Source organism: Balaenoptera ricei, chromosome 2, assembly GCF_028023285.1.
Source record: "Balaenoptera ricei isolate mBalRic1 chromosome 2, mBalRic1.hap2, whole genome shotgun sequence".
In the NCBI taxonomy this organism is placed as follows: Eukaryota; Metazoa; Chordata; class Mammalia; order Artiodactyla; family Balaenopteridae; genus Balaenoptera; species Balaenoptera ricei.
In genome coordinates, this window is record NC_082640.1 from 136,761,751 (window position 1) to 136,833,839 (window position 72,089).

Genomic DNA, 72,089 nt, shown 5'->3' on the forward strand with positions numbered 1-72,089 from the left:
TTTTAAAATAATGTATATATGTTGGGTAGGAAAGTATTATGCTTTCCTATTCTTTACTAAAATTATTTTGCTAAATAGAAAATATATTGGATAAGGTCTTATATAATGAAGGCCTCTAAATGGAATATAATGGACTATATTAGGTAGATTGACCTTGATTATGGAACTGAATCAATTGTAAATATTCCAATGACTTCAATGGAACAATAGTGTATTATTTATTTACTGTTGTTCTCCCCTTGATCTCCTGACTGACCAGATTGATGAATGGTATACCCTGCAGTCTACAAAATAGCCCTAATGAGCCAGGCCTATAAAAGTTAATCACATGATTCTCACGTTTTAAAATATCATCTGGAAGGATTACCCTAATGGTTTGTCTTGAATGAATTTCATCCTTGTTCTTTCTTTGGAGAGTACTAATTGAATTTAAAACTTTCTTTTTCACTTATTATTTGTGGTAATTTCTATGCTTAGAACATTTGCATATATGTCCAGGAATGTATTCTGTGTTGTCCATCAAGTGAAAACCGTGATGCATTTATGAAGCACTCCAGTCGGAATCCGTCCCAATATTAAATACAGGATCTAGTCAGCAGTTCCATCTTTGATGGATAGCGTTGTCAAGGCTTTCAATGAATTGGCAATTTTCTACTTGTAAGCAGTTTTCTAGGAAAGAAGAAAGTATGAGTAAGGCCTTAAATAAGTATATAATTATCAAATTATGTTGTATTCACTACCTTGATTTAATTCGAATAAATGCACACAACTTAAAGAACAGGTCTCGGTTGGAATCTATTTCAACATAATTGAAAAATGTCACTTAGGTGATTTCATGTTTATATTTATCATTTTCCATAAATGTTCTTAAATGCTCCTAAAGAGAGTGGTTAGCAATAATCCTCAAGCTTTATTCAAGGAATAAATACAAAAAAACTTTGTTTCATGATTATATTTTTCTATTTAGTTATTGAATATTAAGTAGCTGTTTCATGCTAGACATTTTGCCATGTCCTATTCTACAATACAAGCTCTCCTTGTTCTCAACCTACCTCTTCATTTTATCCTATTTCACTTTGCTCTTAGGCAGCCCTCCATCTCGGTCTTCCTTATGTGTTGGTTTTCCTTACGTGCTGTCTATGTTTCTCTCTTTTAACTCACCTAACTCTCCAGAGGTAATTGTATAACACAGTAGATAAGCCTTGAGTTTTGGAGTGATGTACAGCTGGAAAAAATAGGCTATAACTAGGAATTTGAACTTTATCTTATGAGCAACAAAAGCATCTTCAGCACAGAAATAAGATGAGGAAAATGTTACAGTAAGTGTAGTGGTGATGGCAAGAGAATGCCTGTGCCTAACCACAAACGTCCTGCCCTGGACAGATGCTTATTCTACTTTGAGGGTGAGATCCAGTCTTCAGAAGAGAATTAATTAAGGGAAGACAGATGAGTAATCTCAAATTTTAACTTAGCTGAATTAGAAAAGAGCTTTTCCTGACCTCACATTAAATCAGTTTCTGGGGTTCATAAGCTCCAGGCTTAATTATCTAGGAAAGGACTGATCTTGTTCTGAAAGCATAATATGTAGGGGGGTGGGAAGGTAGAATTCAAGGGAGGTTGAATAAGCTTAGTGATGCATAGTGATTGTTCTTGTAGCTATCTTGTGAATGAATTACACTTTGCCTTCCTCCCACCTTCCCCTTCTAAGGGCAGTTTTTGATCAACATGTAGACTTGTAAGATTTTCAAAATCATTGCATCACTTCATTTCAATAGCAGTAGATATTTATTGGACAGCTGTTGCTTTTGCTTGCTTTCCTTATCCTTTTTTGTTTGTTTGTTTGTTTATTTGTTTTTTGTGACAGTACCTTGATTTTCTTTGGAGAACTATTTCCTCTTGTTTAAAATGGTTCTGGTGGAATTAATTATCAAGGTGCCAAGCCTCTATGGCCAAGAGGTGGACATGGGACCTAAGTTCAGCCAATCAGGCTCTTCCTGAAATTTGTATGTTTAGTGAAGTGACACAAGGAGAGGAAATTATTCTAATCACGGGGCCCTGAAAAAACCCTTCATGTCCCTGCTCCCTTTATTGCCAGAACTGCCTTGGTACCTGAACTTCCTAAGGTTTGTTCTTTCAGGTTTCCTGTCAGTTCTATGAGTTATTTCATCTATATACTTTTATAAAATTATCTAGGTTATAAGTTATCAAGCATTGTTTTTCCTTGATAGCAATCAAATATCACTAATTGATTTTTGTTGGAGATTGTTCAAAACCCTAAACAAAGCAAAGCAATACATCTCAAATCTTGCTTTTAACAAGGCATCAAACAATTTCTGTTTTCAAAAGAACACTTCTCTTGTAATAAGTACGTATGATTTTCACATGAAGACATAGTAGATCATTGAGTGAAAAAGACTCAGGTTTTCAGCTTGAAAAGCAGTGTAAGGTAGTTAAGAGTGCAACTCTCCAGGTGTATTGCAGGAGGTAAAATCCTGACCCCACCATTAGCAGCAATATGATCTTGGATAATTTTCTCAGCCTCTAAATTCTTCCATTTCTTTGTCTGTAAAATGGGAAGAAGATAATCCATGTGATGCGCTTAGAACAGCGTCTAGCACATAGTAAGAACTCAATAAATGTTAGCTCCATGCTCAAACTATACTGCTAACTTATGTCAACTCTACTTTGAGCTCCTTGTAAGCAGAGGCCTTGTTTTAGCCATCTCTATATTCCTACTTCTGAGCCAGATTGTGCTTTTTTTTTTTTTAGTGTCTACACTACAATGATACATCTGGGGTTTGTTTTTACGTGTGTTGTAGTTGTATTGATAATCACACAGAAACCTGATATCAACTGTAACTTTATTGAGAACTTAATTAGAGCCCAGCCTACTATCCTTCTCCTACAAGGTACCCTGGCTTTAAATGGTTATAAATGTGTGTAATAATTTTCATTGTTTTATTTCCTTCTAGTTAATCATATTAGAATACCTCTGTTGAACACTTAAGACTCCACCAATGGTTCTCAACCTCAGCTGCATATTAGAATCACCTGGAGAGCTTTCAAAAACACTGATTCCAGGTCACTACCCCAGATTAATAAAATCAGACTCCCTGGGGGTGTAACCTAGATATCAGCATTTTTCTCAAGCTTCCAGGTGATTCTAATGTGCATCCAGAACTAAATCACTGTTTCTTGAACTCTGTTAGTCCATCCTAGTAAGACACCAATAGATTTGAAAAGTACAGAAGGCTTCTTTTTCCTATTAAGTGTATATAATTTTAGAACTGAGGAATTTTGGTTAAGTTGCCTGACTATGGTTTGCTTGTAACATTAAAGAACGGGGTAATAAGGAAAAAGTCTGTTTCTTTGTTTCTTCTATTTCTCCCTCTTGATCTTTCATCATCAGATTATAAGAAACTATATTGTTTCATTGAGAAAAGATGGAATTGGGGGAAGGATACTTGAATATATATATTTTTAGAGTCTCTTAAGAGACCAGGATCTGTGCATTATCTGATTCCATTTTATAGACTATATAGTGTGTAAAAGTACAGATTAAGTGCTGCAATCCAAATGATTTACGTCCAAATTTATATTACCTCAAGACCTTTTGGGACATGACTTTTGGTTGGGACCAGAGAGGTGATTAGTGTGTGTGTGTGTGTGTGCATGCACACATGTGTGTGTATGTGTGTGTGTGTATATACATATGTTTTGATTGTTTTTATTATATATATATATATAATTTTTATATATATATATAAACTTTGCCTGTTGGCATTATTTTTTCTCTCTTGTGCATATACAGTAGTCCTTTTATCCTTATGTTCCAAGACCTCCAGTGGATGCCTAAAACTGCAGATAGTTCTGAATCCTATATATATATATGTTTTTACTATACATACATACCTATGATAAAGTTTAATTTATAAATTAGGCACAGTGAGAGATTAACAAAAACTAATAATAAAATAGAACAATTATAACAATATACTATAATAAAAGTTATTTGAATGTGGCCTTTCTCTCTCTCAAAATATCTTATTGTACAAATTAAATAACTTTTCCATTTTAACTAAGCACTTATCATGTACTGTGGTCATAACTTTTGCAGTTTGAGGTACAACAGCAAAACTAATACAGATTTCTTTTTTCCTTCACAATTTCAAGGACAGAGTATTTGTTTTTAACTGTAGATCTTAGCAGCCTCAGCATAAGATTTTTTTTCTTATTAAATCAAGAACTTTTACCTTTTCACTTAAAGGATGTACTTTGTGACTTCTCTCTTTGGCGTATTTGAATTACCAGTATCAATACTCTAGCACTTTGGGGCCATTATTAAATAAAATAAGGATTACTGAACACAAACACTGCGATACCACAACAGTCATCTGATAACGGAAATGGCTACTCAATGACTAAAGGTGGGATTTGCTGGACAAAGGGATGATTCACATCCCTGGGTGGGACAGATTGGGACAGCACAAGATTTCATCAGGCTACTCAGAACAGAGTGAAATTTAAAATGTATGAATTGTTTCTGGAATTTCGCATTTAATATTTTCTGAAATTGCAAAAATCAAAACAGCAGATAAAAAACAAAAAACAAAAAAAAACCCAGCAGATGAGCAGGGACTACTCTGTTAAGTTTAAAGTCTTAACCACTTAATAACTTCTCAGACATTTAAAGACAACTATTGCCTCTCCTTCAACTTTTCTCTTCTCTGGGTAAACATGGGCAGTTTCATACATGCCGTGGTTTCATGAACATTCAGTATGTCCACTGTCTATCCTGTTTAATCATAGTAGCTGATATTGACCATACATCTACTATGTGTCAGGTACCAAATGCTTATTAAGTATTAAATCATTTAGTTCTCACAACAACCCTATGAGACAGTGACTAAGTTTTTTTTTTGTTTTTTTTTTTTGTTGTTGTTGTTGTTTTTACCAGATGAGGAAACTGATGCCCAGCATGAAAGACATGTTTAGAAATCTGCCCTAAGTCCCAATTACAATTCTGGCAATTCTGTGTCTGCAGTCTCAGTCACTACATTATAATTATTTATATCCTATGTAGCAATATATAATTGAATAAAAATGTAACCAAGCTACTAATCCATCGGAGAGTGTAGGTGAGAAAAGGGAAATTTTTCTTAAATTAGTTTTAAAAAACTTTTCAGTTTTTGGTCTACTACATAAAGCAAGAATTGTATAGATCTTTTCCCCCCCTGAACAATCCATGGAAATCTTTGCTACCATTATATATCTTGACTATAATGCCCGTGGTTATTAAATAAATATAAAATCTGCAAACTGTATTTGGTTTATGATATGACATCATATTCACACAAATTTTAATCCTGTAGAAAACGGTTAACTACTTATGTAGCACAAATTCCATTTCAATCTGGCTTGTGTGTGTGCCATCTTTGAAAGGTAATGCATCACGAAGTGACATCTAATATGAGTCCCCAGTGTTCATCATACCTGCAGGTGAATCTTTTCTTTAATGCCTTAGGTACTCACAGGAAATGAGGCGGGAAAAATATATCAATCCTAGCACATCTGAAGTAACAGGCAGGGAAAGTCTGTGCTCAGTGGTGCAATGTGTCAGGGAAGAAGCTAAGCCTACCAGAATGAGTGCTGCTGAATTTGGGCAGCTGGCCAATATTTAACAGCACTAGAGAAGTGCAATTTTATTTTAATCATCTATTCTTATGTCAAGGCCAAGAGCAGCATTTCCACCAGCTTCTACTTCCCCATCAGTTACAACAATATGCACTCCAGAACTCTCAGTGCAGGGAGCTTGAATTTGCATATTAGCAGAGCAGCAAAATATATTTATTCCAGTCATCTCTGGAAGGTGGGACAGAGAGATAATCATGGAAGCGAGGACGAGTTGTTTCCAAGCCTTTCAGTTCTAAAACATACCATCCTAGGCAGATAACATTTGAATCATGATGTCAAAATACAGCACAGCAATGCAGTATTTTGGAATCAGCAGCTCAGAGGAGTAGACAAACCATATAGGTGCTTTTTTGCACGAAGTTGACATTTGGATCCATCCTACCCTCTGAAGATTGGAACACATAGATTTGCCACACACCCAGATGAAATAATTAACAATAACAGCATCTTAAGTAAAATCAGAGCCTGAAACTACCAAATCTACTGTTTTGATGGGACTAATCTATTGAGTTTGTTCACAACCCTTTGAGGTTTTTTTTCAATGAATTGTCTAGATTAAATGTTACTTGTACTTTGTACACACGCAGCCATAACTAAGGGTGACAAAGAACAACTCCATCTACAACTTATAAATTAATCAGGGAATGAGGTCAGATAAAAATAGATTGACATTTTCTTTTGATTCCATCGCATCTTTTGCATGATTCCCTGTTCTCCCCACCTTGATGTTCTACAATATATCCCATGCATAGTTCGTATCTTCATCTGAAGTCAGCTTGACCTTCCTGCTCCAGATTCTCCAGTTCTGATAGAACTTCAAAAATCTTAACCAAGCAATGCTGTCTCTCCTTTGATCTCTCCTGAAATTAATAAACTTTACTATAATTTAGGGGTGTATATCTCTTTAATAATATTTCCACTTATCAAAATAAAAATAATTCTTATACTTGTCATCTCCAATTTACATGACATCTAATTTACTTACATTTTTGTTTTAAAGTTTCTTGACCAGTGGCTACTGAAAATCACGGACTATTAGACCTGATATAAGCCATGATGTCAGTAGTCAAGTCTTCTCTTTGTTGTTTAAATCTCTATAGTATTCTAGAGAAGCGGATAGCCAGGTTTTCCTGGATGCCTTCAAGTGGGGAGCTTACCATCTCACAAAAGTAATCTATTATAATATTAATATTGTTCACTATATTGTACACATATATGCCTTTTTAAATAATTTGTCAGTTGGTCCTAATTTTCTTCTTTTTTTTTTTTAACATCTTTATTGGAGTATAATTGCTTTATAATGTTGTGTTAGTTTCTGCTTTATAACAAAGTGAATCAGTTATACATACACGTATGTCCCCATATCTCTTCCCTCCTAATTTTCTTCTATGATACATAACATTTAAAACTTCATCTACACTGCAACTTTTCAGATATTTGAAAATACCCCCTAATTCTTTTCCTTCTCTGGGATAGACATGACAGATTCCATATATAACACAGTTTCATGAATATTTGACATAACCACTATCCTAGTTACTCTTTTCTGAATATGCTCCAATTTTTCCACATGTGTCATAAACATGGAAATGTTCTACTCAGATCCCTCTTCAACCTGCTGCCCAGGTGAGGAGAGTGAGGTCAGAAAACAGCCTCCAGCCATTAATTCCTTCAGGATCAGAGTCAGGTGCAGAGAAGAGCCTTAACCAAGGCCATGAACTTCCCAGAGCAGCTCACATCCTTTGAGTGAGGGAAGCAAAGTCATAAAGGCCCAACATTTCTGTCCAAAGAGGGATGACTGATGGGCAATGCTTGTCTCAGAACTCCCCACTGGGTTGGCCAAGGCTTTCTCTCACTTTTTTCCTCTGCCCAACACTGTTTCTTTCCTTCCCCACCCTGCCTTTTCACATATGTTTATCCTTAATAAGCATCCTGTACTTCAAACTTACAGTCTAATTGTCTGCTTCCAGAGAATCTAAGACACTGTTTCTTTCTTCCTATATTGCTCTTTGCTCGGACTAATTTAGAATATATTTTGAAACAAGTGCAGACCCTCTATTTATATTAAATGTAATTTTTAAAATATTGAACCGCACAATATTAAATCTGTTTGTTGGGATTATAGCAGGTATTATTTTACCCTCCTACATGTTTGCTTCACCCAGGTTTGTCATTTAACAATGATTACCACCATTTCTTAAATTTTTTGATAAAATATTAACCAAGTCATTTTTGTAGATTCACAAGCCTAGATTAACACACATCAATTAATTAATGTTTATTGGTTATAATTATTCAGTTAAGAATCTGTTTTATTCTATTTTCATATAGCTAGAACAGCATTAAAGAACTTATCTCCTAATTTTTAATTACAGTATATAACATAGATTGAAAGGTACACAAAATCTAAGTCTAAAATTAATGTATAGGCAAACTCATGTATCCACCATGCCAACCATGAAATAAGATATTACCAGCAGCTCAAAAGCCCTTCAACCCACTAACTCTACTCTCCTATTTCTTGTAACCTGATAAGAAATCTTAGCCTACCCCCAAGGTTTTAAAGATGTTTTCCTTTATTATTTTCTAGAAACTTTACTGTTTTACCTCTCACATTTAGATAATACAATACTCTTGAAACTGACTTTGGTGTATGGTTTAAGGTAAGGGATCAGTGTTCTTTTTATTATATAGATATGCAATCTATTGAAAAGAGAGTTTATTCACCACTAATTTGCAGTGCCAACTTCTCTTTTTAGTTTGCTCAGGATTTTGTGGTAAATAGTTATTGAATTTTATCATGCTTTTTCTGTTTTAATAAAATAATCATATAGTTTTTCTCCTTTATTTTGTTAATGCGATGAATTCCATTGATTTTTTTTAATGTCAAGCCCACTTTGCATTACTGGAATTAACTCAATTTGTTTATTTAATATTTTCCCTTTTATATATCACTAAATTTGATTGTTATTTTTTTCTTTCCACTTTGTGTCCAGATTCATGAGAAATTTTCATCTGTAATTCTTTTTTGTTTTTCCCCTTGCAATGTTCTTGTCATTTGGTATAAGAGTAATGTTGGCTTCATAATAAGACTTGGGAAGTATTACCACCTGAAGTTAGGAAATCTAGAGGCTAGAATTTAGCTTCTTGATAGGGAAGTTTACACTATTGCTTTCCAAACTTTATACTTTTCTAATGTACACATTTAAAGCTATATTTCACTTTAAGATCTGGTATAATTATATTTCACAATTATGGCATGTTTTAATTTCTATTTCATGTGGTTCAAAGTTTTTTCAATTTCAATTTCAATTTCTTCTCTGATACATGGGTTATTTAGAACCATGTTCCTTAAATTTCAAACATTTTAATATTTCTATTTATCGTTGATTTCTAATTTTATTCCTCTGTGGTCAGAGAATACTCTCTAAATGTTTCAAGTCTTTGAGATTTATTGAGACGTCTTTGTGTCCCAGTATATGGTCCATTTTGGTAAATGATACATGAATACTTCAGATAAATATATATTCTGCAGTTATTGGGTATAAAGCATATATATAACATATGTTAGGTCAGTTTGGTGAATAGTGTTGATCAAATATTTTATATCCTCATTGATTTTAAGTCTGCTTAATGATTTTATGCCTACTGATTTATTTCAGTTACTGAGAAAGGAGTGGTAAAATTTTTAACCGTGGTTCTGAATTTATCTATTTCTTTTTTGATTCTGTAGAATTTAGTTGCATATATTTTGAAACCGTTATTTGATGCATACAGACTTAGAACTATTGTCTTCCTGATGAAGTGACCCTTTTAACTCTTTTATTATCAGAAATATTTCTTTTTGTTTCTATTAATATATCTTATCTTAAACATACTTTGCCTAATTTAATATAGCTTCAATAATTTTTGTTAGTATTTGCATGATATGGTTTTCCATTCTTTTCTTTCATGCACTTTATGCCTTTTTATTGAAGAGTACCTCTTGTAAAGGCACATCTTGGGTTTTATTATTTCATAGTCTATAATCTTTATCTTTTAATTGTAATTTTTAGTTTACTTATATTTAATTTCAGTTTGATATGTTTAGGTTAAAGTCTATTGTCTGAGTATTTGTTTTCTATTTCTCCCATCTGCTCTTCATTCCAACATTCCTCCTTTGTTTCTTTTTCTTCCTGGGTGTAGAGTTCTAAGTTGGCAATAATTTTCAGCTTTTCATAAAGAGACCTACCATCTCTCTTCTTGTTCATTTGTATGTAATGGATCTTTTATCTTTAGCTCTATGTACAATTTTCTCCTTGTCTTTGATTTTTACACTTTTATTCTGATGTGTTTTCTTTGCTTTTACCTTCCTGCATTTGTTCAGTTTTTTGAATATAGTCTTTTAAATTCAGATTTTGAAAATTATTGACCATTATCACTTAAAAAAAATTTCTTCTCAATTTTTTCCACTCCTTTCTTTCTGAAACTCAAACTATTAATAAGTAAATAAATATGTACAAATAAACATATTTAAAATAAATATAAATATTTATAAAGAAATAAATGTGTATTTCTTTTTCTTTTTTTTTTAACCTGAGTTAGTATATACTAATCTTGTTTTCATTTAGTATGTTGTTAATTCATCTAATGGATTTTTAATTTCATACTTTTTATTTTTATGGCATATTTTATAATGTTTATTTTATATATATATAATTATCTGTTGAGATTCTCTTTTTATTCATTTTGTCCATTTTGTTTAATATATTTTTAATAGTGTTTTTTCAAGTCTCTGTCCATTAATCCCAGCATGTGAATAATCCTTGGGTTTGTTTTTACTATCTGTTTTTTCTTCTTGACTATCTGTCACATTTCATGAAACTTCTCATGTCTCATAATATTTAATAGTATGCTACTATACAAAACACAGAGATAGAAGTTGATGCCATTTGTTTCTAGAAAATTTTCTTTTTTATGAAAATACTGTGAAAGGTTTGTACTTCAATCTAATTGCTTATTGAGGCCTGTTGGACCTAGGTTGTAAATCCAGTTACTTTCAGCCCACTTCTGTTTTCATAAGTCTCATAGGTGAGATCAACTTCAACTGTATATTTATTGTAGTCTTTCCCTTACGTGAGACATGTTTTCTTAAGAATTGCAAGACTGTAGAAGAGTACATTGCCTTTATGCCCTAAGGTGCTACTTTTCCTGCTTTTGAGTCTGGCCATTCTCTCTTTCTGCCTTGTTGAAAGTTTGGCCTATTGGATGTTTGATGTTTGGAGGCTAACTCTTTAGCCTCACATTTCACAGATATTTAAAATATGGAAAATGTGTTGAGAGAGAGACCTGCCATGCACTTCTTATAGGCTTCTACTTCTCCTAGTAGAGTATCTTTGACTATGTCAAGCCTGACAGTCAACCCTTGCCCAGGCTTAGCAAATGCTTTCAAGGAAGAAACTGGCTGGTGATTTCCACTTGCCCAGGAAGGGCTCTTCCTTCTCTGGGGTTACATTTTATTCAGTTATCTTGATTTATAGGGCTCTCATGTCTTTAAATTTTATTTTTTTAACTTATCTTTCCTAGATGTTACAGTGAAAGCAATGGTGTGTTGCTTCCTGTTGTAAGCATAAGTGCCATCAATCACAGTAGTTCAAAAAGCCACAGCCCTTCATTATAGGCACCTGCCTCAGCACAGCTTTTAACTCAGGGAACAACATGTAATGTATTATTTTGCAGGTAGACAGAACACAAAGGAGTTACCCTACATTTTTAAAGGGTATTTATCTGAATATACATTTCTAAGTTAGTAGTTTCTTTTTTTCTTTTTTTATAGAACTTTAAAAAAATTTATTCCAATTTTTTCTGTCTACCTTTGTGTGTGCTAAGAAGCCAACTGAGGGTGTCATATTGCTTCTTTGAAAATAATGTGTCTTTTTCCATTGGCTGCCTTTAAAGTGTTCTCTTTGCCTTTGTTTTTCTACATTTTTTTACTACTTTGTGCTTAGGTATAGTTGCCTTTCTATTTACGTTGTCTACGGTTGATGAGTTTCTTGAATTTCCAACGAGATGTTTGTTTAGGGAGCACTGAGACCATCCCATATTTGGTGCTTTGTTCAAAGGTCTCACAAGATTCAACATAGAGTTGTACTTATGAGTAAGATTTATTATTGTTACACAGTAAGGATGAATAGCTGAATCAGTAAGGGGAAAATGCACATAAGGCAAAATTTGGAGAAACTAAGGCACATGTTTCCAATGCTCTGCTCTCTCTCTCCCAGTCCAGGAAGGGTCACACTGAGCATACTTCTTTCTCCAGCAGTGCAAATGCAGCAGCATGTATGCAATGTTTCTGTCCAGGGAAACCTGTCTGAGATTACAATTTTAAGGTTTTAACTGGGGGATAGGCACTCCCTGACGAAAACTCCAGACTTTCAGAAGGAAAGCATGTGTTCGCCATAAATCACATTGTTTTTTAATTTTATTGCAGTATAGTTTATTTACAGTGTTGTGTTAATTTCTGCTGTACAGCAAAGTGATTCAGTTATGCATATATATATATTCTTTTTCATATTCTTTTCCATTTTGGTTTATCACAGGATATTGAATATAGTTCCCTGTGCTATATAGTAGAACCTTGTTGTTTATCCATCCTATATATAATAGTTTGCATCTGCTAATCCCAAACTCCCAATCTTCCCCCCAATCGCCACCCCCATCAACTACAAGTCTGTTCTCTATATCTCAATCACAGGTATTTTAAATCCATATCTGATAGCTCCAATATTTTGATCTTTTTTTGGACTGTTTCTCTTGTTCTCTTGGTTTGCAGTCACGTAATTGTCACTTCTTTTACGATTGGCAAATTTTGATTAAATGTTAGATATTGTGTTTAAAAAGTTAGAAATTGTTTGAGGCTCTAAATAATGTTACCTTTCTCCAGAAAGGATTTACTTCTGTTTCTGACAGGCCTTTGAGTAGAGCAAGTTCACCTTAATCCAATCACAAAATACACTTATTTGAATCTAGGCTTCATATAGTTGGCCCTCCATGTCCGTGGATGCAAGAACCACAGATATGGAGGGCAAACTATTAATTGTACCATGCCATTTTATATAAGGGACTTGAGCATCTGCTAATTTTAGTATGAGGGGGTGGGAGCTCCTGGAACCAGTGCCCCCCACATACAGAGGGATGACTGTACTTGGTACAGGTGGATCTATTTCTGCATTGCTTTTACTCTTGAGATAGCCTTCCAAATGCGCAACCTAAAATCTGAGGCATTTACTTGGGTCTGTCTTCACTTTGGGCTCCAGATGTCCATTCTTTGTCTCCCTAAACCCATTGTATGACCACAAGCTCTTCTCAGCTTCTCAGTCACCCAGCTATTTTGTGCTCAACTTTTAGTCTTTTAGCTGCCGCTTTAAAACTGACAAGTGCCTTGAGAAGGGAAGTTGCACTGACCATGTGGCCTTCCTCCATGAGCTTTATTTTCTTACTAGATTTTGACCCTCATGTCCTTGTTACCTTGCATGTCTCCAACACCTAAACACACACATTAGTAATGAGATATCTTAAGAAAGTGATAAATGGTGTTCACTGAAAATATAGAAGAAACTACTTGACTAATTCTAGACAGTGCTTTCAGGCATGATTAACTAAATAGTGAATATATTCCTCTCTCTAATGTAGGCATTTTTCTCATGTCCCCTCACCTAGAAATGCCTTTTCCTCTTTTCTCCTGAAAACCAAAATCCACAAGATTTAGCTAATACATCATTGTTTTCAGAACCCCAAGTCACTTTACCCATATCATTTCTCTTTCTCCTAGTTTCTGTTTGAACTTATTATCTGAATCATGTACTTGGTTTCTAATCACACAACTCTCTTCATGTTCTTTCAATCCATGTGTATATTTAATATTTACAGTTGGATTATGTTGTTTGTAGACAAAGATCAATATGCCTTCTCTATTCACTTGCTTCAATCCTGCTCATAACTTTTCTCCCATGATTGTTTACTTCCCTCTTTTTTCTTTACTTTGTGGCCACGCCTGAGATGCAGAGCCTTGGGTGAGTGGGCCTAGGAAGGAGGGAGAAACTTGAGCACTGACATCACTGCAGACATGTCTCAAAAGGAAAGAGTGGGTGATTGGAATTAAGAGAACAAGTCTAGTTTTACACCAATTTTCATGGTTCTCACCACAGAATACACCAAACCGAAGAGTTCTCCAGTTTTACCTGGGCATACAGTGGTCTATACCTACTTTGTGGGCCATTTTACTTCTTTATAACACTAACTGAAGGAAACTATTCCTGTGGGGAGTGTTCAATATACAGGTATAGCTTAGAGATATTGTGGGTCCAGTTCTAGACCACTGCAGTAAAGCAAGTCACACAAATTTTTTGGTTTCCCAGTGAGTATAAAAGTTATGTTTACACTATACTGTAGTCTATTAAGTGTGCAACAGCATTATTTTTTAAATATAGGTACCTTAATTAAAAAGACTTTATTGCTAAAAACTGCTAACCATCATCTGAGCCTTCAGTGAGTCTTAGTAGCAACATCAAAGATCACTGATCACAGATCACTATAACAAATATAATAATAATGAAAAAGTCTGAAATACTGTGAGAGTTACCAAAGTATGACAGAGACACAAAGTGAGCAAATGCTATTGGACAAAAGGCACCAGTAGACTTGTTTGATGCAGGGTTGCCACAGAGTTTTAATTTGTAGTTTTTAAAGTTAAAAATACCTGAGTTTTTAAGAAATATTTTATTTTGGAGATTTTTTTTTTTTTTTTTTTTTTTTGCCTGAAAACCTATCAATATCTCACAGAACACTAGTACTCTAAGGAACACATTTTGAGAAGCTTGACATAGGGTACTATCTACCCCCGGTCTACTGTCAATTTTCTTTTCCATTGTGCACTATTTTTTTTTCTGTTTCCTAATACTTGGCTTTAACACTCTGGAAGCATCATGCTTAAAGTGCATGAAATGTCTGAATCCCTCTGGCTTACTGAAAATTCCCAAGGAAATGTATATAATGTTTAGATACAAACTGTGTTCTCATGATGAACGAAGGAGAAGTTTAGACAACTGTGTTAGTTTTGTATGGCTGCTGAAATAGATTGCCACACACTCAGTGGCTTAAACAGCTTACAGTTCTGGGTATTGGAAGTGTGACTATGCTAAAGACTAAGCTAAAATCATGTTGTCTGAAGGGCTGCATTTCTTTCTGGAGACTCTGAAAGAGTGTGGTAGACAGAATAATGGGCACTCAAATATATCCACACTCTAATCCCTGGAATTTGTGCGTATGTTATATTATGTGGCAAAAGGTAACTGAACTTGCAGATAGAATTCAAGTTGCTAAGTACCTGACCTTGAAATATTTATTTACTTTAGTTTATTATTTTAGTTTAAACTAAAATATTTAAATATTTTAGTTTATTCTGGTTATTTTGGTGGGCCCAATGGTCCATAAAAGTGGAAGCAGGAGGCAGAAGAAGAATTAGTGTGTAATTATCGCAGCGTGAGAAAGACAATCAACCATTGTTGGCTTTGATGACGGAAGAGGGCCACAAGCCAAGACAGGTGGGCAGCCTGGAAAAGGCAAGAAAACAGATTCTCCTCTAGAGCCTTCAGAAGGAATGCAGCCCTTTGGCACCTTTGGAGACCTAGTTCAGATTTCTGACCTCCAAAATGTATGATAATTGTGATGGTTAATTTTACGTCTTGACTAGGCCATGGGGTTTAGATATTTGATCATATGGCAATCTAGATGTTACTGGAAGGTATTTTGTGGGTGAGATTAACACTTAAATCAGCAGATTTTTAGTAAAGGCAATTATCCTCCATGATGTGGGTGGGTCTCATCCAATCATTTGAATAAAACTGATAAAGTCTTTAAGATAAAGACAGATGCCACCTAGGGAAAGGGAATTCTGCCAGGGGACTACCTTCCACTCCAGCTACAACTCTTCCCTACATCACCTGCTCACCTGCCTGCCCTGAAGATTTCATACTTGGCAGCCCTATCAATAGCATGGGCAAATTCCTTAAAAAAAAATCTGTCTCTTTCTCTGTGTGTGTATATATATATATATATATATATATATATATATATATATATATACACACACACACACACACACACACACACACACACATATATATATACACATATGCATGTGTGTGTGTATATATATATATATATATATATACACACACACATACACATATATATATACACATATGCATGTGTGTATATATATATATTTGTGTTGTTTTAAGCTGCCAAGTTTATAGGAGTTTGTTACAGCAACAATAGGAAACTAATACGAGAATAATCCATTTCCTTGCCTTTTTATTATAATCTGGGATAATCTCCTTATTTTAAAGTCAGCTGATTAGTAACCTTAATTCTATCTGTAATCTTAATTCCCCTTTGTATCATAATATATTCATTGATCCTGAGCGAGATGTAAGCATCTTTGGGGGGGTAGGAGGGGGCATTGTTCCACTTACTACCACAACCAGTAAATCAAAATAGGAGATTACTAACTTTGGTATTTGAAAGCAAACCAATTACGTGTTGATGGCGATAATTTTCTTGGTTCATGGAATTCTTATTCTTAAATTATTCTTAAGTTTCAGACATTGAACAATTCCTGGATGGTTCCTACCCCTAGTAGTTCGAAATTCTGATTCAAAATGAAAGAGAAAAGGGCTATATTGTTTCATATTTTTCAAGACTAAAGGCACTTAAGTTATTTTAAAGAGAAAACATTGGAGTCAGGGCTCTGATCACAATCAGCTAAATCAGTTAAGCTCATTTTTAATCCATTCACATTGCCTCTATATAAAATTTTATGCAACTATTTATTCTTTGCACTAGATCTTAGAATGCATTGTACTGTTAAGTGTAAATATGTTAATTCACACATTACATAGGAATAGCATTTTAACAGCTAACCTATTGTGCGAACAGTTGTTGTTAAGAAAGAAAATAATGTTTTGTTTTTTAATCACCATGGCCTTAACATCATCGTAGTTTGTCATTTGTTGCTAGTCCAAGAAACATATAATATTTTAATATACAAGACATTTAGTGTGAGCTTTGGTTTTGGAATGCACAAAAGAAGACTTAATTCAGCTTCCTATTTAATTTGCATAGCTTTTAAAAACTACAAGGACAGTACAGCGTATTTTTCTTTTCCAAGGCCAAAATAATGAAGTGTTGACAGTCCCTCTGTAGCTTCAGACTTTAACAGCGAGAGTTTTGGTTTCATCAGAACCAAAGGGGATTTGAGCTTGAGAGCAGAAGAGTGATGAAGCCATGGGGGTTGCTGGCAGATATGTTTCTGAGCAGACATGAGTCAGTTCTCAGCCTTCTAGGAACAACTAGGCAAATGGGTTCCACTTGCCACCAGACTTCTCAGTTTATAAATCCCAGGAAAACAAGTATTGTATGTGATTTATTCTGGAATATTGAACTAATGTAGGCCTTATACTTACAAAAGACAACTATCAGCAGGAAATACTTGAATCGTCATTCTAATATATAAGATTAAAAAATCATTTTAATTAACAAGGATGCAGGCTGTATTAGAAAGAGCCCTCATGTAGGAGTCTGTACAGCATATTTTGACCTACTGTACCACTCGGCTGAATCACTGAGCAAGTCACTTAACCAATGTACATAATTTTCTGCCTCTGCAAAATGATGGACCTTGACTAGATTATTCCTATGGTCTCTGCAGGTCTTCCATCCCATAACTATAAGAAATTTCTCTGATTCCTAATAATTAAACCTACCTCTCTGTCTTAACTGGATTAAAAATGGAATGCCTCGTATTTTAATCTAATCACTCCTAAATGTTAGCCACATGTCCCTGGCTAGAATATAAAGTTTTTAGTCCAGGAACTATGTCTCACATATCCTTTGTATTCACTATGACAGTAAGAAAAGTACTTGGAAGAATAGTTATTTAATACTCATTAAAGTGAAATAAACTAATTCCAAATATCTCTCTTGCATGACTTCTTATATTTGAGTTATTTTAAGATGGTTTTGATACTTTAGATTATAACTTTTAATTGTCCCTGTGGCATTCTTCAGAGATCTAGGAATATTCATAATTTTGATTGCCTACAATTAGCTAATAAGTTCAAGCAAGAACTTAAAGCCATAGCATTCCATAATGCTCCTGACAACTAATAGGAACCATAAACTCTACCACAGTTTCTCACTATTTGCCTTTTATTGTAAGTGCTTTTGGATCTGGGGACTATTCGAGGTGTGAGGACAGTCACAAGGGGCTGGACAAGTAAGTCATTAGAATGTAAATGCCAGAGATGTGTACAACCTGGAAGATCAGTGATTACCATAGTCCTGAGGAGGGGAGATCAAAGAAGAAAGGAGAGAATTGTCATGCTGTGGCAGAAGAGTTGCAGGTAACCAAGCCATATTTATGGGGCAGGATGGACACACAAATATTAAAGTGTCAGCTTTTTGTAAAATGAGCTGATCATGGAAAATTATTTTGTAGTTGATATTTCCTGTAGTGCCAGTTCTGCCTGAAAGCAGCAGCTCTTATAGGTTCCTGGTTAGTTTAATTAATAGAAAAATGTAGGGAAAAAAAAAGAGTATATTCAGCTTACAAACTATAAATTGCTTGAGGAAACAGGAATCTAAAAATGAATAAAACTTAGTGGCAAAAGAGAAAAGAAATCCATCTGTGTTGATTTTTTCCTTGGTAGAGGAAGGCTGTTACCAGAATATGTCTACATTACCCTTCCAATAAACCTGAAAACAGAGTCTGGATGAAAAGGATAGCTGGGATGAAAATTTTTACTTTTACTTTAAGCAAATTTAAGAAAAAATAGAAAAATGTCAAATGCAGACATACATATTCCATCAAGTGGTGATATAGAAGACTTTAAAAAGAATTAAAATGTTACACTGCAGCTAAAATCAAGGAAGGCTTCCCCATATTCTATTTCTGGTTGTTGAGAAGCTATTAATAGGAGAAAATCTTCAGATGAAATGAGAATTGCTCTTGAGATATTTCAAAGGGAAACAAACCACCAGAAAAACATCTACATGTATTATGCAAATTTTTGAAAGGTCAAGGATTTTTAAGAAGGAAAATTAGTAAGTAAAATGTCTTGTGTTTTAAAAATCACCCCTCTCACCTCATTGCTAACAAATCCACAGAATGCTGCATATATTTTCACCATATTTTCTGAACTGAGATAAAGGGACAAAAGAAAGTGACAACTTAAAATTAATTCCCTGTTAGCAGTGAAAAACCAAACTTCTAAGTATGTAGGGCTTTTATACTTACTAAATAAGCTGTCATTTTATTGTCTAGTTGCATTTTAAACCTAATATTCTTGGGCTGTCCACTCTGCTATCAAATCAAACACATACTTATCAAGCAAGAATAGAGTGAATAGGCCATATTAAGATAAAATAAACATAAAAGAAGATTGAAAGTTAGATCAAAGTTAGCAGTTAATTCTGTATTTTCCTTGTGCCTGTTTAAATTCATTGTTTTAGATAAATATTTTTAATATGTTGTCACTAGCATAAAAAAGTGCTAACACTTGTATGAAACTATTTTTTTTACAGTGCATTTTTAATAATACAATCATTATTTTCTTTTACATTTATATGGATACTGCTATATAGTCACTTTCTAATGTATTTTTATTTTATGAAAGTAAACGAGTTTCCTTTTTTCACCATTTATTTAAACAGACTACTTAAATATATGCATTCAAGTAAATAGCCTCATAATTTGAACAGTTTGAAATATCTAGTAAGTTAGAATTTAATAATGTTTTTTATTTTTTTCTGATCCTGGAGATAAATATAATTCTAAATCTATCACCATGGATACAGAAAGTAAAATGTTAGTAAGTGTAGGCCTAAAAATATCATTTTCTTGGGAATTGTTTTCAATGATTATACCATGACATATCATGTAAATTAGAGTCAGAGTCTTCTCTCTCAATAAATGTTTAAATTAAATGAATGAATTAATACATTAATGAATGGATAGGTTTATTTTCAAAAGAACACACATACACACACGAACACAATCATTCATCGACTGCCTAAAACAGGATACTTAGTTATTGCTTAGTGGAGTTAAATAATGAGGACTTGATAATCTTTTATAATCACTTATACAGATGTTTGCAGATATAATTTTTTAAGTATTTGTCATCCTTATATTCCTATATATAGGTGACAAATTAGAAAATATGATTATTTTAGTAGAAAAATATCATCATACTTACGTACTAATATTGAAGTAATAAACATCCTACTTTTTTGTTTTTAATTTATTTATTTATATTTATTTTTGGCTGTGTTGGGTCTTCGTTTCTGTGCAAGGGCTTTCTCCAGTTGTGGCAAGCGGGAGCCACTCTTCATCGCGATACCGCGGCCTCTCTTGTTGCGGAGCACAGGCTCCAGACGCACAGGCTCAGTAATTGTGGCTCACGGGCCTAGTTGCTCCACAGCATGTGGGATCTTCCCAGACCAGGGCTCGAACCCGTGTCCCCTGCATTAGCAGGCAGATTCTCAACCACTGTGCCACCAGGGAAGCCCAACATCCTACTTTTATAAATCTGCCGTGCTGAAGGACATTTCAGAAAAACAATAAATCAGTTGAGAGTAACCTGATATTTTCCCTACCTTTTCAATTACCTCTTCCATCTTTCTACTGTTCTTTCTTTCATACTCTATTTCATTTTATTTTCAAGAATAAAAGCTGCCACCTATCCAGAAAGGGTAGGTGCTAAACAGATTGTTGCAAGCTAACATTTGGGGTTAATTGACATGTAAACACTATGGAATTATTGGCCCTATGAGAAATATTAATAAAGAAATTGACTGTGAACTCTGCACTAATCCATTTGTCTCATCACAGTCCTATAAGAGCGGGCTAGACTCTCCATTAGATTGTCAGTTGAAATTACGAGGAACATTTTGTATGATATACCTATGTCATCTTCAATTGTTCTTAGGCTCAACTAACTTTAAAGTAGGATGAAATTGAGAGAGTGAGAGAGCAAGAATACTGTTAGAATCCAAGAATAAGGAAAAATGAAAAGTCTGAGGAAGATAAAGATGATGTTTGCAATTAGCACTTACTATGAATTTTATCTGGATAAAAAATCATTTTGTTAGTCATTTCAGCACTCTTAAGTGGGGAGGTTACATCTTCAGTTATTTACAGTGAAATCAGTGTGTTGAGAGTCATGGTCCTATAACTAGAAATAATATCCTCTTTATACAGTGCCTGTGTTCATTAATGGATATTTTTAAATTAGTTGTTTTTATTTTTTTCAAATTTATTTTATTTTATTTTTAACTTTTTATTTTATATTGGAATATAGTTGATTAACAATGTTATGTTAGTTTCAGGTGTGCAGCAAAGTGGTTCGGTTATACATATACATGTATCTATTCTTTTTCAAATTATTTTCCCATTTAGGTTGTTATATAATATTGAGCAGAGTTCCCTATGCTATACAGTAGGTCCTTGTTGGTTCATTTTAGATATAGCAGTGTGTACATGTTTTTAAATGGACTCATACTTTATCATTGGCATATATTAGAATTTATTGGATATTTATTTTCATTTGTTATTTATTATTCAGTCAACAATACTGATAAAATTAATTATCATTAATGTCTAACTCTGAAAGTTTTATTTCTCCAGACCTTCTGACATGTACCCAGTGATTTTTCAAGCAAATACTTTATTGCACAGTTTTCCACATAAATTAATATTTTTGTAAACCATTAAGTGAATATTAACTTCCTAAATTTGTCTTGTTATTCTGGAATTATGCATATCATCTTCTCATTTGGCAAGACTATGCACTTGTAACCGAGCACAAGAGCTTAAGGAAATTCTTCCTTATGACTAGTTAAATATTTCCTGAAAAATATAAAGAGGATTTAGTGTGATAAATACAAAAGATTGACAACTGTTATGAAGTTACAAAACAATTTATTGGAGTATATAAAAGCCATACTAGCAATACGAGTGTACTCTTGGTACAAACTCAAATACTAAAGAGTATGATTAGCTATAATTTTACCTTCTGGTATTATTTTCTGAGCATAAGCTATGTAAATTCAATGTGCTAGCAATATTTAAGCTAGTAAAGTATAGAAATGCGCTCTGGAGTTTGTACACTATTAACCGTGTAGCATGATTAAAAACCTTCATTCAGTAGCAAATTTTAGTATTTAAGATATTTTAGATTATTGGAAGTCACCAAAATAGACATTCATTAATTTACTCATTCACTAAGAATGTATGTTAGTTTCCTATTGTACTGTAACAAGTCTGTGATAACAAACTTAGTGCCTTAAAACAACACATAATTGTTATTTTACAAATTTGGAGGTCAGAAGTCTGAAATAGGTCTGACATGCTAAGATCAAGTTATCGATAGAGCTGTGTTCCTCTTAGAGGCTCTAGGGAGAAATCTGTTCTCTTGTTTTTTCCACCTTCTAGAGGAAGCTGCATTCTTGTCCTCCTGATTCTTTCCTCTATTTTCAAAGAATATCACTCAAACCTCTGCTCCTGTCATCGCATCTCTTCTCTCTGACCCTCCTGCCTTCCTCATATTATTGAACACTTACTTCATGCCAGACCCTATGCTAACTGCTGGGTATATAGTGTTGATGAGGAAGACTTCGTTCATGTCAATGGAGCTTAGATTTTGGTTGGAAAGCTAGAATAAAAAGTGTAGGGGTGAACACATTTATCCATTTATCCACACCAACAACACATGGTGTTGTTGTCTATGATTTATCTAAACTTCTTCATGAATCCATCTTCTTGGGCTGTGGTGAAGATATTTTAAAATGGCAAATTTATCTCTGCAATTTTTGTTTGAGTAGTTTGTCTCATTCTCTTTTCAGTAAATGTGCATTCTTTCCAAATTTCTTCCTCTCTCTTCCTAGGAAGGTGACTGGGGTAGAGGATAGGAATTCTTGACCTCCCAGAAGTAGAAGAAGGAGCCTTGGATCAGCTGATATCCACTGCCTCATCACTAGTCTTGTTGTGATGTGCTGATCCAGTCTAATTCCTAGATCCATTGAATTGATTTCTGGTGAGTAAAGCTGCTGAACTTATCTTTAGTTCTCTGGGAGAATTTCAAAGCTTGATGGTTCTCTTTGGCTGATTCAATTAACAATATTTTGGCTCTTAAGATGCTGTACACTCTGCAGCCCCATGTGGTGCCCCAGACAGCCTTACCTCTTTTTCCAATGTGGGTTAGTTGGAACCCTTTTGTCTTCTAATATTATCATATCCACAAGGGCTGGCTCTTGATATGTTTCAGGAGTAAAACAATAAGAATCTTTTCCTTTGGTTTCTTTAATGGCTATTCTTTTCATTATGAATTTAAAAAGAAATTATCTTTGAAAGTTGAGATATGAACCCTATGTTCTCAATAGCATCAGTTCTTTCCCTGATTCCCTTCTATTGATTTGATAAGTGCAAACTGTAGGGCAAAAAGATTTTCAGGACTTGAAAATACTTTAGAATCATCACAGATTATCCCTGATTATTATATTGTATATAAAACTTGCAGATTGTTATGAGTTAATAAGGAATGATATAAGGAATCACAAAGGGTTACTTATTTTATGTTGAGCGACCAAAGGATACTTTTCCAAAAAGTGACATTGAGCTGAGACTAAAAAGAAGGAAATGAGCTGCCACTTGAGCATGTGGGGAAATGTAGTTTAATAAGAAAGAAAAGCATATGCCAAGTCCTGAGACAACAAAGAATTTTGTGTGCTCAAAAAACATACTGAAGACTAGCATGACAGAGTTACAATGAGCGGGAAGGTACGTGGCTCAAGGTGAAATTAGACAGATAGGTTAGATCAAGGAATGAAATATCTTCTAAGTTATGGTCAGAAGTTTAGATTAGATTTCAAGCATAAAAGTCAATTGAGAGTTTTAGTCTACGTTGTGACATGATCCTGTGTTTTAACAAGGTTATTTTTGTTACCGTATGAAGCACTGGTGTCCAATAAAATATATCATGAGCCAAAAATGCAACCACATATGTAATTTAAAATTTTAAAATAGCCCCATTAAAAAAAGTAAAAATAAACTGGTGAAATTAATTTTTAATAATATTTAATATAATATAGCTAAAGTGTTATCATTTCAATATGTAATCAATCAAAAAGGTATTAATTAAAATATTGTATATATATTATACTAAGTATTCAAAATCACATGTGATTTTATGTGGATAAGCCATGTTTCAAGTGTTCCATAGCCACCTGTGGCTATTGTCTATTGTAGTGGGAAGAAGAGAAGTAGAAAGTAGATCGGGCAAAAGTGAGAGTTGGAGCAGGGAAACTTGTTATGGAGTGGTTTAGTATTGTCTGGGTAAGGCATGACTGTGGACAGGGCAAGATGTTGGGAGCAGAAATTGAGGTGAGATGGGAAGACCTGAGAGAAATGAAATTAGCCAAGGAGAAAATCATGGACATTTAAGACAAAGTAGATTGGATATATACATTGGCATCCTTGAAGAGAAGTAAAATAGTAAAAATATTAAAATTAATTTGTTTAAACATTGAAGAAGTCATAAACAATTCTGTATTTTGAAAGGACACAATATGTCCCAGGCAAAATTGACACATAATGTTTAACAATGTGACATGCCTTATTAAAATTTCCAAATTTCAAAATTAAAGCACAAATCTTTGTTAGGCAAGCAAAAAGATTGCTAAATATGAGTATAAAAAGCATCTGTGTTTTTTCATAGTCCTCTATCACAATGTTTGGTACTATAAGATTTTGAATAATACTTATAGAGTCTTGAGGAAAAATTGTATATTCAACTGGAAAGTTATTCAAAGGCAAAGGCATAAAACAAAAATGTTCTGAACATGCAAGAACTCATGAACGTTAGTTTCTTTAATCTCTTTTCAAAAAAAAAAAAAACTATAGTACAAATATTATGCCAGAAGCATTAACAGAGAACCTATGTCCAAAAGAATAACAATGAACATGATTTTTATTTAACTGAAGGACTGAAATATAATTAAATGTGGAGATTAAAATTCCAAAGACAAATATACATCTTTCAAACCTTCATAATGAATGACTTATGTAGCAAAAGTTGGAAGAAAAACTTCTAGAGAAGGTGAGAAGTAGTGAAGTACCTTTTAATGTTAGTGGTTAAAAAAAAGGTATTTGAATCTAATAAAGAAAACAATGGAGGTATAAAAGTAGTAAAAGATAAAATAAAACACTAAGAAAAATGATATAATCAACTAAAATTGGATTGTAGATTGGGGGGAGGAAAAGGAAGAAGAAATACAAACATGCTAATTTAGTTATTATACATACAAAAAGTGTATTGTATTAGTTAAATTTATGGCTTTAAATGTAATCAAGAACAAACTTAGGACAAAATATAACTCTTCCAAATTTTCAGAAGATATGTGTGTGTGTGTATTTTGGTATATATATATATATGTATATATATATGCATGTATATATATATTTTATATATATATATATATATATATATATATATATATACGAAAAAAAGCAAAACTAATACAAACATGTTGTGAAATTCTCATAAAATCCTGTAGAAATAGAAGAAAATAACATAGGATATAGGAACTGAGAGTATATATATATCTGCCATGCCTATAAGTGTAAATGAGATAAAACTCACCAATTTTAAGACTCTCAGATTTGATCACAAAGTAATACCCAGGTAAAAACAGTAAACAACAGACATAACTAGAACAAAGTGATGTAGAAAGGATGAAATTTAAAATATCAGTAAAGGGAGAAAATAGGGGTTCTTACTTTAAGATTATGTTGCTTTCGGGACAAAGGTATTAAATGAGGTAAAGAACAGGCCTTCATAATGAAAAATTGTATGCCAACATGAAGATCTAATATATGTGAAAGTAATGTGAGCCAGCATTCACAAAATAAAAATGGCAGGATATAGAATGTGATATTAACATACATTTGTTAAAATGCACAATAATAGGTAAGGAATAGTAAACTCAAAGTCATTTGAACTTATATAACTATTGAATTTTGTGCCTGAATATAGACAATGGTCCTTTCCAGATTTTCATGGAATATTCAAAATATGACTGTGTATTAGGACATATTTTAGGACAGGACCATACAATATGACCTATGTGCCAAATTTGGTCTGCTGCCTGATTTTGTAAATAAAGTTTTATTGGAACACAGGCATGCTTATTCTTTCATGTCTATGGCTGGTTTTGTGAGCCAATAACAGAGCTGAATAGTTGAGAGGGAGACTGTATGGACCACAAACTTGAGAACATTTGCTATCTTGCCCACTAGAAAAAAGTTTGCTGATTTCCTAAATTATTTAATGAACACTAATAATTACAAAGTATAAAGAGTATAAATATGTGTGTATATGTATATAGATATTGATATAATCTGTGATCACAATGTATTAAAAATAGAATTGAAAGAAAATATTAGAAAATAACCACCACAACAAAACTTCTTACTATCTAAGGAAGAAAGCTAATTTTATGAACTCAAATTGTTATGAAAAAACACTAACCTTAAAGAAATGAGTAAATAAAAATCAGATAAAAAATACCTAAAAAGTAATAATGAAAAACCATAGATAAGCACATATATGATATAGTTCAAATAATGCTCAGAGGAAAACCTTATAGCCATAAGGAATTGTGCTAATAAATAAGAGAGAATGAAAATAAATCAATTAAAGACCAAATTCAAAAATTTAAAACAATAAAAATAAAATAAAATTGTAGGATGGGAAGTAGAAAGATCAAATTAGGAAAAGAATAATAGAATCAATAAATAAATTCAGGAGGTGGCTTTTTGAAAAAACAAATATATATTATGTAATCTAACCAATTAAAATTAAATAAAATAAAAAATAAGGGAGTATAAACACAGAGAACATGTTTAAAGAAAGATAAAAGACTACTTTGATGAAGTGAATTTGAAATAGTGGTTGCTTTTCAAAAGAAATGCTTTATAAAAGAAATAGTTTAAGCTATCAAATTTACCCCAAAAGAAAGAGAAAATCTAAATAGACAAATTACCAAAGAAGACAAAGGGAATATTGTCAAAAATCTACCCATCTCAAAATAGTAGGCCCAGATTCCATCATCCTTTAAGGTAAATTCTACAAAATTGTTAAAGAACCAGTAACACCACTGCTACTTAAACTGTTTCAGGACAAAGAAAAAAAGGGGCAACGTCCAATGTCATTTTATGAAGTGAGCATGACACTGATAACAAAACCTAAAGAGAAGGGCACAAAAGATGAAAATTATAGACCAACCTCACTTATGAACGGATGCAAATATATGTTAAATGCAACATTAGCTAACCAAATCAAACAGCATATTAAAATTACCTAAATGGGACATGTTCACTAAATGTTAAAATGGTTCAATATCTGTGAAGTTAATAATATAATTCATCATGTTAAGAAATCAAAAAAGAAAAATCACATGTGCAACTCCAAAGTGATCAAAAGACATTCAATAAAATTAAATAGCCATCTTAATAAAAAAAAATTTGTAAATGTATGAATTATGTTAAAAAGTTTAAAAGTATATATTTATCTTAACCCTAAATTCTTTATAATGCACAATGAAGAAAAGGCTAGGAAAAATTGTATTCAAATCATTAATAACATAAAGATGTCCATTATTACTGGTATTATTTATGACAAATATGGAGATACCAGCCAATACAATTACATAAGAGGAAAAAGTAAGATATAAAATTAGAAAATAGGCATATACTTATCCTTATGTCATTATAGTATATAAATTATTTGTTTATATTTTGCATATATACAGACATATATATGCTAACCAAAATATTACAAAAAATAAACCCAGCAAGAATTCACAATTTCAGTAAAGTCTCTAGACACTTCCAAGGTGTTTCATAAGAACATATCCATACAAAGTCTATTGTTGTATATGGGTTTGTTTAATCAAGAGAGAACGAAAGATCATAGCCAAAATGTGGGAAGAGAATAAAATAGGTAAAATTGTCATATAGTTTTAAAATATAACAATGTTACATAGAGTTTGATGTCATCTAATGGAATATTGATTATATGTTTAAAACTCTTAGTTTAAGTGGAGTAAACATTTTTATAGTTGGTATCTTCCTGCCTTAACACAGGAAGTAAAAATGCATTTATTAATATGGATTAGAATATGACTAACTATAACTCATCGAGAGTTTTGAATAAATGTCCCTTCAATTATGAAAATTTATATAAAATATTTATAGAACATAATTGGCTCAAATATTAAGAAAATAATGTTCATACAATTTTTGTATGCAACTTTGGCCTCAAACTCTAAGAAATGTTCCTAGTATTTAAGTGTGAAGAAAGTAATTCCTTTATTGGAAAGCTCACTGAATATTGATTCTCACTTTTCTTTTGCCAATGCTAATGTTTATTAGTGATATTTAGATTATAATTGTCAGGAATTGGCTAATATTTTATATTAATCTTAGAGGTTATTTTATGTACATCAAAACATCAGAAAATATTCACCTCTGGTATGTACAGTTTGAAAAGTAAGGTATACAGAAAAAAAAAAGAAGTACATTTGTGCTGCTGAGATTGCACCTTCTATTCTAATAACCTTGAAAATTAAACTTTTCACACCTCAGGTAGGAAATTTCTAATGATTGAATATTCATGTACTATTCAACAGCGCATCAAATGAATGTGGCAGTTTTCTGATTTCAACTGAGTGTAATGGTGAAATGTAGAATAACGATATAAAATGTAATTTTATCCTTTCTTTACTCTTAGAACATGAAATTTATAATTTTCTCATTATACAAGTAACTGTAACCACCAAGAATATCATAAAAATCAAATTATAAAATGGCTGCATTTGTGATTTTTAAATAATATTTTCAATTTTCCCTCCCTTACCTTAACCTACCTTTGATAATCCACATGCCTGAATTTTTTTTTAATTATAAAACCCTCAAATGCTAATTAATCAGTTTATAATTTCCAACCTCAACTAGTGCTTTAGTATACCAATTTGAATTTTTTAACTTTATTCAACTCTCTACCTTATTTAGTTATTTCAGGAAATTTACTACTATCCTAGATACCCCACCCCCACTCCATTTATTTTCAGCAGATGAAAGATCTTTAATTGAGGGGGGGAAAAAATCTATCAATACTTAACTTTTCTTCTCATTCTCTTTCATGGTAGTCCTTAAAGTGTGGTCGGTGGACAACTAGGGGTCACTGAGGTCAAAATTATTTTTATAATATTAAGATATCCTTTGCCTTTTCACTGTGTTGATGTTTGCAGTGATGATGGAAAATCAATGGTGGGTGAACTGATGGTACCTTATTACAAATCATGGCAGAGGTGTAAAACTGTTATACTAGTCATTCTACTCCTCACTGCCCTGCACTTGGAGAAAACAAAATGCTAGTTTAACTTAAGAATGTCCTTGATAAAGCAGTAAAACATTTTGATTATACTAAATTTCAACTCTTGATTATATACATTTTTATAAATATCCTGAATGATGACAATGGCAAATATACACAGAACACTTCTGATGCATACAAAGTATGATATTTTTCTTGGGGAAAATAACTTGTGTGCGTGTGTGTGGGTTATAAATTGAACTAGCCACTTTTTAAACAAAACACCATTTTTACTTGAAAGAACAACTTATACAGTGAGGTTATTTCAACTTGGGTATTTGGCAGACATTTTCACAAAAGTAAATACAGGGGACCTTTTATTTCAGGGAAACAACTGACATTTGTTGCCAATGAAAACATGTGAGCTTTTAAGTGAAAATTAGGAGTTTAGACAACTTATACCATCCACTGTAGATTGATGACTTCCCAATACTTAAATATTTTCTGGTAAATTGATAATAATATTAGAGAATATATATTTTTATATTGTATATTAACCAATATTTTTCAAATGACCAAACATAATGTTACAACATCATACATGGATAAAATAGTCCATTTAAAGTATAGATAGACTGAAAGAATTTATTATTAAAAGAGTATTAAAAGTTCATTGATATAGTTTCAGATTCCACACTGTAGTGAGCCTGTAGAAAACTACCACTTGATGAGTTTTAATGTAGTATTAAAGAAGACCACTCACAAATATCTAAAAAAGACTATTAAAATACTCTTCTGTGTGAGGTGTGTTTGCCTCATATACTTTAATTACAACAGAGTATCACACCAGAGAGACTACTATCTGCTAGATATTTGCTTACAATCTTGGAATACGACATTGAACCAGATGATAAAGTACTTGCTCTCACTGAGCACACATAACTGTTCCTTGCTGTATCTCTGGATCTTGGGACAAATAGGAGTATAATGATTACTGATTTAATTTTTTAAGTAGTTCTGTTCTCTGACCTCATATTCTCAGTTAATTTTGCTGATATCTCTTTCACTATTTGCTACACTTCCCTTTCAAAAGTGTGTATTCATTAGGGTACTGCTTTTATTGTCTGTATACTTTCTTTCTGGGTACTTTTTCACTTACCTGTCACCTATATGCTCTTGGCCCCTTAAATATATATTGCTAATTTTGGCCACTATTGTAAATTTCAAAAACTCCAAATTTGAATTTCCAATTACCTGCTTTACTCCTTTGCCTAAAAATAGCAATAACCATTCAAACCAACATGTCTCAAAACAAATCCAGTTCTCTATCTCCACTCCTTCTTCATGGCAAAGACATCTCTTCTACTAGAAAGAACATCTGAGTAGATTTGCCAATTGTATCACATCAGCATATCATGACCATATTTTTTTCACGTTAAAACTGAGTAACACAGTCAGTCTGATTTGTGTGACTGGGTATTATTTGTTTCATTGATGTCCTACTTTTATGCAGTGTATCATTTATTCTGCTTTAATCTCTAGCATGCTTTTATTTTTTAAACACTTTTTATTGAGGTGAAATTCATATAATAAAAATAAACCCTTTTAAAGTGAAAATTTCTGTGGCATTTACTACATTAACAAAGTTGTATAACTATCACCTCTAATTCAAAATATTTTCATCACCTCCAAATAAAACCTTGTACCTATTAAGCAGTTACTCCCCAGTCCCTTCTCCCCGAGCCCCTGGCAACCACTCACCACTAAACTGCTTTCTGTCTATATAGATTTATCCTGGATATTTCATATAAATATGAAACAGCTTCTTTCACTTAGCATAATGTTTTGAGGTTTATGCATGAAATATATATCAGTATTTCACATTATATTTCATTTTATCAGAATTAACTTTTCTGATAAAAGCCAAGATGCATGATAGAACTTCAGAAACCTCAATCAGTATGTAGAAATCATAAAGCTAGCCTCAGGATTTGGAGATAGGGTTATACACTTAGAATAATAGTAGTAAAAAGCAACCACAAACCCTCATAAAATGGACAACTTAGGGGTGTCAGTAATAGATTAACTTAAGAGAGGATGTCTTGGTAAGTGCTGTCACTGGAGACTTGAGTGATATCATGTCCAATCAAAAGGATCTGAATGTATCCACAGACTAGGGAAAAATGAAACTCATTCAATTGTGTTATAATCTTATTTTCAGAAATAAAGATGTGGTAAGCATTAATATATAATAGAAAAGTAGATAAAAAGAAATTGTAAGTATTTAGTGAACACATTCCAAAGGAAAGAGAAAATGAATCTGGCAGACACAGTTATTTAATTCACAAGGGAAATGTATTCTGTTGTGAGGCAGAAATAGTTTATCAGGCTTCTCAGTAGACAGGATGAAATATCATTCAAGACAGTCGAATTCTTTGCTGTGATTCTATGCTCATCAAGAGACCTTGAGGTTATTTGTTTAGAAGTTTTATACTGATAAGAACTCCCATGGATAATGGACATGAGTTTTCCCTTTTGGAAACAAATACACTGGATTTCTGGTATGCAAGGAGTCTGTTTTGCATTAATCAGTCTATAACACCTAGCACAGTACCTGACACAAGCCACACTCAGTAAATGTGAGCTGAATGAACTAGTAAGTGAACAAAGCATATATAATGCTTTGTTGTGCTTAATCTTGATGTGGATAGAATAAGTTGAAGTAAAATATACTATGTTAGTCAGTTTACCATCTTTTCTCCAGCGTAAATAATTTGGAAAGTTGGGTTATTGAATGTTTAATCATCCATTATATTACTGAATAGAAAAAAAATAAATTCATTAACAATCTGCCTAGGATAATTAAAGGAATAATTTGATTGGAAAAATTAAAATGATTGATATAGATATTAATATGGTAAACATCCAGTAGAATCAGGAGGATTTTTTGCCAAATACTATTATTCAGAGATAGGATACACAGAGATATTGTTCAGCAGATATACTGGTTTCCTAAGAATGATTCATATTCTCAAGATATACAAGAGCTCTCAAGATTCCACTCTGGAAAATACTTTCTACTTGGAAAAATTGCTGATATTATTAACTCTGGAAAGCGTGAGATCCCCATGGACTTCCTTTTTGGTAAGAAATCTCAGGGATAATTGCAAGAGCCATTTTTAATAAGATAGGTTAGATTGCTGATTAGTTTGTTTTTTTCAAATTACAGTTTTGTAATTTTTTACTTGAAGACATTTCTACTGTATTATAGCAATGTTGAAACTTGCTCACAATTCAGCAGATTTTGTTCTCCAAGGATCCCAGCTGTCTTAGTATATTAGTCCTATTATTAAATCTTCCTTTTATGGTGATCTATTCTAAATGAATATATATTTATTGAAAGCCTTTTTTTCTTCTTACATTTGTAGTGATTTTCAATAAAGACTATTATTATGTCAAGAGTTTATGAAAATAGTTTTCTGACCATATTGCCTAGTGAGAGTTATGACAGCTCTCAGAAACATTTTATGTGGGTGTCTTAGTCAATTACAATGAAATGCTGCTTGCAGTGAATCCAAGGGGATTAGGGAGAAAAAAATGGGTAAGCACAGCATTTCCTACTTGTGCAAAGTACTTGATTGTATCCTCCAAATTCCAACAAGTATTCCAAAGTGCAACTCCTAAAAGGATTGGCAACTCTATTTCATTCTCGTGCTTCGTTTTCTAACATGGTCTTATATTTTGTGGTTATCTATAGGATTAAGCAGCACTTTCCTCAAAGTAAACCAAAATAATATCTCACCATTATCTCAAAAAGTGTTGGTTAGAGCTAACCAAAAACTAAGAACTCTTTTCATTACCTATGTTTATGTGAGAGGATTTTTTTTCAAAAGTATGAAAATTTTAGGGCCACTGTGTACTTTCTTAGAAGAAAAAGATGATTGACTTCTTCTAAATTATATATGTAATCTCTCACTGAATTTAGTTGGTTAATTCTTCTGGGTATAATTGGATACATAATTCCTGTGTTCACATAGTGAAGTGAAGTGGGAAGATTTTACCTTGTTCTTAGTTAGAGAAGATGGCACAGATTGATGTATTACAGAGGGCTGTGTTGCCTTCTGAAATGTAGAGATGCTAAGTCTTTTTTTTTTTTTTAACATCTTTATTGCAGTATAATTGCTTTACAATGGTGTGTTAGTTTCTGCTTTATAACAAAGTGAATCAGTTATACATATACATATACATATGTTCCCATATCTCTTCCCTCTTGCTTCTCCCTCCCTCCCATCCTCCCTATCCCACCCCTCTAGGTGGTCACAAAGCACAGAGCTGATCTCCCTGTGCTATGCGGTTGCTTCCCACTAGCTATCTATTTTACGTTTGGTAGTGTATATATGTCCATGCCACTCTCTCACTTTGTCACAGCTTACCCCTCCCCCACCCCCTCCCCATATCCTCAAGTCTATTCTCTAGTAGGTCTGTGTCTTTATTCCCGTCTTGATGCTAAGTCTTAACACTGAAATTTTAATAACTTTGAAGTGATTGGATGAATTGAGAAACTCTTGAAGACTGAGGACTGCTGTGTACCTTTAATACATTTCTGGGGTGTTCTATACTTATTTGTAGGACACTTTTACAAATTTGGTGCATATATTTATACGTTGGAATACATAATTTGGTCTTATTTGTTTTTCAAGCTCAGCCAGATCCCTTTGCTCTCCATGGCTAGATAATCTCATAAAGTTTTCTTTATGCTTATGTTAGAGTTACAGATACCTGTAACCAAAATATGTCTGGTATGTAACACACAAAAACCTTTTATTGAGGACAATTCCATTTGTCGAGTCAACAAACTTATATACATCATTTACCGTGAACCAGATCCTGGAAACACACACATAAATACCCTGACTTTTCCTGCTCTTGTTCTTGCAATGCAGATACATAAGAAGCTAATGTCATAGGGAGATAGAACTGGGAGGGTCCGGGGAATCCTCGGAGAGGAGGAAATATTTGAGGAGGCATTTGAGAGAAAGTAGATACTTACCAGGATGATCAGGGAATGATTTCAGGTAGGGGCGTATATGTGTGTGTTAGGGGGAGACAGAAGAGTCTAAGGAAGCTCGAAAAAACACAAATGGGAACTTTGAGAGGTGCAGAAGAGCAGAGCTCACATTTTAGAGTGAGAGAGGAGCAAGTGAAACCGGAGAATGGGTATATAATAGAGGGCTTTATAGGCTGTGTAAAGGACTCGGGACTTTATCTTTCAGCAGGTGAGCAAGCACAGCAGGGTTTTAAGTAGGCAATTTGTGTGTTTAAGAAATGTCATTCCTGGGACTTCCCTGGTGGCGCAGTGGTTAAGAATCCACCTGCCAATGCAGGGGACACGAGGTTCAACCCCTGGTCTGGGAAGATCCCACATGCCGCGGAGCAACTGAGCCCGTGCGCCACAACTACTGAGCCCGCGTGTCAAAACTACTGAGCCTACGTGTCAAAACTACTGAGGCTGCGTGACACAACTACTGAAGTCCATGCACCTAGAGCCCGTGCTCCGCAACAAGAGAAGTCACCACAATGAGAAGCCCGCACACCGCAACGAAGAATAGCCCCTGCTCGCCACAACTAGAGAAAGCCCGTGCACAGCAACAAAGACCCAGTGCAGCCAAAAGTAAATAAATAAAAAATAAATATATTTTTTAAAAAAAGATTAGAAAAGAAAGAGGGTACATGTGTCTTTAAAAAGAAAATAAAAGAAAAGAAAAATGTCATTCCCTAGGCATATGAAGGATGGATTAGTGTAGAAAGCCAGGAAGCAGAGAGATTAGTTAGTAAACTGCTGATATTGTCCAGGCAAGAGATGATGAATTAAGTATGAGAGTGGATAGAAGGGCAAGATACAATCAGGATGATGTGTCTAGCTCAAAGCTAAGTGTATAATGAATACAAAATGCTTTCTGCCCTAAGGAGATTATATGTTACTTACATATTTAATTGTTGGGAGACAGGAGTGAAAACTGATAAAGACACTACAAAATGACTAAATGTGGTATAAACACATGGTTTGATGAAAAATATATCTATACTGTTTGGTAATTTGAATACCTCAGTAATTAATAAATCTATATGCTGAAGATATGGCTGAGTGCCTACAAAAGGTATTTCTAGAATTCTCTTGCCTCCCCTTTTGTCTGAACTTTCTCCAGTGTCATCCTACTGTAGAAATAAAAATCATCATCTTCCTGATAAAATAGTAGCTTAGGATAATTCCAAGGAGGAAGTGAATATCAAAGGATAGATGTGGCTTAGAGGAAAAGTTAAAGAGTTTTTTAGTAGGAGGCCAACATAAGTACAGGTACAGTGGTAGGAACTGATAAGGTGTGTGGAAGAGGCAGGAGGGATAATGATTTGACTGAAGCAGAGAATTTGTGTGTGGCACTAAGGTTGACTACGTATGAGGGGCCTGTTCAGTGTTACGGAAGATCGTGGAAATCCAGCTCAGGAATTCACCTGTTAGCTAATAGACTCATATTTATGCCATTATATTGTGGTCATTCATTCCATTTCAATCAAGTTGTTTATTGATTTCCAACTTTCAGTCTGCTTGAACACTATAATATATACAGTAGTTGTTTTTGAGCCTGGCTAACTGATACGTTGTGATTTCCTTCTCATCTTTCTTTTCTCCTTCCTTCGTATTTGTTTGAAAAAAATGACACCAGAGTATTTGTCCCATCATTCTGGATTAGCCAATAATTTAATGGGCACATTAGTATAAATTCATTAAAAAAAAATAAAACATACCTAAGTATAAAGTGTATGGCACCTTTTGAATTGTTCATTTTCAGAGTGTAGGCACAGTGTTTATTACCTCATATTTTTACACTGCCACTTCTTGTGTTTTTAAAAACAAAATTTAAACATATGATTTTTTTTTCTAATTTACTGGTTTGTCTTTTTTATTATTGAGTTGTAGGAATTTTTAGCATATGTTTTACTTAAATGTTTTCCCATATATGTGTGTTCTAAATATTTTCTCCCAATCTTGGGCTTGCCTATTTATTTTCTTAATGATGTATTTTACTGAACAGAAGTTTTTAATTTTGAAGATGTCTGATTTTTAATTTTTTTGATTTCAAGGCTAATGCTATGTCACGTATAAAAACTTTTGTCTAGATCACAGTGATACCCTTCAATTTTCTTCCTTACACCTTATATTTTTGGCTTTAAGTGTATGATCATCTTTAAATAATTTTTGTGTATGTTGTGAGATTTTGTCCATTTATGTTTAATGCATTTATTATGTTTAGATTTATGTCTCATTTCACAAGTTATTTGTCTCATCTTTTTCTTATTTTTTCTGTTTCTTCTTTACTGCCTTTTTGACTTAATTATGTATCTTTTATTACATGTTTTAATTTCTCTATTGGCCCTTTAGCTATAACTCTTTGCATTATATTTTGTGGTTTCAATAGTTATTAAAGTATACATGCTTAATATTGCATTACTGATACTGGAGAGCAGGTTCTTGTCTCATTGCAGAAAGAATTCAGAGAAAAGAAAGTAAAGTGAGGATTTATTAAACAATAGTACACTCTCAAGGGGAGAGCGGGCAGTCTCAGGTGAGTAGCTGCCCTGAGTTTCTTTGTCAAGCTGGTTAGTGGGGTGTAGAAATGAAGGAGTGCAATATTCATTGGGAAGGGAGGGGTTTGGGGGTCATATTCCCTAATTTTCATCCCAGCTCCACCTTCCCAATGAGAGAGATTTATGTCCTTATTTAGTCTTGACTGGAAGTGTCATGGCATCGGTGCATGATGGGAACTTCTTATTTGCAAGGCTAATTTTATTGTAATGAGAGCATAATGAGCAAAAGGTTACATTCACACATAGGAGATTCCTGCCATTTTCTTTGTCTGACTTCAGGACACTTATCACCCCAGAATGTGTGGTTTCCTGTCAGCCTGGAAGTTCCTGCTTTTCTTTGCTCAAGGACCCCTGTTGTTTACAAGCTGTGTGGTTTCCTGCCATTTGGCCCATGCCCCACTTTCTCTGCTCATATCTAGCTAACTGTCTGCTTTAACATTACTATATGTAACATCTAAGAACTTTGAATACGATTTATCTTCCTTCATCTTTTATGCTACTGTCATATATCACATCTACATAAATTACAAAACCTACAATAAATATTAATTCTTGATTTAAATTTCTTATTTTAACAAAATTAAGAAAGATATTTTATGTTTAGCTACCTGCATAACATTTCAGGTTCTTTTATTCCATCCTACAAACTCAGGTTTTATTCTACATTTCATTCTGAAACATTTTTTTTTAGGTTATAGGATTCTGGATATACTTTTTCTTTCAGCACATGTTTCATTATTTATTTTTCTTTATTGTTCCTGCATTTATTTATACCATTATTTGCCTCTAGCTGCTTTCTCTAGCTTTGGTTGTGATTTTCTCTTCATCTTTAGTTTTCAGCAGTTGCAGTTGCCCTATATCTTTACCAATACTTATTTTTAGTCCTTTAAACTTGAGCTCTTTTAGCTGAGGTATAAACTCAACTGTCTTATTGTGGTTTTAATTTGCATTGCTCTGATGACCAATGAGGTTGAGAACATTTCCTATGCTTACTGACCATTTGAATTACCTCATTTAAAGTGCCTGTATACTTTTATGCCCATATTTTAAAATCAGGTTGATGGTCATTTTCTTATTGATTTATAAGAGTTCTGTATGTGTCCTATATAAAGCCTTTTGTCACATTATGTAAAATGCATATACATTCAGTCTTTGGCTCACCACTTTGCTCTTTTAAAGATGTATTTCAACATTCTGTGCCATTTTTGTCATATGTTTAATTCTCCACATAATTTAAGCCACCTAAGACTATTATTATTGTTTTGTTTGATCAATATTTACTCACATACTTATGCTTTGTTTTAATCCTCTTTCTTCTTACATTTCACTGCTTTCAACAGGAATCATTTTTACATCTGCTTGAAGATAGGAAATTTCAGAGTGTATCTGCTGACAACCAGTTTGCTCAGCTTTGCTTTCCTGTTTTTCTATGTATTTTTTTGTCTGTGTATTGAGGATTATTATTTTAATTATGTCATTTTAGTTTAGCCCATGGTCACATCATTTATTCCTCTGTTATTCAGCATTTATTAAATATGTTTGTGTGTAATATTGTTTTGAAATGTAAGTAATGAGGACTATAGTATTGATATCATAAGGTAAAGGATAAGGAGAAATTATTGTGTCCTAATCTTTATTGTGAGAGCATTGGATTCAAGGCACAGAATGTGAAATAACTTGTATAAGCAAAGTCAAACTGGAAATAATAGTTAGTCTAAGATCCAATCATCCTGATATTTAGCAACATTTCTTACGCTTTATATACATATCCACAAATATCTCATTTATTCATGGAGTTATTCCCCTCAGCCCCCATGGGCCTAACACATGCTAGTACTATGCTAACCAGTGGATGTATTTTAGTTAGTGAGGTCTTTAGTCTCCTGGAGCTTACAGTCCATTAAGGGAGGGTATAAAGAAAAATAGAAAATAGAATAAGTAAGAATATAAGATAATTTTCAGATAGTCGTATTTCATAGCAAGCAGAACAGAATAGTAAAATAGAAAGTGACTTTGGGAAGGGGAGGCAACTTAAAATATTGTAATGAGTGCAATCTCTGAGCTGAGACCCAAGTGAATCTAAGGAGTTTGACGTGCAAAAATCTAGAGTGAGCTTCAGATAGAGGGAGCAATAAATTCAGGGCTCTGATGGTGACACCAGCTTGACTTGTTTATTGAATTTAGTGTGGAACCAAGTGAATGATTTAGAGAATGGTGAACGATGAAGTGAGAGATTTTAATTCCCTTTTCATACTTAAAAATCTCATGTCTAGAGACTGACTTTTCATTCTTGAAAGTTGAGTAAAATTACTAAATTCTATTAAAGTGTACAGTTTTAATCACTTATTTTTGTGTCTTTTATGATATTTATATAGTTAATATCTTTTCTTATTTGTATTTTAGAAATATACATTAATGATGTGTTTCAGGTAGGTTTAAGATAATTGGAATAGGCAAATAGCTTCCAGATGTGAAAAGTCTGAAGGGGAAGGAACATTTGTTCTCATGTGTGAATGCTGACATATATGTTTAAAATTACTGGGTTTTTTGCTGTAACTTTTATTTCTTAGTCGCTGTTTGGTCATAAGCTTAAGTCAGTAAAAATGGCGATCGAAAATATAATAAAGGTTTATTCACAATAGATATACAGCCTATATTAAATAATAATCCACAGAGTTCATATCTGTGCTTTTGTTTACATCAGACTAAACCAAAGTGTCTTTCTCTGTATTTAGAGTAAGGCAGGAAGTGTCAGAACCTATCTATAAAAGGAATTGAGCGACTGATGTTAATACCGCCAATTTCAAAGACTTGAAGTAACCTAGAACAGTTAGTGCTTTACATGGAAGCACTTCATAGAATTTTGCCCTAATCTGTAAACCAAAGTATACATTTTCTTTTTTTTTTTTTGGTGGGGGGAGGAAGTAGTTTTAAAATGTCATTGTAATGACTTTTTAGAAAGAAATATTGAAAGTAACTCATTTAATGAAATAATTGTAAGTAAAAATTCATTGAACAATTAATTAAATACTGCCTCAGAAAATCTCTAAATTTCAGTTTTATAAGTTTTGGTGACTTCATATTTCAGATCAAATATTCACTCCCTAAATGAATTTATCACATCACTTTGAACCCAGTAGATTTTTTTACTGTAGAAGAGTAATATGTCAATAACTTTAGACAAAAGTTGTCAAATGGTTATAGTTTATCAAATGAAACAGGTTTCCAGCAATTCTAGGTATAAAGAAAAAGCAGTCAGGAAATAAAATTGCAGCTTGAAATTCACTCTAGCTTTTATCTCAAATTTGTGTGTACCCTGAATAAAGATCACTTAAAATAATTATTTAATCAAATTTAGTACTAGGAATGTGCCTGGTGAGTAGAAATTTTGGAGGAATGAATGCACTGTGAGTAGCCATTTAGATTTCCTTTCTACTCTATGTGAACAAAAATTTATGGTAGCTAAACACCTGAAATTTATACGATTACTATTGTTAAAGAGAGAAGAAATGTGAAAGAGATGCAACTTTTTCAAGAAAGTCCATGGAGGAATTTACTTAGTTTCTCAAGGTCACTGAAGTATCGATAAGTAGGAAACAGATACAGTCAACTCTTAATTATACAGAATCTCTAGAGAAATAGAGATAAATGAAATCCTACTTTTCAACTCAGGCATTAGTTTCACCTGTTGATCACCAATGCCTTTGCCAACAGGAATTTGATCTGACAATTGTTTTTCAATTCATTTAATGTCTTCTTATTTTTTGGTGGAAATGGTGGCAAGAGAAGAAATCTAAATAATCACAACAAATTAGATAACTGAGAGAGAGCCTGCTCAGTGGTCGAGAAACAAGTACAAAACAAGCAAATAGTTTCCAAAGTCACACTGTTAATAGGAAATCCAGGACTACCATCCAGTTCCTTTAGAATTTCTAAGATAATATCCTTTTCTTCCTCTAGTATGTGTTGCTATTGGGGTAAATTAGTAAAAGCATGACTCAGTATAGGTTTTATTATAAGAACATGGAGTATATTTAAATAAAAAGGATTAACATGAACCAATGCATGTGTGTGTGTGCATGTATATCTTTTATATTTAAACGTGATCTCAAAGAGGAAGAGTTTCACTGCACTTGAAGAAGAGAAATAAGTAGAGACAATTCAAGAAAGGGCTTGATGGATTATGTTGCAGAAGACTTGACAGAAGAGAAAAAGGCAATTGCCGGATGAAATCACTACTCTGGTGAGGGGAAAGAAGTGAAACCATTAAATTCAGGCTCATCAGTAGTGATCAGATTATTGCTTACTGTTTGAGGAAAGAGAGAAAGAATAACAACAAAAAAGGGGGAAATAGAATTTTTAAATACCTAGTTTGAGAATACTGGGAATAGATTTTTTTTTAAGTGTCTATTGATTTTAAGGAAATAATGAAATGATAGCCCCTAGCTGAGAAAACCATTTTTTTTTTTTACAGAAGCATTTGAGTATTGCTTAGTTCCAAGATAATGAGGTCCATTTATTCTAGGTTTTGAGAAAATATTAATGGTATGATTTTTTTTTTTTTACCTTTCTGAGTTTAAAAAAGGTAGACTATATTAACGATATGTATAGGTATTCATCCTGCAATTTCAAACATTTTCTCTTTGACTGTCACTATTGTTACTTTTATTGATATAGGCTCCTGTAATGTATCTGAGAGATGGACATGTTCAGGACTTTGACTTTTTAAATATAGTTTACAAACTTTATCTTAAATAATAAAAATATTTTTTATTCTAGGTCATTTTATTAAATGATTAGCTGAAGATTTTGGTTAAGAAATATCTAGGTCAGCATTTTTATATATTGGAGTATACTTGCTTTACAATGTTGTGTTAGTTTCTGCTGTACAGCAAAGTGAACCAGCTATATATATACACATACCCCCTCTTTTTTGGATTTCCTTCCCATTTAGGTCACCACAGAGCACTGAGTAGAGTTCCCTGTGCTATATAGTCGGTTCTCATTAATTATCTGTTTTATACATGGTAGTGTATATATGTTAATCCCAATCTCCCAATCCATCCCACCCCCCCTTCCCCCCTTGGTATCCATACGTTTGTTCTCTATGTCTGTGTCTCTATTTCTGCTTTGAAAATAAGTTCATCTATACCATTTTTCTAGATTCCACATATATGCGTTAATATATGATATCTGTTTTTCCTTTTCTGACTTACTTCACTCTGTATGACAGTCTCTAGGTCCATCCACATCTCTGCAAATGGCACAATTCTGTTCCTTTTTATGGCTGAATAATATTCCATTGTATATATTTACCACATAAAATATTACTGCTTTAAAATTTATTTTATGAGTCTGGGCAATAATTTTTGCCTGTTTTTATTTGGTTATGTTAAAACTAGTTTAGTGTGTTTCCACTGTATTTATCATCATATTTATATTATTTAAAATATGTGTAGGATCAGCATCATGCCTTAAATTAGAGACATATACTTTGGCTTTAATAATCAGAAAACTAACATCAGTTGCTTATGAAAAACTATTAGCAAAATACAACTAATTAGCTGTAACAGAATAAATATGGCAAGAAAAATTTTGAGAAAGTAGTTTGGTGTTTTTAAGACAGCAATTTTGAATAAGTTTTCTTAGGAATGTGCGGAGTTTAGGTATTATCACTTTATTGGGAAAATAAAAATCAGAGAACATTTTATAGTTAGAAAAAGTAAAGCCTTAGGTGTGTGTGTGTGTGTGTGTATATATATATATATATATATATATATATATATATATATATATATATATATATATATATATTCCACAGGTATATTTACAGTTTCCAAATTTCCAAAAAGCCAGATGGCTTGTATTTTCCATGGTCATTGAAATTAGTAATTAGCAAGGGGAAAAAAAAAAGATTTGGTCTTATACAAAATATTTTTTAACCTGTCAACTATGATTACTCTAAGGACTTTCTCTATTCAATTCATAATCTCCCCTTTACCACTGTTTCTCATTATTATTACTAATAATCTTATCATTATAATTGTTTTGCAAATATCTAGTCATGATTTTTCTTAATATTTATTTGTTTGTTTGTTTATTTAGCTGAGCTGGTCTTCGTTGTGGCATGTGGAATCTTTAGTTGCAGCATGTGGGATCTTTAGTTGAGGCATGTGGGATCTTTAGTTGTGGCATGTGGGATCTTTTAGTTGTGGCATGTGGGATCTTTTAGTTGTGGCATGCGGGATCTTTAGTTGCATGCAGGATTTTTAGTTGCATCATGTGAACTCTTAGTTACAGCATGTGGGATCTAGTTCCCTGACCAGGGATCCAACCCAGACCCCCTGCACTGGGAGAATGGAGTCTTAACCACTGGACCACCAGGGAAGTCCCAATATCTGGTCATAATTAATACACTTAAGATTTATGAATCAATGAAATCATAAAGGAAATATACTTTGTTCTCTATTTGTATTGTTATTAAAGGACCCCTGCTTGATTTTTTAGGTAAGGGTTTAGTTTTGCCACATGAAACAGGAAAGATGTAAAGAATGGGAAAGATTATTGAAGGAGTTGTACTTAAAATTAGAGATGTGCAAATGCAATTTTCAAGCCAAATTAATATCAATAAAATATCTTCTTTTATTAAAGGACTTTTTTCTGAAACAAGTACTTCATAGAAATCCTGTAAGTGAATATGAGCCTGACATAAAATATTATTCATCTGTAGTGAAATTTATCTGCCAAGACAATAAAACGGAAGTATCAGTATGGTTGCTTGAGGAATTAAGAAGAAATGCTTAAATCTATGGATGATCCAAAGTAAGAATGCAGTAATCATGATTACTATTGTTTTTGTTGCCCCCAAATTATAATCTCCTAGGTAACCAAGAATGGTTGATGTGTCACAGTAGTAAAATGTTGGAAATTTTTCTTGTATTTACTCACTCAATCACTCAACAGCTCTTTGTTAAAGCTGTACAATTTGCTAGGCATTGAAGTAGATCTTAAAAACAGACAAGATGCCTAAAGTGCAGACATTGCTAAGAATTTAGTCATAATCCAGTGGGAATGTTTACTGAGTGTAGACATGCTATAATTTAATGAGATTAGACAGTGACACTAGGCACCAAGTTGTGGCTTGAATATTTTTTTTTAATTAATTAATTAATTTATTTATTTTTGGCTGTGTTGGGTCTTCGTTTCTGTGCGAGGGCTTTCTCTAGCTGCGGTGAGCGGGGGGCCACTCTTCATCGCGGTGCGCGGGCCTCTTATTATCGTGGCCTCTCTTGTTGCGGAGCACAGGCTCCAGACGCGCAGGCTCAGTAATTCTGGCTCACGGGCCTAGTTGCTCCGCGGCATGTGGGATCTTCCCAGACCAGGGCTCGAACCCGTGTCCCCTGCATTAGCAGGCAGAGTGTCAACCACTGTGCCACCAGGGAAGCCCTGTGGCTTGAATTTTAATACGCATAATAGAAAAGTTATTGGGTATCAGAAGAAAAACTTGACACTTGGATCTTCCAACCAAACACTAGATCCTTCATGACTGTTGACTTCCTAAGACTTTGAAATTCTTTCAAGTCAAAATTGAGATCAGAATTCGGAAATTATTTAAATTTTTAAATTATTTAAAACGTGAGATTATTGGAGTATCACTGATATACAATAAACTTCACATATTTAAAATGTACAGTTTGGTAAGTTTGGACATATGTATATATCTTCAAACAATCACAGTGAAGGCAATGAACATATCTATTCCTCTAAAAGTTGCCAGATATCCCTTGTTAATTCTCCTTCTTGTCTCTTTTTACCCCCTTTCCCCAGGAAACCACTGATAAGCTTTCTTTAACTTTATATTAGTTTGCATTTTCTAGAATTGTATATAAATGGAATCATATTTTATGTGTACATTTTTGTCTGGCTTCTTTCACTCAGGATAATTAAAGATTTACCCATGCTGTTCCATGTATTATTACCTTTTTTATTGCAGAGTATTAGTTTGTTGTATGGATATACCACAATTTGTTCATCCATTTGCCTATTAATGATGGACTTTCAGGTTGTTTTAAGTTTTTGGCTATTACAAATAAAGCTGCTATGAAAATTCATAAACAAGTCTTTACATAGATATAGGCTTTCCATTTTCTAGGTAAATACTTAGAAGTAGAAAGCCTGGGTCATGTGGTAGGTATATGCTTAAGTTTTTACAAAACTGCCAAGCTACTTTCCAAAATAGTAGCACCATTTTAAATTCCCACCAGCAATGTACTTATAAGAGTTGCATTTGTTCCACATCCCACCAACAGCTGGTATGGTCAATCTTTTTCTTTGTTGCCATCCTAATAGGCTTGTAGTGATATTTCATCATGCTATTAATTAGCATTTCCCCAATAACCAATAATATTGGTCATTTTTTTGTGCTTATTTTCCATCCATATATATTGTTTGAAATTTTATTTAAATATTTTGCCCATTTTGATAAATGAGGTGTTCATTTTCTTTTTGCTGAGTTCTGAGAATTCCTATTATTTTCTGGATAGCAGTTCTCTTTCAAACAAATAATTTGCAAATATTTCTTTCCAGCCTGTACCTTGCCTTTATTATATAAGTAGGCATTTCTTAAAGAGCCAGAGTTCTTGATTTTATTGATTTTTTTTTCCTGTATGGATTGCTTTTGGCGCCATATCTAAGAAATCATTGCCTAACCCAACCAAGATTATGAAGATTTTCTTCTATGTTTTCTTCTGGAAGTTTATAGCTTTAGACTTTAAATTTACATTCATAATATAATTTGAGTCAGTATTTGTCAGTGGTTTGAGGTATGGATCAAGGTTTATTTTCTGCATATGGATATACAATTGTTCCAGCACAATTTGTTGAAAAGACTATTCTTTATCCACTTAATTGTCTTGGCATCTTTGTCAAAAATTAATTGACCATATATGTGTGAGTCTTTTCTGGACTTTCTGTTTTCCCTGTTTATCTATATGTCTATCTCTACATGAATATCACATGGTCTTGATTACTGTAAATTTATAATATATATTTGTCAGGTAACATAAGTCCTCTAACTTTCCTCTTTTATTTCAAATTTCCTTTACTATTCTAGGTTCTTTGCATTTATATTTAAATTTATAATCAGCTTATCAGTTTCTGTGTAAAAAGCCTGCTGGGATCTTGATTGATATTTGGTTGAATTTATTATCAAGTTAGGAAGAATTGACATCTTGGTAAATATTTCATCTTCCAATCCATGAACATTGTATATCTCTCTACTTATTTAGGTCTTGTTTAATTATTGTATCTACTTTATCATTTTCAAAATATGGATTTTGTATACATTTTGTCAAATTTATCCCTAAACACTTTATATTTTTGATGTTAATGTAAATAATATTATTTTAAAATTCAATTTTTGGTTGTTCATTGTTAGTAATAGAAATATAGTTGATTTTTGTATATTGATCTTGTATCTGCAACCTCGGTAAACTCATTTATTCTAGTAGCTTTTTTGGTAGATTCCATCAGATTTTCTCTGTAGGTGATTATGGCATCCATGGATAGAGAGAGTTTTACGTCTTCCTTTCCAATATGAATATCTTTTACTTTGTTTTCCTTGCCATACTTCTTAGACTAGTACCTCCTCTAAAATGTTAATAGAACTGGGTAAGAGTAGATAGTCTTACTGCATTATTATTATTATTGAAACATACAGTCTTTAACTGTGATGTTAGCTGTAGGTTTTCCATAGCTGAAATTTATCAGACTGAGAAAGTACCATTTTATTTCAGCTTGTTGAAATATTTATGTATTACTGAAAATATTATTCTGCTGTGTTATGCAATATGATTAAGTTATATAGAAACAGTTTGTTTCTTTTAAGCTTTCTTAAGCAATTCTAGAACAGAATCAATTTAGGGTTAATATTACTCCACTTCTGAGGGAATACCCTTCTGAACACTTTACCCATTGCTCTGAATTATGTGGTTTTTCTAATCTGCCTTTACTATTAGAAATAGTAAATATTTTCAGCCTTGTGTGAGCTTCAGAGACTGTGCACTATACTCTCATTGCTTCTTTTTCAGACTGCAATAGTTTCCTTGTGTGCCTGTGCTCATTAGGACTTGATTGAAAACCTGATGGTAACTCTGCACAGTTCCCTTCTCTCAGGGACTCTGTTTGGCACGCTTTATCCTCCTTTGACTCCTCATGCTCTCAGCTCATTCTCCTCAATAGAGAGACTGCCAAACTCTACTTTGGTACTCTCTCCTTGTCCTAAGCTTGGAAACTGTCTCTAAACTGTAAGGTGGAACAATCATAGTGCTCACCTACTTTGTTTCTATCTTTCAGGAATGACTGACGTCCAAAATTTTGAAAACTGTTGTTTCATATATTTTTCCAGTTTTAAAAAAATTTTTCCAGCAAAAGGGAAATCTGGTCCCTGATTTTACATCTTGGCTGGAAGTAGAACAAAGTGTAAAGTTTTAAATTGTATTTTGTAAATGAATAGTAGATCAATTTAAACTTACATGAAGTGAGGGATATATTTTAAGATCATAGATCAAGGAGTGGTGTCTATATGTTTGCTTCAGATTCTTTTGATTTCATTTTATATTCCTGAGTCAGTCTTCCTACCTTCCTTCCTTCCTTCCTTCCTTCCTTCCTTCCTTCCTTTCTTGCTTCCTTCCTTCCTTCCTTCCTTCCTTCCTTCCACTAGTGTATGGTAAACAAGTGGGAAACATTGCATGCATGACAAAGAGAGAGATTCTTTCTATAACTAAAGAAGGATCCAATGAATCAAGTTAGTATTAGAAAAATATGACATTGTTTAATCAAGAATTTTACCTAATTCTTTTCTTCTATCTATATTTCTTAGGAAACTGGTGATGAGTAAATTACAATTGTGCCAAACCTTGAAACCCCAGTAAACTTGTACATTTTTGATTAATGGCTCAATCGTCTACTGTCAGCCAGGATTCTACAGACATTAATTTTAGCAGGAACAGCTGGTTTTGGAATACAGGTGCAGGCTGTTCCTGCCACATGATTTACCTCTGATGTGTTAATTAAAGAATTATGGTTTAACTCTTAATATTGTCAAAAATTGGTTAATGTTTTCTTGAAAGAGAATAAATAGATCATCATTTTGTTTGTGTTTACTATCTTGTTTTATCTCAGAATCCTCATACTTTAAAGCACACCATTATTTGGTTTGGTGAAAGGAAAAGTAGAAATAGGTAAAATGACTTCAGTGGAAAATAGTCATATTTTCCAATAAAGGAGACTCAAAGTAGGAATTATTTAGGTCTAGGAGTAAAATTTTCCATCTGAGTAAAGTGCAAATAACTTTTAACTTGTTCTTAATAGAAAACACCACTTTAAATTTTCAAGCCAAGAATTTGCTTTATTCCCTTTGTGATTCAAAAAGTCATAACATCTTAATTAATGATATATATCTTTATTTTTCACATCATTTGCTTAGAAAATTTACTTTTAATATCCCAATATGGGAGTGAAACTGGAGAGATTATATATTAATAAATATATCCAGTTTTAAAATGGTTAATAAAGCGTCAAATACAGAACTAAAAAGTAAGAAAAATGCAAATTTGAAAATTAATACTGGATAGGAGTTTTGCATTCATTATAGTTATAACGATATTATGGTGAAGATCAGAAATGTTTGGCAGAAAATTTAAGGTAGGGGGAACATTCCATTTCAGGCAGCATGGTATAGTGGAAAGCACAAAACCATTGGAGCTCAGTAGACTTGGACTCAATTCCCAGATCTACTATTTACCACATAGTTGGATAGTGATTATATAGCTTTGAAAATCCCTATGATTTTTGTCTTAAGTTGGGTTGATATTGGGTCTGATTCACTGGGTTGTTTTTAGGATTAATGAGAGAATTTGTGTACAGTGCTTGTTAAATAGTTTTTACCTAAAAAATATTACCTTCTTTCATTACAAAGTCAAAGTATGTAACTAAAAATACCTTACTTTCCATTAACATCAAGACACGCATTATTACAATGGATTATTTTTCTTTTTTCTTTTAATTGAAGTAGAGTTAATTTACAATGTTGTACTAGTTTCAAGTTTACAGAAAAGTGATTCGATTATATCTATATATGTTCTTTTTCAGATTCTTTTCCATTATAGTTTATTATAAGATATTGTGTCCAGTTCCCTGTGCTATACAATAGGTCCTTGTTGTTTATCTATTTTATATATAGTAATGTGTATTTGTTAATCCCAAACTCCTAATTTATCCCTCCCTCCCTTCTGCCTTTGGTAACCATAAGTTTGTTTTCTCTGTCTGTGAGTCTGTTGCTGTTTTGTAAATAAGTTCATTTGTATCATTTTTTTAGATTCCACATATAAGTGATATTATATGATATTTGTCTTTCTCTTTCTGACTTATTTCACTTAATATAGTAATCTCTAGGTCCATCCATATTGCTGCAAATGACATTATGTCATTCTTTTTTATGGCTTAGTAATATTCCACATATATGTAATATTCCATATATATATCATATTCCATAGTATATATATATATATATATTATATATATACATATAATATATATACAGTGCATCTTCTTTATTCATTCATCTGTTGATGGACTTTTAGGTTACTTTCATGTCTTCACTATAGTAAATAGTGCTGCTGTGAATATTGGGGTGCAGTTATCTTTTCGAGTTAGAGGTTTTTTTGGATATATGCCAGGAGTGGGATTGTAGGATCATATGGTAACTAGTTTTAGTTTTTTAAGGAATCTCCATACTGTTCTCTGTAGTGGCTGTACCAATTTACATTCCCACCAACAGTGTAGGAGGGTTTCTTTTTCTCCACACCCTCTCCAGCATTTATTATTTGTAGACATTTTGGTGATGGCCATTCTGTCTGGTAAGAGGTGAGAACTCATTGTAGTTTTGATTTGTATTTCTTTAATAATTAGTGATATTGAGAACATTTTCATGTGCCTGTTGGCCATCTGTATGTCTTCTTTGGAGAAATGTCTATTTAGGTCTTCTGCTCATTTTTGATTGGATTGTTTTTTGTTTTTGATATTAAGCTGTATGAGCTGATCGTATATTTTGGAAATTAATCCCTGTTGGTTGCATTGTTGTACATATTTTCTCCCGTTCCATAGGTTGTCTTTTCATTTTGCTGATGGTTTCCTTTGCTGTGGAAAAGCTTTTAAGTTTAGTTAGGTCTCATTTGTTTATTTTTGTTTTTATTTCCATTACTCTAGGAGATGGATCCAAAAAGATATTGCTGTAATTTATGTCAGAGTGTTCTGCCTATGTTTTCCTCTAGGATTTCTAGAGTATCCAGTCTTACATTTTGGTGTTTTATCCATTTTGAGTTTATTTTTGTATATGGTGTTAGAGAATATTCTAATTTCATTATTTTACATGTTGCTGTCCAATCTTCCTAGCACCACTTATTGAAGAGACTATCTTTTCTTCATTGTATATTCTTGCCTCCTTTGTCCATAAGTGCATGGGTTTATTTCTGGGTTTTCTCTCCTGTTCCATTGATCTATGTGTCTATTTCTGTGCCAGTACCATACTGTTTTGATTACCATAGCTTTGTAATATAGAATTTTTACTATAGACTATATTCCCTGAAATTTTCCAATATATTATAACAAAACACATTTATGTCCATATTTAATGAAGTACCTTTCTTGAAATAATAAAGTTACTTGAAATCAAGAAAATATCAGAATCTAAGGAATGTGATAAACATGAATAGAAAGGCATGATCTTTAGAATCAGAAGAGTGTATTCAAATACGACTCCGTTTTTCCACTGAGCGAGACCCTTGCCCAAATGTTGCAATATGCAATGACCTAGTAACATATTAATTAACAATTTGGGGAAAATCTTAAGTACTGTATATATTTCTACTGTAAAATAATTACTTTCTCCAAGTTTTTAGTTATGGCGCATTAGGTAATGTGTGTGTGTGTGTATGTAATACCTCATCAACAATGATTTTCTTTATGAAGCTTACTACTTATTGCAATTTAGGCTAGAAAAGTTATTTCCATAACTTTTAGCATAAGTGCTCAATTCATAAAAATTTATTCTAAGCATAAAAAATTGTTCCCTTAAAAATATTGTTAATTTATAAATAAGATGACTCTAGAAACATAAGAGCTGAAATGACGATAGGAATTACAACAGGTATAACTCTTCAGAGAGAAAGGGTTTTTTCCTTCTCTCCTTACTTGCAAATAGAGCTTTGCTGTTACTTTAAAGTTTTTCTTCATAGGAAGAACTAAACTTAATTGGTATATTAGATCCAGAATGGGTGGAAGAGAGATTTCCAACAGACTTCTCCTGGCAAGTAGCACTTAGGCTAATTTATCCTTCCATGGCAATTACTCTGATATCCCTGACTCTTCATGCCTTGCCAGCTGATGGTACCTGCAGGCCTACACCTATAGACACCTGCTGGCTGAAACAGGAATAATTTGAAGTCTGCCTGTGGAGAAGAGCATATCAATTCTGTCTACTACTGGTTTAACTTGTTTTTATTTCATGCCAGTTTCTACATCTTGACCTATTTCTTATGTTGCATTTTCTATATACTGAGAAAATATAAACAAGGACAAAACATTAAGGGATCACTGAGAAGCAGCTTGTGGCATCTCATCCCGAGTTAAAGGATTTTTTTAGTGATGCTGGAAGTTGGCAATGTTAACAGGATCACCCGCCTTCTCAGAAGATGTGTAGCTAGGCCAAAAAATAAAGCTTTACTTGTAGGTTATGTGGTTAGATAGAAATGGAACACATGCTGATGAGAAGCTCTAGGTATGGGCCACTTCTTAGGGTTTTTAACTAATGATTGAAAGCATTGCTATTATTTTGAAACAGAAGTGGTTCATACCAAGGTTTCATAAGTACAATTTTTAAGTATAACTTGAGCTCAGTGACTTATAAAGTTTATCCACTTGAAATTCACTGTTTCTTCTATTTCATAGATGCAAGAGAGAAAAATCAGAATGTAGGGTTTTTTTAAGTAGAATGGTGCTATGATTTAACTTCACTGGAACCTGAACACTTTTAAATCTGAGAAGACTGTGGTTAATTACAGCAATCAATAAAAGGACGTAATGGAAGAACACTTGCTTCTATTCAACTTCTCTCTCTCTTTGCCTTGACTTTCATCACTTGCTTCACCAGGTTATGAGTGAATACATTACCTTAATGAGAAGAGGAATATTACAATGGAAAATTTTCTACCTCCTCCAAAAACGATGGTTGTTAAACTAAATATAATAATGGTGTTTTATTTCTCTAAAACATATTATAAAAAAAGAAAAGAAAAGAAAATTTCCACTTTATATGTCACTAAAAAATCCCCAGCAAATCGCATCTTACTTTTTGATGGGTTAATATTTCATGTAACTTCGAAAGAGGAATGTGGCACATGTAGTTTAATGCCACAGAACTGACAAGAACTAGTCAAGTCTAATGTCTGGGGCATGAAGCATGACATGAGAGACTGGGAAAACTGCTTTCTTTTCTATTTTTCTGCTGAAATATTGTAATGCTAAAATCCAAGACTTTTGAGTTATACTGTTTAGATTGAAATTCCAACTCAGCCACATACTAGTACTGTCATCTTGAACAAGTTACTTAAACTCTTTTTGCCTCAGTTTTTTCATCTATAAAATGGGAAAGTTGAAAGAATTAAATTAGTAATAAGCGAAAAAATCTTACAACAGTGCTTGTCACATGTTAAACTGCCCATTACTATAACTACTACCACTACTACTTTCATGAAGCAAGGAATTCCGAGGTACAGTCAGAGACCAGTGAGCAGGGAGATCCTGGGGACAGCTTTGGAGACCATACATATTCATGAAAAAGCAAAACTCAAAATTAAGGTTAGTGATGAAAATATTTTTGTCCCTTTTAAAAATTAAGGCATGCAGGAAAAAAGAATAAGTTTAATCTGTAAAAATGTCTTTGCCTGAATTTACACTGGGGGGGTGGGGTGGGGAAGGGGGGAGGGCATCCGAGATTGGCATGAATTCAAAGTGTAAAACCTGACCCATGGATTATGGGTCTTGCTCAACAGGGATCTCTATGAAACACCCAGGCTAGCACAAAAACTGGGAATGTTTCTAAGGTAGAAATGCCTTTACTTGTAACAGTCAGCATTGTGGCATTTAGCTGGAAGCATGATGGATATGGCAACCAGGGTCTATTCTATAAAACTTTTATCTATTTTGATATTCCCTGCAACATTTCGAGGACCCATCACTCTCCTTCTTCTTACCAGTACATTTCTACAAATTTCTATCAATTGATTTCTAAACTATATTTTTATTTATTCCTCAGAGCAAAGGTGGTGTCCTTTATAACAATTCAGATGGGAGAGAAATCCTTAGTCTTTACTGGAATACATCGAGCTCAATATAGTGTGGTTAGGGAGCTATCAAGATCTTGAGCTTCTAGTTTGCTTGTTAGATTAGCAGACTGTTTAGGTGAAACATTGGCTTTTACACCTCTTTTTTCAATGTTGAATAAATAAAATCTTACCAAATAAATACACAATAAAGGCTGAGTGTGATACTGTTAGCAGCTAGGTCAGAATGATATTTCTTTTCATTGTTAGTCCTTGGACAGACTGATAAAAGCTTTTTTATCAACTCAAAATATTTGGTTCTTTAAAAGAAAAATCTTGTTTAGCATAATGAACTTGATAGACTGTTAAAATAAAAAGGCCCAATGCATAAACAGATTTTTTTAATGGAGAACAGAGTAATTTAATTCTATCTGTTGCCATTATGTGTATTCCTTCAAACTATTTAAACATTCATATTTTACATTTGATATGTCCTAAAAGTGTATAGATAGCACTTGCCTGATAGAAGTCAAAACTCTCCACATTCTCTAGGTTTAAGCAGTGACAAGCAACCAATTTGAGAAGGAAAAAAAAGGTATATAAAATTAAAATTAACATTTAAAAATGACCCATTTTTGCCTTATGGATAGTATTATCTCGTTGGTTTAAAGGAATATAGTGATCTGATGTTAAATGAGGTATCATTTAAAATTTCAAGTCATTTATATTGCAAAAAAATGTTACTTTTGTAATATGTTAAGCTTAGAGTTATTCAGAATATGTAAAGATGAGGCATAAGGGAACTTAAAGTAAGGTGATACCCCGTCTATTTCTGCCTAGAACGGAGTACCAGAAAGGAAGAACATGTTAGATAATGTAATAGATCGTTGGAGACTTTAAAATAATCCATGTTGGTTGCATTATGGGTAAAACATCACAGGTGAAAATAATTCATAGAGATAAAAGAGATCCTTAAATTTGTTGTCACTGCTGAATACAGTGGATTTCAATTCAGCTCCATTTTTACCTATGTACCAGAGTGCCTCTATTGTGCAGAGACTGAAAAGCTCACATTGAGAATATCTTGCTACAGGAGTTGATTCTCCTTTGCTTTCTTATGAGGCTGGTCTTAACCTTCTGTAAAGCCCTATAATTATCTTACCTGAGGTACACTTTGCAAGGTGATGTGACAGTATATCCCCTGCTTGCTTTTTTACCATATTACCTATAACTAGACCTATACCATCCTGGGAAAACAAGGAGAAAGTATCATCTAGGGAACAAAAGATTAGCAAGACTTTTTATTGTAAATACTTGGGAATATATGTAGGAATTGATTCCTAGTTTGCTGCAACACGGTGGAAGGGACATATTTTTAAGCTGAGTGAAACTCATTGGTGAGGCTAGACTCAGAGGAAGACCTGGACTTCACTTTTAGCTCAAGAAGATGAGAATAGCCCCAATTTTTTGCTTGGCTAGTTTGCTGAAACACGAACTCAGAGCTAGTATGCTAAGTGAAATTGGAATGGCAGAAATTTCTAGGTAACCTGTAAAGGAAGGAATCAAAATACTTAGGAGATAAGAAAATTGTAATAAGTTTCTTATATGAAACTTATTGTCCACTTCCTACATATTATCCCAAGAGGGCCAGAAAGATACTTTCTTTAACAAAATATTTTAAAATACAGTATTATCTGAATCATGCATTCACTTAAAAATTGGGATATGAAAATTTGTCCTTGAAACCTGTATTTTAAAAAAAACTAAAAAATGAGGTTCATTAAAAAGGGAAATAAGTTAGTTTGTACATTTGACCAGTGGACATTTCTTTACTTATAAAAAAGGACTGGAAAAATTTTTAATTCATTCTCCTGTCAGTGGGAAGTAAGGGATCCTTTTAAAAGATGAATGTGGACCACAACTGAACATGATTAAATTTTGCATTTTTTTGTTTTTATCATTTCATTATTGAAACTGTTAAACAGTACAGAGCATCTGTATCTGTAGAGTATTTTAGGGCTGATGGATATTTAATCATTAAATTAAGACAAAAGCTTGAGTTGGCATATTTCGCTTGGCACAAATAAACAGCAGCACAGAAAAGATAAAGTTTTAGAATCAGCTAATAAATGAAAATCTTAACTCTGTTTCTGTATAACACTTCTTTTAATGGTTTCCACTAAACATAGACCAAAGTTACTAAGTATTGAAATTCTAGAAGACTATGATACAGAAACAGCAAACTCAGGGTTAGGGGCAGGGCAAAACTTGTGTTTGTAGTCGTTTTATTGAGGTTTAATTTATGCACAATACAATTAACCAATTTTAAGTGTACAATTTGATGTAATGAGACAAATTTGCAGTCACATAACCATCACCAAATGATATCAAAAATTTCTGTCACCCTAAAAAGTTGCCTCATGCCACTTTGTGTTTGATCTGCTTTCCTTTTCCCTGAACACTGGCAACTACTGAGCTGCTTTCTACCATTATAATTTTTCTAGAATTTCACATCAAAGTATTATAATAGTTATGTAATGTTTGTGTCTGGATTGTTTCACTTATAATAATTTTACAATTCATGATAATACCTGTTCTACTAGTTTTTTGCTCAAGCAAGTATGCATGCCTACTTTTCTGAGGATGTTTTTGGATGTCAGTAAGTTGCTGACATTTTTTAAATTATTGTTACCATTTTAAAATTTACCATTTTAAAAATTATTGGTATCTCTCTCCTTTAGATCTTAATTAATTCCTTTTAGCAATAAATTATATTTTCAGTGTAAATATCTTGTATATATGTTTTTAAATTTATCCCTGAATGTTTCCTATTTCTTGCTGCTAACGTAAATTTTACGTTTTAAATTTCAGTTGTTAATTGTCTGTTGCTAATATACAGAAATGGAATGGTATTTTGCATAGTCCTTGTATCCTGTGATTCTACCAAATTAACTTACTAGTTATTATAGTTTTTGGTATATTTGGTAGTTTTATCTATGTAGAAAATTATATCATTTGATAATAAATACAGTTTTGTTTCTTCCTTTCAAATCCATATTTCTTTTCCTTTCCTTCTTGCTTTCTTTTCTTTGCATTTTATATTTATGCTTTTGGCTACTGACCAGGAACCTCTAGTAATATGTGGTGAAGCAGACACTCTTGTCCTGTTCTCTACCATAGTGGAAAAATATTCAGTATTTCATCATTTTAGCTGTAGGGGTTTTATAGATGTTATTTGTTAATGGTTTCCTTATATTCCTAGTTTGCTGAGAGTTTTTTTTACAATGTGATTCTTGAAATTTATCAAAAGATTTTTCTGAATTTATGGATGATCATTGGCCTTTCTTTTTAGTCTGTCGATATGACAAATTATGTTGTTTGTTTTTTTAATATTAATCCAACCTTGTATCTTGTATCCCTGATATAAATCACATATGATCCTGAAATATTAATATTTTTATGTATGATGATTCATTTTGCTAAAATTTTGTTAAAGGCTCTTGTATCTATGTTCATGAGAGACACAGGAATCCAATTATTTTAGTGTCTCTGATTTTGATATCAGGGTAATGCTGGACTCATAAAATGCATGGAGAAGTGGTCTCTCCTTTTCTATTATCAGAGTTTGTGGCAAATGGAGCAGTGAAGTCATCTGGGCCCAGAATTTTCTCAGTGGGTATGTTTTAACTACAAATTATATATGTTTAACCCGTATAGATTATTTATGATATCTACTTCTTCTTAAGTACGCTTTAGTGTCATATATCATTAAAGATGTTTGTTCATTTAATCTAAGTTGTTGTGCCTCTTGGTACAAAATTGCTCACAATATTAGCCAAGTATATGTGTCTATAGGATCTGTAGTGATGTACCTCTCTCATTTCTTATATTGATAATTTTTGTCTTCCTCATTATCTTTTTCCCAATCAGTCTGGCCAAAGGTTTATTAATTTCATCGTCTTTACAAAGTTAATTAACACATCCATTAATTAAGTTAACATTAATTAAGTTAATAAACACATCCATCACCTCACAACTACCTTTTTTTCATTTATTTATTTATTTTTTGGTGAGAGGCTTAAGATCTACTCAGCAAATTTCAAGTATACAGTACATTATTATTAACTATATCACCATGCTATACATTAGATCCTCAGAATTTATTCATCTTGTAACTGAGAGTTTGTACCTTTTGACCAATATCTCCCAATCCCTCAGCCTCTGGCAACCACCACTCTATTCTCTGTTTCTGAGTTTGACTTTTTTTTTTTTTTTTAAGAGTCCACATATAGGTGACACAAACAATATTTATTTTCTCTGTCTCGCTTATTTTACTTAGCATAATGCCCTGCAAGTTCCTCTATGTTATAACAGATGGCAAGATTTCCTCCTTTATTATGGCCAAATAATATTCCTCTGTGTGTGTGTGTGTGTGTGTGTGTGTGTGTGTGTGTGTGTTGTATTATTTTTTATCCAATTATTCTTCAACAGACGCTTAGGTTGTTTCCATATCTTAGCTATTGTGAATAAAACTACAATAAAATCAGGAGTACAGATATCTCTTCAAGATGGTGATTTCATTTCCCACTCCAGTGATCCAGGAGTGGGATTGCTGGATCATATGGTAGTTCTATATTTAGTTTTTAAAGGAACACCCATGCTGTTTTCCATATGACTATAACAATTTACACTCCCACCAACAGTGCACAAGGGATCCACTTTCTCCACATCCTCACCAATATTTGCTGTTATCTATTCGATTATAGAAATTCTAAGAGATGAGAGGTGATATCTCATTGCGATTTTGATTTGCATTTCTCTGACGGTTAGTGATGTTGAGTTTCTTTTCATGTGTCTGTTGGTCATTTGTCAGCCTTCTTTGGAAAAATGTCTATTTAGGTCCTTTCCCCTTTTTTGCATCAGTTTATTTGGGTTATTTTGCTACTGACTTGTAAAAATTCCTTATATATTTTTGATATTAACCACTTATCAGATATATGGTTAGCAAATATTTTCTCCCATTCCATAGGTTGCCTTTTCATCTTGTTGATCAGTTTTTTCCTATGAAGAAACATTTTAAATTTTATGTAGTCCTACTTGTTTTTTTTATTTTGCTTTTGTTGCCTGTGCTTTTGGCAATAAATCCAAAAAATCATCATCAAGACCAATGTCAAGGAGCTTTTCCCTGTGTTTTCTTCTAGGAGTTTTATGGCTTTATGTCTTAAATTTAAGTTGGGGATTTTTTTGTGTATGGTGTAGGATAAAGGTCCAATTTCATTCTTTTGTATGTGGATATCCAGTGTTCCCATCACCATTTACTGAAAAGACTATCCTTTCCCTGTTGTGTAGTCTTGGTATTTTTGTAGAAAATTAGTTGACCATATATGCATGGGTTGATTTCTGGGCTCTCTTTTCTGTTCATTGATCTTTCTGTCTGTTTTATGGCAATATTGTTCTGATTAGCTTTGAAGTGTGATGCCTCCAGCTTTGCTATTTTTGCTCAAGATTACTTTAAGCTATGAAGGGTCTTTTGAGCTTCCATATGAATTTCAGAATTCCTGTTTCTATTTTTATGTAAAATTCCATTGGAATTTTGATAGGTATTGCATTGAATCTATAGATTTCTTTGGGTAGTATGGACATTTGAACAATATTAATTTAATATTAATTTTAATATTAATTTTTCTGATCCATGAACACAGGATATCTTTCCATTATTTTGTGTCTTCTTCCATTTTCTTCATTGTTTTATAGCTTTCAGTGTATGATATTTTACCTCATTGGTTAAATTTTTTTTTCTTTTTAATATATACTCTAGTTATTATTTTTTTTAATTTTATTTATTTATGGCTGTGTTGGGTCTTCGTTTCTGTGTGAGGGCTTTCTCTAGTTGTGGCAAGCGGGGGCCACTCCTCATCGTGGTGTGCGGGCCTCTCACTATCGCGGCCTCTCTTGTTGCGGAGCACAGGCTCCGGACGTGCAGGCTCAGTAATTGTGGCTCACGGGCCCATTTGCTCCGTGGCATGTGGGATCTTCCCAGACCAGGGCTCGAACCCATGTCCCCTGCATTGGCAGGCAGATTCTCAACCACTGCGCCACCAGGGAAGCCCCTCATTGGTTAAATTTATTCCTAATTATTTTATTCTTTTTGATGATATTGTAAGTGAGATTTTTTTTCCTTAATTTTTTTTTTGGATAATTTATTGTTACTATATAGGAATGCAACTGATTTTTGTATGTTGATTTTACATCCTGCAATTTTACTGATTTTGTTTATCAGCTCTAACAGTTTTTTGGTAGCGTCTTTAGGGTTTTCTATATATAATGTTGTGTCACATGCAAACAGAGGCAATTTTACTTTTTCCTTTCTGATTTGGATGTTTTTATTTCTTTTTCTTGCCTGATTACTCTAGTTAGAACCTTCAGTACTGTGTTAAATAGAAGTGGCAAGAATGTGCGTTCATGGCTTGTACATGATTTTAGAGGAAATGTTGTCAGCTTTACACTGCTGAGTATGATTTTGGCTGTGGGCTTGTCATATATGGCCTTTATTCTGCTGAGACACATTCATTTTATACCTAATTTTTGAGATTTTTATCATGAAAGGATGTTGAATTTTGTCAAATATTTTTTCTACATATATTGAAATGATATGATTCTTATCCTTCTTTCTTTTAATGTGGTGTATCACAGTTATTGATTCGTGTATGTTGAGCCATCTTTGCATCCCAGGGATAAATTCCACATTATCATGGTGTATGATCCTTTTAATGTGCTGCTGAATTTGCTTTGCTAACATTTGTTGAGGATTTTTGCACCTAGGTTTATCAAGGATATTGGCCTGTATTTTTATTTTCTTGTAGTGTCTTTGTCTCACTTTGGTATCAAGTTAATGCTGGCCTCATAAATAACTTGCAAGTGTTTCTCCTCTTCAATATTTCAGAGGAGTTTCAGGAAAATTGGTTTTAATTATTTTTTAAATGTTTAGTAGAATTCACCAGTGAAGCCATTTTGGTTCTGGACTTTTTAAGTGGACAATTTTGGGTTATTGATTCAACATCCTTTTCATTAACTTGGCCCTTTCAGATTTCTGTTTCTTCATGATTCAGTCTTCCTGGGAATGTATGTTTGTAGAAATGTATCACTGTTAATTCTTTTGTTGCATATTACATGATTTATTAACAGGTTTACACTTTTCATTATGTTTCAGGTGTACAACATTATAATTCAACATCTATGTATAATAAAAGTGATCACCACTACAAGTCTAATTATCATCCTTCACTGTATAGTTGACATCCATTTTACCCACCCTTCAATTCTTTTCCCCTCTGGTCACCACTAATCTCTTCTCTTTATATATGGGTTTGTTTTTGTTTTGCTTGTTTTATTTTTTAAGATTCTACATCGGAGTGAAACGATGCAGTATTTTCTTTCTCTGTCTGACTTATTTCACTAAGCATACCTTTAAGGTCCATCCATGTTGTCAGAAATGGCAGGATTTCGTACTTTTTTAAGGCTGACTAGTATTCTAGTGTGTGTATGTGTGTGTGTGTGTGTGTGTGAGAACTCACATTTTTTTATACATTCATTCATTGATGGACACTTAAGTTGTTTCCATATCTTGGCTATTGTAAATAATGCTGCAATGAACATAGGGGTGCATATGTCTTTCTGAAGTAGTGTTTTTGTTTACTTTGGAAAAATGCCCAGAAGTGGAATTGCTGGGTCATATGGTAGTTCAATTCTTAATTTTTTGAAGAATCCGCATACTGTTTTCCATAATGGCTGCACCAATTTACAGTCCCACCAGCAGTTTACAAGGGCCCCTTTTCTCCACATCCTCTCCAACACTTATTATTTCTTGTCTTTTCAATAATAGCCACTCTCAACAGGAGTGAGGTGATATCTTATTGGGGTTTTGATTTGCATTTCCCTAATAATTAGTGATGCTGAGTATCTTTTAATATGCCTATTGACCATTTATATTTCTTCTTTGGAGAAAATGTCTATTCATATTGTCTGCCCATTTTTTAATCAGGTTGTTTGTTTTCTGTTGTTGAGTTGTCTCAGTTCTTTACATATTTTGGATGTTAACCCATTATCAGATACATGGTTTGCAAATATCTTCTCCCACTTATTGCTTTTGATTCCCTTGCCTTTGGAATCAGAGCCACAAAACCATTGCTAACCTGATGTCAATGAAGTTGCCACCTGTGTTTTCTCTGAGAATTTTATGGTTTCAGGTCTTACATTCAACTCTTTAATCCATTTTGAGTTAATTTTTGTGTATGGTTTAAGATAGTGGTCTAGTGTCATTCCTTTTCATGGGCTGTCTAGTTTTTCCATCACCATTTATTGGAGAGATTTACCTTTCTCCATTGTATGTTCTCTGCTCCTTGTCAGAAATTGTCTATATATGCATAGGTTTATTTCTGGGCTCTCAATTCTGTTCCATTGATCCATGTGTCTACTGCTGTGCCGATACCATACTATTCTGATTATGATAGCTTTGTAGTATAGTTTGAAATCAGGGCACATGATACCACCAGCTTTGTACTTTTTTCTCAAAACTGTTTTCTTATTCAGGATTTTTTGTAGTTACCTACAAAGTTTAGATTTCTTCTAGTTCTGTAAAATATGCCATTGGAATTTTGATAGGGATTGCATTAAATCTGTAGATTGCTTTGGGTAAGATGGACATTTAAACAATGTCAATTCTTCCAATCCATGAGCATTAAATATCTTTCTATGTATTTGTATCTTCTTCAGTTTCTTTAATTAGTGTCATAGTTTTCAGTGTACAGGTCTTTCACCTCCTTGGTTAAACTTATTCCTAGGTGTTTTATTATTTTTTATGCAATTGTAAATGGGATTGTTTTCTTAATTTCTCTTTCTGATAGCTTGTTATTAGTGTATAGAAACACTACAGATTTCTGTATACTGATTTTGTATCCTGCGACTTCACTGATTTCATTTACTAGTTCTAAGTCATTTGATGAAGACTTTGGGGTTTTATACATATAGTATTAATATCTTGTCATTGGCAAATAGTGACAGATTTACTTCTTCCTTTCTGATTTGTATGTCTTTTATTTTTTTCTTGCCTAATTACTGTGGCTTCAACTTCCAAAACTATGTTGAATAAACGTGGCAAGAGAGGGCATCCTTGTCTCATTCCTGATCTTAGAGGAAAAGCATTCAGCTTTTTACTGTTGAGTGTGATATTAGCTGTGGGTTTTTCATATATGTCCTTTATTATGTTGAGGTATGTTCCCTCTATATCCATTTTCTTGAGAGTTTTTATCATAAATGGATGTTAACTTTTGTCAAATACTTTATCTGCATGTATTGAGATGATCATATGTTTTTTATAATTTTATATAATTAATTTATAATAATTCCTAATAACTAGTTATGCAACATTTGTCTCAGCCCTGTGCAATTAAGATAAATACAATTAAGATTACTTTTCAAGGTAGTTGTGAGATCCAAATAAGTAATTAAGTTGTGAAATGTTTTTGTTTATGGTAGAGTCTAGAAGGAAGGGATTTTGTATTAGTTAACTGGTAGTCCTTCTTTGTATCTTTAATATCAACAGCGTTTCCTTTAGAGCCCTCTGTAACCCAGAAAAAGCCCATGACTTTCCTAGAATCTGAGTTACACAGTGTTCCTCATCCTTCTGGTGACATTGATTTGATTGCATATCGTAAACTGTCCAGCAGTATTTTTATTGTCAGTTTAAAGTGAAATAATAGTATCAGCAGCAGAATGCCAGTTAGGTATTTGTATAAGTGATTCTAGCTGAAAGGATATACTGACACTATTTAGTATTTGGTAGACTCTGGTAGAGTGAGACGGTGAACTTTAAGTCTGAAGCATCCTTATGAGGATATTCTATATGAAGGATTATTTCTGTAATGCAAAATTTCCTTTCACTTTGCATGAATCCAATCCAATCAAATGAAAATGATTGCATTCATTCCTCGAGTGATTGCACATCTACTCTATGTGAAGACATGTAGCCAAAATACTGTATTGCAGAAGTACTTACAGAATCCAGAGAAGAATAGGGTTAGAGTCAGGAGAGTGAAATTAGCCACTTGTTTCTCTCTCCTCTGTCACTTTCTTTAAAAAGAGGTATCGCACAGGCCACACACATTTTAGAGTTGATGAAATTTGTCTTCTGTCCCTGCACCCACTCCATGTTCCCTTAATGCCTCAGTGCAGTTGCCTACAAGCAATAGGTATTTCCATTGTTACCTCTCAAATCCAGTGGCATCTTTTACTCTCTGGCCTTGTACAGACTGCTAATGAGGTACTGTCCCTGGTCTTCTCTCCCAGGAAGTGTGTCACAGGCTCCTGAATGAACCCTTTATCCTTTATTTCTGTTCTAGTAAAACCTTACTCTTTAAGATAGTTGATTTCAGCTAGATGTTAGAAAAAAGCAGTAAAATAAATTCACACCAAGATTCCATTACTAATAGCTGACAATGGGTTAGATTTCTCAAGTTCAATGTGTAAAACCAAAAAATGGACTGGCCAGTGTTGGACTCACAGGAAGCAGATTCTGATAGGGCTCCTTCCTAAGCTGCCTAAAGTCATCTATCAGAGATGAACTTCATCCTATGCAAGATGTAGCCTCTCTTCCTGAATTACAGTTTGAATGGATCACTGCATCATAAACAGAGATATTGCTCTGAATCTAAAGACAAGTTTGTCTGTGGAGAATATCCTTAACCTGGGACATGAGTGGAAATCTAGTAAAACCCACCAGTAAAGGCCTAATGAGAACCCTCACTGAGAATAAAAGCAGTACTTTGAAATGGGGTTCTGGTCCAAATCCATTTAAAATGATCAAAAGGAATAAAAATGGAATGAAGGACAGAGAATTGATGGTTTTAAATGTATCAAGTCCTTAATTATTATTTACCAAACATATGTTAAACACAGGGTAGGACATTAGAGTTTCAGAAGTGATAGACATGGTCCAGAACTAAGAAAGCTCACTCTGTAGGGAGTAGATCTGCAACGAGAGATTTACCTTATAAACATGTGATAAATGTTATGATAGAAATAAGTGGAAAGTATACTGAGAGCTTGAAGTAGTACCTAGTCTAGACAGGGAGTAGCACATAGGACGATATCCTGGAAAGCTTTTATTTGGTAAGATAACATTAACTGAATTTTGAAGGCTGAATAAAGATTAACTAGAAGAATAAAAAAAGATCTCTCCTACTGTCTTGCTCTCTATCTTAATTGGAAAGTCATTAACCCTGAATTAGTCTTTTTTGTTGTTTTTTTTAAAAAGTATTTTCTAAGTTTACATGCATAATACAGGATAAATTAAAGGTTGAAAAAGCAAGTGGTGTAAAAGATAAAAAGCTTTCAGATTCCTTTTGAATGCCCAGCTATGTGTGGATTTTGGTAATTATGGGTTCAATTACTCATGTACATTTCTACCAGTCCCACAAATGACAGTTAAAGGAGAAGAGCATAGTAAACTCAGCCAGAAACTATTTAAAGTGGTTCAGCATTCATTAACTACAAAAACTCTAAATGAAAAAAGTGAGGTACATTAGGAACTTGGATTCAAGACACAGGGATGGATGTGCAATACCATATCTACTTGGAGTTCTTATACTTTATTGGATCCATAATAATGTGCCAAGGAATTATAGAAACTCCAGGATGAAATTTGTATATCTACCTAGAGAATCAATTTTACTGAAAGATTTAGGAAAATATAGTTAGTAGTAAAACACAGAAATACAAAGCAATCCATGATGGGTTGAGATAATATATGTATGATATCTATATATCTATATATATGTACATGTATCTCCTTTACTTCTTTGGTTTATTTAGGAAAACTGTAAAAGACTAAAAGACAGAGAAAAACAGCAAAAAAAAAAAAAATACTTTATCTGCATGTATTGAGATGATCATATGTTTTTTATAATTTATTTTGTTAATATGATGTATCACATTGATTGATTTGCAGATGTTGAGCCATCCTTGTATCCCTGGAATAAATCCTACTTGATTGTGCTGTATGATCCTTTTTTAGTATATTGTTGGATTGATTTGCTAATATTTTGTTGAGGATGTTTACATCTAGGCTCATCAAGGATATTAGCATGTAATATTCTTTCTTTCTTTCTTTTCCTCTCTCTCTCTCTCTCTCTTTTTTTTTTGTAGTGTCCTGTCCTTATCTAGTTTTGGTATCAGGGTAATGCTGGCCTCATAAAATGTGTTTGAAAGTATTCAGTTTTTTTCTCTTTTTGGGAAAAATTTGAGTAGGATAGGTATTAAATCTTCTTGAATATTTTGTAAAATTTACCAGTGAAGCCTTCTGGTCCTAGGGTTTTGTTTGTTGGGTGATTTTTGTTTACTATTTCAATCTCCTTACTAGTAATTGGTCTATTCACATTTTATATTTCTTTGTGATTCATTCTAAGACGATTGTATGTTTCTAGGCATTTATCCATTTCTTCTATGTTGTCCCATTTGTTGTCATATAATTGTTAGTAGTAGTCTCTCTTGATCTTTTGCATTTCTTTGGTATTAGTTGTAACTTATCTTTCATCTCTGATTTTATTTATTGAGTACTCTTTCTTTTTTTCTTGGTTATTCTAGCTAAGTTTTTGTTGATCGTGTTTTTCTTTCCAAAGAATCAGCTCTTAGTTTCATTGGTCTTTCCTATATGTTTTAGTCTTTATCTCATTTATTTGTTTTCTGATCTTTGTTATTTCCTCCCTTCTACTAATTTTGGGCTTTGTTTGTTTGTTTTTTTATTCCCTTAGGTATAAAATCAAATTGCATATTTGAGATTTTTCTTGTTTCTTGAGGTAGGCCTTGCATTTCTATGAACTCCCCTCGTAGGACTGCTTTTGCTGCATCGCATAGATTTTGGTATGTTATATTTCTGTTTTCATTTGTTTCTAGGTCCTTTGATGATCCATTGGTTGTTCAGGAGCTTGTGGTTTAATCTCCACATAACTGTGATTTTTCCCTTTTTTGTGATTGATTTCTAGTTTCATAGCATTGTGGTTGGAGAAGACGCTTGATATGATTTCAAGCTTCTTGAACTTATTGAGACTTGTTTTGTGACCTAACATGTGATCTTTTATGGAGAATATTTTATGTGCACTTGAGAAGAATGTGCATTCTGCTGCTTTGGGGTGGAATGTCCTATATATATCTATTAAATCCATGGGTCTAATGTGTTGTTTAAGTCCATTTTTGTTGTTGTTGTTGTTGTTGTTGTTGTTGATTTTCTGTCTGGTTGACCTATTCACTGTTGTAGAGGGGTGTTAAAATTCCTTAGTATAATTGCATTGCTTTCTTTTTTTTCTTTAAGTCTGTTAATATTAGTTTTATATATCTTGGTGCTCCTCTGTTAGGTGCATATACATTTATAAATACTACATCTTCTTGCAGGATTAACCCCTTCATAATTATGTAATGCCCTTCCCTGTGTTTTAATACAGTCATTGTTTTAAGTCTATTTTGTCTGGTAATGAATATAGCTATTACAGCTTCTTTTCATTTCTATTTGCATGGATTATCTTTTTCCATCCCTTCACCTTGTCATTTTCTGTCCTTTCTTCTAAACTGAGTCGCTTATAGATAGTATATAGATGGGTCTTGTTTTGTATCCATTCAGCCACTCTGTGTCTTTTGATTAGCAAATTTTCCCATTTACATTTAAAGTAAATATAATCATTAATAGGTATATAATTATTAGTAGATATGTACTTATTGCCATTTTGATAATTGTTTTTCTCAATGTTTTTGTGGTTCCCCTCTGTTCCTTTTTTGTTTTTCTTGTCCTGTGTTGGTGGTTTTCTTTAATGTTATATTTAGATTCTTTCTCATTTTCTTTTATGTATCTACCATAAGTTTTTTCCTTGCAGTTACTGTGAGGTTCACATATAACATGCTATGTAAGTAGTAGCCAGTTTTGAGTGGGTAGTGACTTAAATTTGAACACATTCTGAGTCTTTATCTTTTTACTCCTCCCCACACATTTTATACTTTTGATGACACATTTTTCATCTATTTATTTTGTGCATCCTTTAATAATTGTAATTTTATTTCATTTAGCTACTTTTTACTACTTTTGTCTTTTAATCTTTGTGCTTGCTTTATAAATGATTGATCAACTACCTTTATGATATATTTACCTTTTTCAATGAGATTTTTACTTCTTTATGTTTTCTTGTTAATTTGTGGCATTTCTTTTCAGCTTAAAGAAGTCACTTTAATATTTCTTGTAGGACTTAGTAGTGATGGACCCCTTTAGCTTTTGCTTATATGGGAAAATCTTGATCCCTTCTCCAATTTTGAATGGTAGCCTTGTTAGGTAGAGAATTCTTGGTTGGATTTTTTGGGTTTTTTTCTCCTCAGCTCTTTGAATATGTTAAGCCACTTTCTTCTGGCTTGAAAGTTTCTGCTGAAAAATCTGCTGGTAGCATTATGGGGTTTCCTTTGTACATAACAGATTGTTTTTCTCTTGCTGCTTTTAAGATTCTCTCTTTATCCGTAACATTTTCCATTTTAATTATAATGTGTCTTGGTGTGTGTCTCTTTGGGTTCATCTTATTTGGAACTCTCTGGGATTCCTGGACATGGATGTCTCTTTCCTTCTCCATAGTAGGGAAGTTTTTAGCCACTATTTATTCAAATAAGTTTTCTGGACTTTTCTCTCTTTCTTCTCCTTCTGGGACCCCTATAATGAAGATGCTATTCCGCTTGATGTTAAGGTATCTTTACTTTTTAAAATTCTTCTTGTATTTTGCTGCTCTGAGTTAGTTCCATTGTTTTGTCTTCCAGCTCACTTATTCATTCTTCTCCCTTATCTAGTCTGCTGCTGAACCCCTTTAGTATATTTTTCAGTTTAGTATACATTCTATTTTGTACTTCCTTACATTTTTTATCTGTTTAAGTTTTCATTGTGTTCATCCATTTTTCCCCTGGGTTCACAGAACATCTTTATGATTGTTATTTTAAACTCTCTATCAAGTAGATTACTTATCTGTTTTGTTCTTTTTCTGAGGTTTTCTCTCGTTCTTTTCATTGGAACATATTTCTCTGTTTTCTCATTTTGTCCAATTCTTTGTGTTTGTTTACCATTCTTTGTGTTGTTACCATGTGTTAGGTAAAGCAGTTATCACTTCTAGTCTTGAAGGAGTGACCTTGTTTAGAAGATGTCCTGTGGAGCTCAGAAGCACAATCCTACCTGGCCACCAGAGCCAGGCACTCACAGGGTGGCTCCTATGTGGGCTGCCTGCTCCCTTCTGTTGTGGCAGTAGCACAGCTGCACAGTCCTGATGGGCAGGGTTGGTCCCTGGATGAGCTGTGGAGCCCAGCAGCAGCTGCTGTGGCATGCTGGTGGGCAGGGCTATTTCTTGACCAGCTGTGAGGCTTGGCCAGGGCTCAGAGGTAGGTGGGGCTCTCTGCAGGGTGCACCAACTGGTGCTAATGAGGTTAGATGGAGAATTCCAAGATGTCATACACCAGTGTTGACATTCAAGCAGCCTGAGACCACAAAAATGGCTCCCACCAGTGTTTCAGTCCCCAAACAGCATCCCAACTATTTTCTGCCTCTCTGGCAGAGGCTTTAAGATTACTAAGTGGATCCCTTTCACATCTGGTCCATGCACTTTTCAATACGGTGTTTTTATGCTGGTTTTCAAGTCAGGTGGGTCTGCACACCAGCCCTTTAAGAGCAGGTTTTCTGTTCTCTGAAGTTCTGTAGTTTTCCTGGGCACATTCCTCATTGGTTTTCACAGACAGGTGTTTTGGGGGCTCATCTCTCCTGTGCAGGATCTAAGGGTTGGAGTGCCTAATGTGGAGCTAAATCCCTCATACCTCAGGGAAAAGATCCTTACCTTTGTGACCCCTCCCAATTGTGGTTTGCTGTGGCTGGGGTGTGGATATTTCCTTGTTGAGACCATATCTCTGCCTCTTCTATCTGTCTCAGTGCTGTCCTTTTACCCTTTGTTGTGGAGGCTCTGTTTATCCAGTTTGCAGCTCCCTTTTTGAGGGAATTATTCCATATGTAGTTATAGATTTGTTTTATCTGTGGGTGGAGGTGAGTTGAGGATCTTCCTACACCACCATCTTGAAACCTGTCAATGGTTAATTCTTAATTCCTGGTAAAAATGTGAATTAGTAAAGCCATTGTGAAAAACAGTCTATCAACATTGATTAAACTGAAGAATACACATACTCTTTGTCAAGTAATCTCTCAAGGAATCTACTGCATGGAAATAAAACCACATCAGTTTGCTATTTTTTTGTCCAAGGACAATTACTGTAGTATTGTTCTGAAAAAAAAAATACCCATTAATAACAAGCAGTCTGATTACAGAACACTCACACAATAAAATATTATGCAGTTATTAAAGGAATACTTTATTATTTGACTTGGAAGAATTTCTACAAGGTATTTAATATGATCCCATTGTTGTAAGATAAAATATTTGCATGTTATGCATATGTGTATGAAAGTATATTAAGGATATGAATATGGAGAAATCAAAATGTAAAATTAAGTTCTGCTTTTGGTTGACTGGATAAGGGTTAGCATGGATTGTTGTGAAGTTAGGGGTACCTACTAGGTATTTGAGGAATACCCTAGAAAAACTGATGAATGAGTAGCTGGTAAATGATAGTATCTCACGAGTGTTGATATGATCTATGTAAACCCAGTATGAGTGATTTCTAAAGCCATCCTCTAAAAAAATATTTATTGAATGCCTATATATGTCAGGCACTCTTCTAGGTGCTAGAGAAACAGTAGTAAATAAGACAGTTTACAGAGGGAGTTTTAGTAGGACATGCCACAAGGCACTATTCTTTATCTTCAATTGGTCAACATTTTTATTAAGATAACATTGGCAGTATTTACAATACAGAAGGGATGGGGATTATTTTATTGATAGAATAAGGATTCATGAATGTTTCAGGGGACTTTATTAACTTTCTACTAAAATATTAACTTTAACAGTATTAACAATAAGGGCACATTAAGGTCACTATTTTTTTTTTAATGAGAAGCATCTGCTGAAGCAGTAAATGAAGAGTGGTGCTTTCCTAATAGTACAGAAAAGCTATTTCAAAGTTTTAGGTTACTAGAATCTCAGTGAGACTTAGTAATATGGAATGGTTTTCCAAAGAATGAAAAAAATAAATTAATATTGCCTTAATAGAAATTCAGTGTGCAGTTAAGTATAGTATATAACAGAGGAAGCTTTCATTTATGTTAAATACTATAAGATATTATAAATAGACTAACTCCAGCTGTGGGTAATTAACTCTATGTGCAAATTTATGTTATTAATGAAAATGGAATAAATAGTGCCCAGAAAAATATACTATAAGTGGTGAACAGAATTAAAAAGGATTCCATTGAGGAGTAGTTGAGATGTTTAATCTGAAGAAATATCTTCACACTTTTGAAGTTTTTTTCAGATATGTGGAATGTATTATTTTTTTTAATCTTCATTTGATAAAATTATAAAGAATCATATTTGTCTTTCACAAGTTGATGAACAAATTATTCACAATAATTCAAATATGGGATGCAATAACTTAGCAGCTAGTGAGTTTTTCATCATGAGTGGCATTCAACTGGATGCTAAATGATCATTAGCATAGATGTCATAGAGGGAATCATGAATGTGTTGTAGAGTGAGAAGAATTGGAGTGAGAAGAATCAGTCAATTTCCGAGGTCCCTTCCAATTCTGAGAATCTTGAGCTAAAGGAACTTCTTTTGATGAGTCTCACAGTATGTCAGGGCTAGTTTGCTGAAAAGTCTGCAACTGTGAAATGATTTGCAGATTGGTTAAGCCCAAGAATATACAAACAAAAGTTTTAATTAAAAAAACCAGCAGGGCTTCCCTGGTGGCGCAGTGGTTGAGAATCTGCCTGCTAATGCAGGGGACACGTGTTCGAGCCCTGGTCTGGGAAGATCCCACATGCCACGGAGCAGCTGGGCCCGTGAGCCACAACTGCTGAGCCTGCGCGTCTGGAGCCTGTGCCCCGCAACGGGAGGGGCCGCGATAGTGAAAGGCCCGCGCACCGCGATGAAGAGCGGTCCCCGCACCGCGATGAAAGAGTGGCCCCCGCTTGCCGCAACTAGAGAAAGCCCTCGCACGAACCGAAGACCCAGCACAGCCAAAAATAAATAAATAAATAAATAAATAAAGTAGCTATAAAATTAAAAACAGAACAAAACAAAAAAAAAAGACCTTAAAAAAAAAAAAAAACCAGCAATCTGTAGAGCAAATATATTTTTTAAATTCCATATTCAATTTAATTTTTCTTCTTTTTCATTATTTTTCAGAAGGTTTAAATTTTATTCTGATGAGTTTAAAAGAAATACAGAATTCCTAAATTATATGCTCTCTATACAGTGAGAGAAAAATAAAGAGGATTTGGCTCTCCATTCTAGCAGACTTACTCATTTTTTAAAATAAATATATACATATAGTCTAAGTAATGTGTGCCTCAACACATGTATGTGTATATATGGTAGCATTAATGTAGTATTTATATTATTTATCATAATAGTTATGTACCTGCCTACTGATTTCAAATCATATTAAGTTACAATCCTTTTTATTAGATAGTATAGTACTTAACTGCTTTGTGGAATTTAAAAATCTAATGATTCTCTTTTATATCAGTAGTTTTTCACTTAGCATGTAGTCATTTAATCTATGATTTTTACTTGATAGAATTTTAATTTTCTACTCAAAACTGCTTTATAAACTAACATGTTTAAACTTCAATTTCTGAAATCACATATGATTGATTTGTTGATCAAATACTGCAGTGAATTTGTTTTTCTAATAGTGGATGAAGAGAGTGTTACACATGGATATG